This window comes from Ostrea edulis, chromosome 2 (assembly GCF_947568905.1).
Source record: "Ostrea edulis chromosome 2, xbOstEdul1.1, whole genome shotgun sequence".
Lineage (NCBI taxonomy): Eukaryota > Metazoa > Mollusca > Bivalvia > Ostreida > Ostreidae > Ostrea > Ostrea edulis.
In genome coordinates this window covers 102,720,722-102,789,442 of record NC_079165.1, presented here as the reverse complement: position 1 = coordinate 102,789,442, position 68,721 = coordinate 102,720,722, and the positions used below count along the sequence as shown (strand labels likewise).

General features: G+C 34.7%; 4 protein-coding genes across 5 annotated transcripts; 2 read left to right on the top strand and 2 right to left on the bottom strand.

The window, feature by feature from the left end:
- On the bottom strand, positions 1-3,948 carry LOC125682177 (uncharacterized). Its single transcript, XM_048922595.2, has 2 exons — positions 2,043-3,948; positions 1-1,909 (listed from the first exon to the last, which is right to left on the bottom strand). Exons 1-2 carry the CDS (start codon positions 3,228-3,230, stop codon positions 1,670-1,672), a joined length of 1,428 nt encoding a protein of 475 aa, XP_048778552.1. The 5' UTR covers positions 3,231-3,948; the 3' UTR covers positions 1-1,669.
- Positions 3,949-7,189: 3,241 nt separating this feature from the next.
- LOC125682056 (uncharacterized) lies at positions 7,190-9,171 on the top strand. Its single transcript, XM_048922436.2, has 4 exons — positions 7,190-7,257; positions 7,638-7,684; positions 8,551-8,574; positions 8,733-9,171. The coding sequence occupies exons 2-4, from the start codon at positions 7,651-7,653 to the stop codon at positions 8,990-8,992; spliced, it is 318 nt and encodes a 105-aa protein (XP_048778393.1). The 5' UTR covers positions 7,190-7,257; positions 7,638-7,650; the 3' UTR covers positions 8,993-9,171.
- Positions 9,172-14,366: 5,195 nt separating this feature from the next.
- LOC125680533 (uncharacterized) lies at positions 14,367-16,209 on the top strand. The gene is made up of 4 exons (XM_048920204.2): positions 14,367-14,523; positions 15,244-15,286; positions 15,541-15,561; positions 15,737-16,209. The coding sequence occupies exons 2-4, from the start codon at positions 15,244-15,246 to the stop codon at positions 15,994-15,996; spliced, it is 324 nt and encodes a 107-aa protein (XP_048776161.1). The 5' UTR covers positions 14,367-14,523; the 3' UTR covers positions 15,997-16,209.
- A 10,840-nt stretch (positions 16,210-27,049) lies between these two features.
- LOC125680847 (CASP8 and FADD-like apoptosis regulator) lies at positions 27,050-37,802 on the bottom strand. Of its 2 annotated transcripts, none has more exons than XM_048920631.2 (12): positions 37,674-37,802; positions 36,924-37,452; positions 36,458-36,702; positions 35,301-35,435; positions 34,870-35,175; positions 33,834-34,040; positions 33,583-33,663; positions 33,242-33,340; positions 32,982-33,080; positions 32,551-32,850; positions 32,280-32,466; positions 27,050-27,933 (listed from the first exon to the last, which is right to left on the bottom strand). In XM_048920631.2, exons 2-12 carry the CDS (start codon positions 37,346-37,348, stop codon positions 27,801-27,803), a joined length of 2,217 nt encoding a protein of 738 aa, XP_048776588.1. In that variant the 5' UTR covers positions 37,349-37,452; positions 37,674-37,802; the 3' UTR covers positions 27,050-27,800. The 2 variants fall into 2 exon arrangements, with proteins under 2 accessions (XP_048776588.1, XP_056011809.1); XM_056155834.1 differs by having other exon boundaries at positions 36,924-37,467; positions 37,674-37,770.
- Between the last annotated feature and the right edge of the window lie 30,919 nt (positions 37,803-68,721).

Sequence of the window (68,721 nt, the reverse complement as noted above, 5' to 3'; positions counted from 1 at the left end):
ACCCTTCATATCTGATGACGACAACAACTGTCAACTCTTGAAATAACTCATTCAATTCTTGAGTCAAAGTTAAACCAGTCCAAGAAAATTTCCACTCTTGAAATATCAACTCTTGAAAACAAGTGTCAACTCTTAAGATAATTCATTCAACTCTTGAGATAAATCATATTTCGTGACAAAGAAATGTAAACTTGATTTCCAATATATTACTTCCAATGGAGTTCTTTTCTTGAATAACAAATATATTCACAAAAACATGTTCATTTATATTTCTTAATCAATGTTTACAGCTATCTGACTTGACCATGAAAGAGCGCGGGAAATGGCGCTCGGCCCTTTCGATCGAAGATTACATGTTTACACCCAGATTTAGTATTAAAATCTCAAAAATGCGTTCAAAAGAAATATTTTGGTAAAATTGTACGAAATTAACACATTGGGTTTCAGATAATTATCTTGAGTTAATGCGTTGGTAAGAATATATCAGTTCTCTCAGGCAAGACGTTTTCTCCTTGTTGATAAACAGGATAGCGTGGCGCGTATGGATACAGAGAAATAGTGCAGAGTTTAATATTAAAATTCTAATTACACACAATTTCTGCTTGATAAATACAACAGATCACATACAAGGAAGACTTCTTCAATCTGACATAAAACAGAATTTATATATAACAGTTTAATAAAAATGGAACATAGTATCAATGTGAACTATTTTTTGATAGGCGATAAATCGGCTAATTAACATAATTTTCAGACATAAGAGGAGACAGCTGTTTACCCAGAATTCCTAGAGAAAAATAGACCATGTTTTCCCCGTCTATATGTGACAATGCGAATGAATACAGAAGCAATGCAAATCGTTTCCTACAGTCCAATTCTGTTTTTCTAAGATCGTGGAATAAAATGTTGGCAAACGACAAATAATTTTGATCTTGTTTACAAACCTAAACACTAATTCGCGATTCCTTTTGATGTGTGGACTTTGTTTCATATCGAAGGGATAAAAATTGCGATTTCATAAATTCTTATTTAACTCGCTTATCGTAGAGGGTAAACATATGGATCCTATATCAATCTCAAAGTGAATTGTGACAGCTTTTACGTTGCATTAGCATATGTGACAACAAATTTCTTATATTAAAAATCAAAGTGATTTCGCAAATGGTAGTGATTAAAACAGGGCGCCATTGAAGCTGGGGTCTGACATACGAGGCTGACTTACGTCACCTCGAAAAATCAATTGCATGAAGAACATGCTCTCGCTTATCGAATCATTTGAGAGAGATAAACACCATATGCAGTCTTAAGTTTAATAAACTAAAAAAAATAAAGAAGAAGGAAAAAAAAACTTGGTCCCATTGTAATTCCAAACCAATAAAACAAACGATAACTACATGTACGCGAAATCATGGTGTTTTGATCAGGCCATTCGCTTTTCCTTTCTTCGCGTTTAGGGAAGATGTGATGGAGCGAAAGGAACGGAGCGATACCCATTTTGCCGATTTAGAATAGAAAGTTGTAGATGCGCGTGTACAAATGATAGAGTCTGGTAATGCCATCTAGGTCTTGCCATATTCCAAATATGGCGAACAATTTCAACATCCTGGACAATTGTTTGTTTGTCCAAGTAGTTTCTTCTTTGATACCAGATCATGAGCGGAATAACTTTTCAGCTCACAGTACAAAGTCCACTTTGTATCCTGACTGCTGGTTTTGCTGATTCGGGTCGTCTTTGTCTTCCCTTTTTATAGGTGAGGTCAAATATGGAGACATAGTTATTATTGTAGGGAGGACAGGACGACACTAGGAGCTTGTCACCCGTACTGTTGATGGCGACGGTCTGTGGCCGCTGAATCCCGTCTTTTCGTGTTAGCAATGTCTTCACTTCTTTTCCATCAAATGAAATGACCTAAAAATAGATATCGCTACACGTTATAACACTACAGTAAGGTTATGTAATTGGACATAGTCTTTAAATGCAAATGACATGCCGGTATATTCAGTACATTCTTTTGATAAAAACAACATGCATATGTATGTACCTTGATAATGTTATCTTTCATGTCTGCAACAAATAAATGATCCCCGCAGATACACAGACCCCTGGGCATTTCGAATTTATGTTTCCACCTCAAACGGCCCTGGGTCGTAATACAGGTCACGTGACCTTCTACCCCCACCCCATCCGCCACGAAGATCAGACTGGCAGATTCATTCATCACGCAATACCATGGCTCTCTGAACAAACTTTTTCCATCTAGGTCTTGCCAAATATGGCGAACAATTTCAACATCCTGGACGATTATTCGTTTGTCCAAGTCCTTGCCGGAACACAATGCTATTTTCCCTTTATTTGAGCATATTCCTCTACAGTAGCCAGGCACAGGAAGAACTTTTGGTACGTAAATCTTCCAGTCGCCATTATACGTTTTTGTCACTTTCAGCGTATTTCGTTCGATGTTACAAAACCTGACACATCCTGCGTCGCTTACTGCCACTGTTTCATTATCCAGTAAAGTTAAATCGTAAGGTTTGAAAGAATCCTCCTCAGTTATCAAATTGAAATTAGCGGAAAATAACTTTAATTTCAAATTTCTGTTGTCCGCCATCAATATTTTATCATCTTCCAGAAACACCGCTCCCGTGATCCAACACTCGGCATTATCAGTCTCCGAGATCACGTTTACTTGTCTGGAATTTGTGCTGTCGATGGTGTACTCGAATGAGATCTCAGAATCCTCCGGAAGAGAGATAGTAGTCACGGCGGTTGTAGATCTCGATGACACCGACACATTTTCCAGTGGATAGAGCTTATGACCTTTGGTGGCCTTGAGAAGTAGATGGAATTTGGAGCAATCGGCACAATATTCCTCGTGGCATGTCCGACAGACATTCACAGCTATAGTGCTAATATCACGTTTTTGACACAGATTACAAGGTGTGTTGTTTCTCTTCGGAAGCATAACATCCATGAGACTGATAATTTGATGGTTGCTTGGAAACTGGTCCACCCAATCTTCCACGGGTTTCTGGACATCGGGAGGAACCACATTGTAACGACACACAGGGCATGAAAACTCACAGTTCCTTCCTTTATTTTCCTGTTGTTTTGTGATGTAAAGACGTAGACATTCCCTACAAAAAGAGTGAAGACAGGGGAGTCCTTTAGGATTCGTAAAGATATCGGCACAGATTGGACAAGTGAATTCCCGATGCAATTCCTCTCCCATTTGTATTTCTTTTATACACACCAGTGTATATAACGCAATTTCTGTTGAAGATATATTATAAGTCCGATAGGATTGACAAGTTCATGTCATTTCAAGACGCAGTGTTAAAGGTTGTTACTACTTTGCTTAATATAGAAGAATTGAATTTCTTGAACAAAATTAAACCCACTTTTTGAAAGGTGATCATTGATGCATCTAGTGCTACAGAATGCCGCGGATCCGCTCAATCAGACAACGTCACTTTATAGTTAATCCAGACCGTGTTAACCACTAAGCACAAGACATTGTTAAAAACAAAATATACTTTAACATTCTATCTCACACAGAGGTATGTACACAATGCAATTCAACTTTTCAACGACAAGACCAATGTTCAAATATTTTCAATTAAAGATACATCAGTTGATATATTTCTACTCAGGTTCAATCTTTTCAACATGTTCTGTATCTAGGGTAAACATTGCTCGTACGAATGACAATTTAGATACAACATATAATTATCGATCGGTGAATGTAAATACGAAGAAAATGATAAATCTGACCCCGTGCTGGTAATGTTTGGATCCATGGTTTCCATTAAACACATTGTAAATGGGAAGTAAAAGCATAACAGAAATGGTTGTCGTTGTCCGATCTTTCAGCATGGTAATGTGTCAAGGGTTTGAACAAACCTCAAAGAGTATTGGAAACATTGAATGATTCTAGTAGTTATTAAAATATATTTTCATTTACATTAGTTTGCGCTAATAATAATATTTGCAATTGAGAAACTATGTACACAACGTGATATAACAGGGACAGTTTACTCAGGGATTTCAACATGATTTCCTGCATAAAAGTGATTTTCATCGCATTTTCATTCATTTTCAAAAGGGTTCCATATTCTTTATTATCTCAGCTATAATGAAAGTACTGAAAACACATCTTAGTGCGTTGTTGATAAGATTGTAATACTCTATGGCCGCGGTACGCCTATGACCACAGAACCTGTTGATTAATCATTAACTGGATAGAAATTTTATTCACTTTCCCATTTGTCTTAAATTGGTCAGAAATGTAGGAAATTAGAACGATATTTCAAAAGCAATTTTATATTATGTGTCCCAAACACCTGACTGCTTGACCGGGTAACTACCTTGCATGTAATTTGATTTCTTATAATTTGCCTTGATTGTGAGTCAAGAAGATGCAACAGCCACGCAGTAGGCAGGACTGCTTTCTTGAATGTAATTGGTCGTGTGTGTTAACCTTCGAGAACTACTTTGAGGGGTATTTCCATCTTTCCCCTCTCATTCAGAGGACCATTTCCATCTTTCATTTAGAGGAACATTCCCATCTTTCCCCTCTCATTTAGAGGGGTTTCTGCGTGCAAACCTTTCTCCACTTCATCTGCCACCACTCTACTCCTCCTGGGAGAAGACCGACAGAGTCACTTCAGACAAGCTTATTTTTTTCAACCTCAGTGCAAGACCTGCTACAAAAGTACATGGAAGATAATGATAAAATCTTCTTTGCGTTTTAATTGAACATTGATGTTAATGATAAAAATAAAATGTCAACCTGTTTACAGTCGCAGTACCACTATATTACGAGCCCGTAGCAATGAATGTACAGCGGGTATTACTAGTTTGGGGTCTAAGGGCCATGAAGTTATGAGTTTATTCATCACAAGGTTTAAAGGTATCACAGCATGCTGTTTACATTTTTTTAAAAAAACCTGCTCAACTGAACATGATCAGGTGACTGGCATTCTGACATAACAACGGAAATGCTATAATTACTATGCTATAATTACTATGCTATAATTACTATGCTATAATTACTATGCTATAATTATGCTATAATTACTATGCTATAATTACTATGCTATAATTACTATGATATAATTACTATGATATAATTTCTATGCTATAATTACTATGATATAATTTCTATGATATAATTTCTATGCTATAATTACTATGATATAATTACTATGCTATAATTACTATGATATAATTTCTATGCTATAATTACTATGATATAATTTCTATGCTATAATTACTATGGTGTGTATATTCCTGTAAAGATGAGAGACTCTTTCAAAACATAAAAAAAAATTAACCATATTTTCATTGGTTGAAAAAGCGCGAAAACCTGCGGCGGTACTGTATTTTAGTGCGCATTTCTGGAAACCAATGGAAAAGTGGGACTTGGAGCATAACTTTTTGCTTAATCATCATATATGACTGAATGTCCGCTCCCCAGAGTCTTGCTGAGCAACAAGTTATTCGGTCTCCGACTGATTTGAACACGTACTACTATAATACAGAGGTGAATAAGTTAATTGAAAAATAAATAAGACAAAAAATTCCTCGGATTTCAAAATGCAACTATTAATTTAAAGAATACATTTAATTTGGGGTCTGCGTATTATAGGGCTAGGAATTTTCAAATTGTTGTGCTTTTATGTAAATATGTTTTAAAAGCATATCAATAAAAGGAATTATTCATGATCTATCAAAAATTCATTGATGGTCTCTGATCGTGATAAATCATTCTCCTGATGCATGTATTCATCAATGATTCGAAGCTTGGATTTACAAGGAACACAATAATAAATAATTTTCTCAATAATAAAATAATTTTGATAACATTTCATCCTATCTTGTGTTCTTATGTAATACAGAAGGTTGTAAAATCGAGACTATTAAGTAATTGTAGCAAAGAAGGGAAGAAAAATCTTTGGACAATAGAGGATCGAACCCGTGACTATTGTCTTAATAGTTAAGTGAGCTAACCAGGCCGATCGAACCCGTGACTATTGTCTTAATAGTTAAGTGAGCTAACCAGGTCGATAAACGAAGCACGGTGATATTAACTGTTACTACACGTATTTCGGCAATCTTACAAGAACTCTTCACATAGTGGAGATAGATATATAATCTAGAATTTAAAAAATGACAGAAACGTCACGTATCACCTTAAAATCACCAGCAAGTGATGGCGTTCGTATGGTCATAGAATGATGAAACATCACGAGCGAGTAATGGCGATCGTATGGTCTGCATCAACAGCGTATAATGGCGATCGTATGATCATAGAATGATGAAGCATCACCAGCGAGTAATGGCGATCGTATGGTCTGCATCAACAGCGTATAATGGCGATCGTATGATCATAGAATGATGAAGCATCACCAGCGAGTAATGGCGATCGTATGGTCTGCATCAACAGCGTATAATGGCGATCGTATGATCATAGAATGATGAAGCATCACCAGCGAGTAATGGCGATCTTATGGTCAGCATCACCTGCGAGTAATGGCGATCTTATGGTCAGCATCACCTGCGAGTAACGGCAATCGTATGGTCAGCATCACCAGCGAGTAACGGCAATCGTATGGTCATATAATAATGGAGCATCATCAGCGAGTAATGGCGATCGTATGGTCATAGAATGATGAAGCATCACGAGCGAGTAATGGCGATCGTATGGTCTGCACCAACAGCGTATAATGGCGATCGTATGGTCATAGAAAGATGAAGCATCACCAGCGAGTAATGGCGATCGTATGGTCATAGAATGATGAAGCATCACGAGCGAGTAATGGCGATCGTATGGTCTGCATCAACAGCGTATAATGGCGATCGTATGATCATAGAATGATGAAGCATCACCAGCGAGTAATGGCGATCGTGTGGTCATAGAATGATGGAGCATCATCACTATATTATAACATAAAGGGATCCATATAACACCTACAGCACTCCGGAAGTGTCACAATCATACAGCAGCCATTAATTATATCAATATTCGAAAAACTGTTAAAAATGTCGTCTTAATTACAAAATATTATTTAAGGTGTGGCATGTGTTTTTGGCATGAAATTGATATGGCATTACCAAACAACAAAGTTGTTTTGAAGATGCCATGCTCTTGATTAATTATTTATCTCTTTAGGCGAACTATCATTTTTATTAAATACACTGAGCAGCATCTTCAAACTTGTTTTCTTTACGCACGGAATCACGAACCATTTGTCGAGGTAATATATTAAATTTTATTAAAAAACATTTTTCAAATTCATCTCCACTAACAGTAGGTAACGCTAAAAAAATGTTAATTGATGACAGATAAGGCTGACAAACCATACACAGGTTAAACTGCTCTCCGTGAATTTTAATTAAAGAAGAAACTAGGAATGTAAGTATTATATAGTCGTGATAGCGTAGTGTTTTGTTTTTTTTTGTTTTTTTTTGGTTTTTGTTTGTTTGTTTGTTGTTGTTTAGTTTTTTTGGGGTGCTGCTAATACAGTGTATTCATATAAAACGAAGGATATCCCAAACGATGATATAATAGTGCGGTGATTACTTGATTTTACAGTATTTCTTCCTTTCGTTACAACATATAGTTGTGCAATTTCAGGAAAGATATCAAAATGAGGCTGACCGTTTTACTCTTATCTTATTTAGGTAAGTTTACTTTTAAACAGAATTCTTCTTGAAAACAGTCAAGTTTGCTGTTGCACTGAACGTGTGTCTAAATCTCTTCCTCACAAATCTGTTGTAATGCATGTACCAGTATTTAATTATTTACCAGAGAATTTCTTCGATGTTTTGAATGTAAAACAAAATTAATCAGTGAAAAAAGATATTAGTAATGCATAATGTTCTTAATATCTCAGTATACTAGTAATCGCAAGGTTATAAAGACCTGCTCCCAGAAAGGGAAGAGGAAATTAACGAACTGTATGGTTGTGACTAGTCAAGGGTTGAATCCTTCGGTTCTTCGACTTATCAGGTTCTAATTGGACAGCTTCCTACTAATCTCAGATCCTGTTTTACAAGTACATTTGAATTGAGAGTTGATCTTTTACGTAGATTTGTGTTTACAAACACTCCTCTTTAATTCCGAAGTTGTCATGGTTAATGACACAGCTTTCCCTTTCCAAATTGATGTTGAAGCATCCCAATGAAATGTAGATTTAGCTATATTCAAACCATGACCCCCCCCCCCCCCCCCCGGATCAAGAGGTGGGTCACGATGGGAGTTTAGAGATTTACGTACGAAATCACAGAAAAATCTGAAGAACCACATTGATAGATATTGCCAAAGTGAGATGAAAGCACCACCATGGTGCAATACAATATCAAGTTAATCAAGATTAAAAAGCAAAATTATATACGCAACCTGTTTGTTACCCATAGCATATAGTGCAATTAAAACCTAATATTATCAACACGGGACAAATAGGGGTATATAAATCAAGAAGAAATATAAAATGTGCAGATGAGCTATGTGGCCAATAGACTAACTTAATTATTTTTGTTTGTTTCAGTTATCAACTCTGTAAAAGCAAGGTGTAAGTATATACATCTTTCTTATTATTTTAAAGAAATTATATCTATAATAATATCGAAATAACATGTACATTTGTGGTGCAATATTGTTTTTCTTGGTTAAAAAAAATGAAATACTAGTAACTGAAATGTATTTGTAACTCGGATATGTCATTTGCAGGCCAGTATGGTGAAGTTGAATACAAAGGATACCCATTCTCACCTTTTCCGATAAGCAAGACTGTTGTGTTTAACAGCCCTTTCGAACAAGAACCTGCTTTCATGTACGGCATCAGAATGTTGGATATTAACTATGCAGAGAATACCAGAGCCTCGGTAGAACTGTTGAAGCTGACCCGGACTGAGTTTACCCTATCCCTGAAGACAATGCACGATACCAAACTGTATGGACTTGGTGTGACATGGATGGCGTGTCCTTGATACAAGCACAACAGAACTTCCCATGCAAATACCTCAGATATTTCCTCATCAGTCAGAATCCAGTTCTTGTGTCTGTGTTTACAATATGATAATGTTATAACTGTAAAACCTGCGTGTTTGAGTTTAATTTTATTTGTTCTATCATTGAGTTTAGAAATAAGTAAAAGATTATGATGAAATTGGCATATCTTTTTATTTTTTGGGCCTTCTCTTGAACTTTCATTATGTCTTACATGATTGGATACTTTATGGAGAGGACAGACATTCAAATATACATGTACTAGTAGTTCAGCGTTCAGAGAAAAAAGGGTTTGGGATAATTTTACAAGTACGTTTTGTGAAGTGCATCAATATCAAGATCTATGAAACGAAATGTAAGAAAACCAACATCTAATTACAGGGAAATGTGTCCTCTCTTCTATGACACCGGACAATATTTAGCACGTGATTGGGGATGGGAGGGGGTCTAATCTCGGCTGAGATTCGGCTCGGCTGAATATTTGGACTGACGCCTTCATCGAATCTCGGAGCAGTCCTTTATAATTCATGTCTGGAAATTTAATTTTAGCTACGGCCAGTTCTAGCAATTAATGTGCACTTAGGTGACACTGCTGTTCGCTTCAACTAAGTGATTTGACTGCTAAACTACATGTAGCTCTCTATCACTATTAATGCTGTATTGCTTGTCGGTTAAAGAGCTCTTAGCTCATGTTTATTGTTTACCTGTATATAGTTCCGACTTTAAATAAAAATTACTTACTTACTTAATGTTTATGTATAAAAATCCCAAAATGAAAACAGGCACTACATTTTCCGTTCAAATGAAGATTTCCATGGCACAATATTTTATCTCCTGGAATTGAAGAGTTCCTATAGTCTGTATTATCTAGTTACTGATACATTGTATCTCCACATATCGTCTTGTATATCGCTAAATTAAAAAGCAAACTATTGGAACTCTTCAATTTCGGGAGTTAAAATATTGCGTCATGGAACTCATCGATTGAACGGAAAATTTAGTAATAGTTTATTTTATGGAGTTTACATACTTATACGGTAAGTAATGAAGCATTAATAGTGGTACAGATTTGGTTTAATAGTCAAGTAATTTATTTGAAGCGAACAGTAGTTTCACCTAAGTGCACATTAATTGCTAGAACCAACCGAAGCTGAAAGTAAATTGCCAGACATGAATTATGAAGGACTGCTCCGAGATTCGGTGAAGTCGTCAGTCCAAATATTCAGCCCAGCCGAATCTCAACCGAGATTAAGAGGGGGTCTGGATAAAGAATGCAGTCCCCTTTGGAGGGAGAAAGAGCCATATATATGTACTGTTACATGTATGATATGGGAGTAATATGTCATCGAAAAGGCATGACCAAGGAACCAAGATATTTTTGCAAAGAACCATTCGTGAAATTTGGAAATGCTATAAAAATTGTAGCTGAAATCTTGTGATCTTGTACAGAAGAAACTTCGGGATTTCTCTTCCAGTAACGTTGGCTTTTTCTACATTTGACCTTCAACACCAATAGGAACCAAGATACCATTCATGCATGCTTGATAAAATCAAACAAAAATACCCTATTGAGATTGAGATATTTTTCGTTAATTGAACTTTGTATGACGTACGTATCTTTTAGGATGACATGAGAAAAAGCTCTAAAACAAAGAATGAAATCTCAATGGAAAAAAACCCTACACGAAATGAATAAATCCCTGTCATATACATAAATACGTACTCGCATATGAACAAATTATGAATAAAAATAAATAAAACACTTGTCAAAATGAATGTGGTATAAAATTATTTTTGTACTTGAATTTGAAAATATTGACATGGCGAATTATAGATAGAAATCATTGCTTGTCAAAATGAATGTGGTATAAAATTATTTATATACTTGAATTTGAAAATATTGCCATGGCGAATTATAGATAGAAGCAATGATTTTACGGAAATAACCCAATAAAAATTATCTTAGATGCAAGATTGCAGTTATTATTGTCATTTTTTTTTTAATTTATTTTACAAAATTTCAATAGGATAGACTAAAACGACATGTTGGCAAAATTCGACTTTTTGAGAAAATTAATCTGCAGTTGTCTGGATAAGCTGGATTGAACCTCATTCCCTTACTTACATGAGATTACCTTACCAATAGACATTTGTTGTAATGACGTTAGAAGTCGGTAGATATTATTTCTCCTCTAATCAAGTGGAAATTAAGAGATTTGCGTCCGAGAAATGAGAGAGGAAATTTGAAAATGACAACGATTTTAATATTATTCAAAATGCCATTTTCAATGTTTAAAAACCATTTTTTTGATTTCTTATTCATGCAGGTGTTGTACAACGAAAAAAAGTTTCTTCCTTTTTGTATTAAATTTCATAACTTGATGGATTTCTAAATATGTTTTTATAAAATAGTTAAAAGAAGCTTGCCGATCTAGAAAATTTGTTGAAAAGACAATTTGAGAATAAAAAAAATTCTAGATCAGCAACAATATTTCTATAATTCAAAATGATTAAATCAATAATGATTGATCAAATTGAACACGAAGGAGATAATTATAAGGCATTTGCAAAATTTAAGAAATGCACACCCAGTTCTAAATCCACGTGGTTTACGTTTAGAATTGATTATTTCAGAAACAAATTTCATATCTGAAAATGCATGATGAGGATATGAACTGTGATACAACAAGCATGCCAGCATAATCCATGAAGCGTGAAGCATAACAACAGGATGTTTTAATACATTGTGACACGTTATTAATTAATATTTGTTAACCTAACCTACCATGACACAATAACTTCTATATAATCATTTCTGCTATGAATTTAATTAAAGTATTGTAAATCAATAAAGATAAAAAATGGAAGAAAGGATTTGTTATAACCTACAGCAATCATTTAAAAAAAACAACCATGGAATGATTGCTGATACTTTTGAAAATTACATTGACCATGCATGGTATGAATATAGTTTGAAAGGAAACAAATGAATATATATATAAAATAATCCGTATAAATTTGGAAAATGCAAATTAAATCACACACACACACACACACACACACACACACACACACACACACATATATATATATATATATATATATATATATATATCCGGTTTATATATATATATATATATATATATATATATATATATATATATATATATATATATATGCCTATTTTCCTGCGGTGTACATCGTAATGATTAAGGATGATCATTCAGGACTCTGAATTCTTTTTACATTTGTGATGATTTGGAAATGTCCATCTAAATTTACATAAAGATCGACCGAAGTTACCTTGAAGAATATTTTGGTATCTCAATATCACAAATCGGAAACGTCATCCTTTGCAGCACTTGAAGATGTTATCGGGGAGATGGCCTATTACAGTTCGGTGTTATTATGGACACAAACTGACAAATATTTCATTATGAAATAAAACTTTGCCAAATTTTTTTTATTTCAGCTGTTAAATTTTGTATACATTAGACTTCAAATTAATTACAAATGTTACGCAGTTTTGTAATTATATATCTTGTTCGATCATTAGGGAGAGGGCTCATATAGGCTAAGCCCGTTGCCCAATCAAATCAATTTATTGAATTGATATTTTTTTTTTTTAAGGATGTGTTTATAATCTTTAGGTATTATCTTACGTCATCTTGTTTGCTATGGAAACGGGAATCCGGTAACAATTCTGATCCTCTCGTAACTTTTTGCAGCATTCAAACACAATAGTGACTGATATTTCTCAAGGTCTACAAATCAGCAGTAACGATAATAAGATAAGATAAGATAAGTTTATTCCAATTTTGGGCCCAGAGGACATAACAGTAAGACATTTTATAAAGAAGGAAATTCAAAAAAAAGAAAGTTTACAACATTAACTACAGGTTACATAGACTGTAAACTGCATGTGGATGCAGCATGCTGGGGAAACAAGTACATACATATATGAATTGCTAATCATGTATATATACAAGTAGATGGACAGTATCAGTATTATACCAATATATGAATAATAAACTATAATGATTTTTGCAGTTTTAAAGCATCACTTCTTTTTCTGAAAGTTTGCACTAAATATTCACTCAATTTGACAATTACTGGTTTGTCTTCATTAATCATCAACCAAGTAAATTTGTCCTTATTTGTTAGATAGATAAAATTTTTGATGAGCTTGTATATACCATTAAAAAACATATTTCTCTCTTCAACATAGAATGGACAATCAGTAAGGAAATGAAATTCATCTTTAACACAATTAAGGTTGCATAATTCACATATTCTTTTGTTTCTTTCTAAAGAAATCTTCTGGCCAGAATTGGTTTTTGTAAATTAATAAATAATATATAGGAACTATGGTCAACATGGATGATAATACATATGTAAAATTGAATGCAAATTCATGTCCTATCAAAATTGACATACAGATTAATTTGTATTGTTCTTAGTAGTGTAGAATCGTGTTAGTTTTTATTTTTTGGTATATGATATACAGTGTTCATGAAGACGTACTTTACCCCTTTTTATTGGCAGACTGATAGGTCTACGTCTTATAAAAAGCTGAGGTACATGCACGTCAACAGCATGGACTGTTTATCACCCCAACAGGTTTACATGGATAAAAAATATTTCTAAAAATATCAAATTAAAACAAACGAAAACACTGCGACTTTTCGACATATTACGTAAGTGCATGAAATAATACTTGCACCGAGATGTCTTCATATTTTGTCATGTTTATCTTGTTGATAAAGTTTCATTGTCAGCAAGGCCACGGTTGGAACATATTAATGAATATGAGTCTGGTTTTAGCTATAAGAATAACAACTGTTTCAAGCAATCGACAATTTACTCATTTTTTTCTTCTCACAATTGTGTTTCTAAACATTTTGTAGTACGTAGCGATAAAGTTGTCTATTTTACAAGAATTGTTTTCGTTTGTAAATTATTATTTTTTAAACGCTATAGACTATTTAAGAATTCTTTCGGGGTTTCCTAATTCTAACAAATGCATACAATGTGCAAGAAAAAGGGGTTGAAATAAAAAAGAAATGATGATAACAACAGAAGAAAATAATCATTCATATTTTGATTCAGTTTCTGTCGTTTATACTCAAAGATTGGTCACATACAAAGCGACAGAAGAGTTGTACAACGAAAAGCAATTCCTGAGACTAAATTTTTCATTTATCATTTCTTTGACATTTTAATGAAATAAATCTTAGAATTTAACGCAGTGGAAATTTTATGAAAAATTAGAATATGTTAACGTCATTGTTTGAATATCTAGGTCAAGAAAAATGGGGCATATAGTCCATACAGTATCAACACACTCTCTGTGTGTGCTCGGAACGCGTGCCAGACTAATTAGATGTGTCTACAAAGCGTACACACTTTAGCCAATGGAAAACGTTAAATGGCAAAACCAGTTATAGTTTAATTTTTCAAGCTTTCATTTTGGTCTTGATTTAATACAACCTGTTCTGGGACTAAGTAGAAGGTAAAGCATTATATATTATAAGCAATCTATCATGTATTTTCGAAAAAAATATTTCTTGTATATTAGGATAAAATTCTACTATGTGGTTGCAATATGTTATTAATTTCAAGTAATATCTAGTGAGGGGTCTTTGTAATATGTATGGTATTGTATGTTTATTGACCAAGAACCATACAGTTCATAGGTATATAAAGTATATACAACAACAAATTATACAATGAAATAGTAACAGAACATAATATATCATACTGATGTACATAGACAGGATATATACTGAGGATAATCTTATAATAACTGAGATCTAATGAACATTTATATAGGTATTTACCAAGTTTACATAATTCCGTAATATTTCCAGTTGATAATTTAGTTGGACAAGCTTGAAAGTGGAGGGGTGTTTATAATAATATTTCTTTAAATACTGTTTTCTACAATCATTATAAAAAGGACATACTAATATAAAATGATATTTATCTTCAATACTCTCTGAACATAATTTACGTTTTCTTTCGTTTCTTGAAATATTGCTAAATCTACCTTGTTCAGTATCTAATCTATGTGAGGATAATCGATATTAATTAATATTTTGAACATACATACTTGGAATAGATTGTGTAAGATACAATTGTAATTTAAAAACTTCATTGACATATTTATATAAGTTACATTTTGGTGAATATTTATAACTTTCATCTCTAAATCCCTTTGTTTTTATTGTAGATGGATGCATTATTAATTGTTGCAGGCATTTGTTGTTGTATAGGTATGTGTTTTCCCCATCTTTTGAGTCGTTTTGACACATTGTGGCATTGTCGGATACCCAGGTGAATTTGAATTAAATTGTAATCACTTGATAAAAAAACCGTGCATACACTGCATGTAACAGTGACAAAACTAAAACACGATGTCGTGCGTTTATAATTCATTTTCCTTTTAAAACGAACAATTAAGCCAAAATAATGTATAGTAATTTCATCTTCTGTGAATTGAATAATGTACATTCAATCTCTCTTTTAGGTTGTGCAACATCAGCTATGTGTAAGTTAGAAAATGCTATTTTTAAAAAATTCAAAATATTTGTATGTTAAGATAAAATACGAGTTAGTACATGTTAATAGATGATAATAGAAATACCTTCTGAAATTTGATTTCCGAAATCAATGCATCGCAATAGTTATCAATAATGAAATTCTGTATATATTTCTATATAAAGGTCAGTCAGGAGAGCTGGAGTTCTTCAGCTACCCGGAGTCTCCTTTTCCACAACAGCGAACGATCAAATTCAAACGTCCATTCAATGACAGACCGGTAGTGATGTACTGCATGAGGATGATTGATTCTCACTACAACCTGAACACCAGGGCCAATATCAGACTCCTCTGGGTGCGGCCTGAGAGGTTCTCCCTCCGGATCACGGCCGCACATGACAGCCAACTGTACGGTCTAGGAGTTTCTTGGATGGCGTGTCCATGACCTTTACCTTCTGATAATGATACTTCATGGTCATGTGATATGATAGGAAATTGAATCCGTTTCTCATCTCGACTTCCGGTTTGAGGGACTCGCGAGAAGGCTAGTAGAAGTGTTAATTAATTGAATTGTACATCATGTGTATAAATTTTCATAAAACTATTCCTGAAAATACATGTAGATTACCTTTTGATGGAAATAAAATATTGCGTGATAGAACTTGTTGCATTCTATTTTAAATTTGATTTCTATGATGATGTTTGATGCTATGAACAATTTAAAGATAGTTTCTACTTAGAAACACTACCGGTAAATGACACCTGGTTCTAATTAACGTCATGACATGAATTATGTTGTCAAATATAACTACAAGTACTTGTACGTAATGATTTTCCAGACATGGGTTGACATTGTTTTTAGAATATGGTGATCGAGAACTGGTGATGAACAGTGACATATAAATTAGTTTACGAACAAAGCGACCTTAGACATACAAGTAGTCCCAAGAGATGTTTTCCAAGATAAGTCCTGTGTACAATGTAAAACTTACACGGTACCAATTTTGATGCACCAGATGCGCATTTCGACAAATAATGTCTCTTCAGTGATGCTCAACCGAAATGTTTGAAATCCGAAATAACTGTGAAGTTTTAGAGCTAAATATAGCCAAAAACAGCGTGCCAAAAAGTATAACCCTAGTCAGTATTTCCATAAGATGTACAAAGTTAAAGGGGCATTAGCTGTCATTTTGTCACAAAAAATGAATTCAATGAAATTTGCTTTATATCATATATTTCAGTGATAACACCAAAATTTGATCATTTAAAACTCGTTTTAACCTCACAGCAGGCACATGAATATGTAATTTTGGTGATTAAATAATTATTGTCTTGCAAGACAATAATTTTTCCTTACATATTTAAAATCTGTTACCTTACGTAGTTTTATTGGGTTTCTCTTGTTTTTATACAAAAATGTTTTTTTTGTCATTAATATATATTCCTATGCCATTGAGAGATACTGAGGAAATTGGTCATCATTACCCCTTTAATGCGAACTGTCTCTTCTAACATGCACAGTATATATGAAAAGTGAAAATAACGGACAGTGATCAATCTCATAAATTTACTATAAAGAATACAAAATTAAGAGTAGGACAAACACGGACCTCTGAACACGCCAGAGGTAGGATAAGGTGTTTTGGAGAAGTAAACAACCCCTGTTGACCGGTCACATCCGCCGTGAGTGCTGTATCTTGAATAGCTAAAAGGGGCATTCTGTAGTCAAAATCAGTATGTAAAAACAGTGTAATAATTGGTATGAAACATTCGACCTAATGACAGGTTGTATTTTCAAATTAGATTATCAATTAACGACCATACACTAGTGAAATCCCAGTTACATTTATTTATTTGTCAGTAGCCTGCCTCGATTTAAAAATTGCTCATACGCGAAACTAATCTCGGTTGAGATTCGGCTCGACTGAATATAGAATTGAACTGATGCCTTCACCGAATCTCGTTTCAAAACATTTCTTTGAAAATTATCCTTCCTTCTAGATGTGTAATCTAATATTTGTTTTGTTTTATGTGGTGTTCTTGTCAAGTTATATTTAAATTCTTGAGGAAAGCTATCGAAAATGTTTTGTCCACAGAATCACGATGAATATTGTTTTCGGAAATTTGTAGATAAATGCTTAGTACAACAACGTACGTAATGCCTTATATTTCACTAATTCTTCAAATTTTGTCAGTTTGGTTCGCAAGTTCATCAGTTACGCAAAACAATCACGAAGCATGCGATGATTTGAATGCTACACACGACAACTTAAAAGTAATATTAATGAAGAGATGTCCAACACAACATTGTGGTTACGTAATGGCGTTGGGTTTCTTGAACGGCAGTATGACGACAGTGGAAAGGAATGCTACAGTATTCCGGTTCAAAAATATCAGGTGATGGTTTAACTACCAAACACTCATGGTTTCTAAAGATAAAATATAGCGAGCTGAAATCGGTCAATTTTCCTCATTTGCAATTTCAACATGACGTCATTTGATCAAAATCGACAAAAAATTTATCTTTTCACAATAGATGTTCGATAAGAAAATATTGAGCAAATAGTTTGAACATTTATACATAATTTCTATAACAAATGTCATTTTGCTGTTGTTGGATGTATTCATATACTAGGCCTAATCCAAACTCATGCTGAATTCCTGCAGGAACGTAATTTATAGCGCACACAGTGTGTGTATATATAGTGGATGTACTTTCATTTTATGAAGATATTTAAGTAATGAATAATAATTTTTTAATAGATGTGCATGTAGTCTCATAATTGCAACGGTGTGTGCATACAAATTGAATAACGCGCGTTTTGCTTATAAATAAAGCTACATTTTTGAAACCCATTTCAACGCACCTAATTCTTTGGGTAAGTAGCGATTAACGGAAAAGTTATAGAAAGCAATAAGTGTGATGTCATCACGTATAATTTAGTCCAATTCTGAAGTGATTTTCAATTAAATATCATAAACAACAACTTATTAACAAAGTTGTACAATCTGAACTTCATATCTTTTCAAATCTATCTAATTGTAAACAGCGTTAGGTAGAGTCACTTATAGACAGGTGCTAATCGGCCAAGTTGTCACTTCGAAAAATTGAAAGTACATGTAATTACTGAAAGAAGAATTGTTGAAAAGGCCCGCGCTTGAATTACTTTCTTGTGTTTGTTTGGTGATATTAACCACATTAGTGGCAAGATATACCTCTCTGGCATCGAATGAGGTGCACTTGTGTTGTCTGAGACGGGGATGGAACACCAATTAACGAGCTTGAAAACTCGTAGTGAATTCAATCCGATCACTAAAATGCATGACTATGGCAAATCTAATTAAAATCAGATCTTCTCTAACCGTTACACGTCGGTTAGAGATCTGATGTTAATTACATTGGACTGTGGCATGTACTTTAACAATAGAGAGGAGAAAAAATCAATTAAATACACTTTATTCATCATTTAAACATTAAAGCAAGAGTTTCGATACTGACCTACATGTATAAGATGTCTGTCCCTTAATATAATTTAGTAAAATAGAAAGTTGCATCAAGCGAAAAGGGGCCTTCGGGACAATATTTTCAAAACTGGGTTTTTATTATTTTCTGAAAGCACATATCTTCCTGATTATTTTGATACCAAAGTTTACCTTGAACGTTACACCTAACCCATAGTAATACTGATTTGAAATGCATGCATTGATCCTGAGATAACGTTATAAATCATTTGATAACGTTATATAACGTCTATATCGTTGGAACATCATTGTAAAGAAAACAAAGACTTAAATATTCAATGTAAATGAATTTTATCAAATGTAATTAAAGACTATACCACTGGTGACCATTTTAATGACTATATAAACAATGCTAAGTTGATTTCTGAAATAGTGATCAATTATGGACAAGAAAAATGAGTATTGTAAATCATCAACAACAGAATTCCACCATCATCACTCTTCAACATTTGGACAAGTGCGTGGTATCCTTGTTTGGGTCACGGACCATACGGAACAGGTAGCATCGCTCCAAAGGCAATCCGCTCGGAGGATTGTCAGGCATTAAGTCCTCAGGTCAGATGGTGGGCTTCAGCAGAATGAATTTTCTCTGTGTATCTTCTGCACCACTCTTAACAAACAGCTTCACTGTGTATAGATTGATCTATGAAGTATTCCAAAACGACAGTTGTACAAATATTACGAGTAAACCATGGATATGGAATCTTAATACTACCCTATATGGAACTATCACATCAAATATATTGACATTTATATGTAGACAATCCGCCATGCAAACCTGGAGATTAAAATTTGAGGTCTTGTAAGTTTTATTTTTCGTATGCCTTTGACGGACATGATTCAGAAGCAGAATTCAAGGTAATGGTAAATGTCTTCCAGTCATACCACTTTCATGAAATCTCACCTGGATTTCTCAAAGAAAACTTTCATATGCCGAAACTTCGACTTAAGGTTGACATTTTACTCAAATTTTGACTGCTCAAATAAAAGAAAACTCAAACTCAAGTTTTAAAGAAATACAAGAATATTTGTCTGCATCATTAGTGTATACTTATGATGAAGATGTTGGACTTCCCACAACATCTATGACCCGAAAAAGACTTCACACTGTAATAATAGCCTTTATTTATCCAGGCTGACACAAATTAGCATATAGCTAGTTTCCATTGTGGTCCTGCAAAAAACTGAAAAAAAAGTGTGTACTGCTGCCAAAACTCTGAAAGTTTACCAAAAATAATCATATCTCTCTCTTTTGATAATTCATTGGTAGTCAAGATGGAATTTTGTACTTCTTTTGAATTGTCATGACCTAGACAGTTCTCTCCACATGTGCAAGATTTTTTTAAATACTTTTTCTTTCAAACTCTACATGACATTATATCCATTGCACCCTGTTTTCATCGCTGTTTTCTGTGTAAAGGTTTTGCCAAATTTCCTTATTTTCTTCCCGAGATCCTCGTTGTGAGCTCTGTCGATTGACTGTCTTATGTCCGAATCATTATTCTCCTCATCAATGGTGCAGATTCAGGAATTGATTTATGACGAGTTAGGAATTCGTCAATCAAGTTGTCTGAAGCTGGTATTAAAGCATGTAATTAGGTATAGATTCGATTTGTATGATCTATTAATTTTTATATCAAAGTTTTGTTTTAAAAAAATAGTGCACACAGTAAAAGATAAAGCATATAAAGAAGCAGTATATCTACTCTAGATTTTTTTTAGTATGTATCACAATTTTTTGTTCAAAATCACCAAACAATTTAAAATCCTGCATTAATATGCCAGTACAATGTATCATATATGTTGTTCATGCTACGAATTGTCCTTTGAATCTTTTGCATTAGAAATATTTTATATTTTCTTTGATCAAATTTCACACAAAATGAAAAAATTGTATTGAAATAATACATTTCCAGGTCGGAGCATATTTGCCAGCTGATATAATGCTGGAGCTATCTAATCAAAATTAAATCCTCAATGTTGGAGCAACAAATAATTTCGTTTCATTTTCAAAAGTTTAATGATCTATCTATAAATAACATGTTATAATGAATATTTTCCCTGCCACAGGTATATAACATTAGATATATAAGAAATCACACATCAACACTGGTAATGTCTTCGACCCTTTGAAATGGATAGGTATGAATGGCGAATAAATATTAATTGTTATTAATAAAAACAAAACAAGAAAGACAACAGCCCCATACTGTATTTTTTATTATTATTATTTACTGGGTGTGTGTCAATACAAAATTAATGTGTAGAGTGATTAGGATATATTGGATTGTTAAAAAAATTGCCAATCTAATGCGTGTATTTGTTCATCTAATTCTTTTACTTTTGTTTTATGTTGATTTTAGAGTATAGGCCTATTTCATAGTTAAAAAATCAGCTTTCTTTTGGCAACACCATACATTTAGTAATAACGTTTAAAATATATATATTTGGATTTTTAAATTGTGAATGGCTTTAACCACAGCAATTTTGAAGTGTATGTAAAACCAATTCAAAAGAAATCATTGTTTAAATTATGTGAAAAAATAATTCATTTGATAGAGTAACATCCTCTGAAAATTGATACTATAAATAATGCTTAGGCCAAAAAATATATATATGTTGGCTTCCACTTTCCCTACCTACCCTAAAAATTTCTGCCGACCCTAACACATTTTTTTCCCATTCTCACAGATTTTGCAAATGTCATCACTACAACAAGAATTTATTTATTGACTTATTTATCAAGTTATTTATTATGCACTAATACTAGACAGATTCCAAAACACAGAAACAGTTTTTGTTTACAGGAAAGTGAAGAAATGTATTGATTCATCATATAAATTTTATTTGATTACTAAATAATCACTTTATTTTATGCATAGTAGAATACTAAATCATTAGAAAATTATTCAACCTATAAAATAAAAAATTAAAAAACCACTGCATACCTACCGACCCTTAAAAATTTTGAGATGAAAGTGGAAACCAACATATAGGCCCTATATTTATATTATTTTTTTTTTGGCCTTAAGACTACATCTAATAATGTTTATATTACCTTTGTAAAATAAAATAATGAGTGAGCTTAAAAAGATAAATTATTAGAAAAAAAATTGCACTCCAAAAAAAAAAAAAAAAATATTGCGCAGTCGCTAAGAGAATTGAACCCGGACCGTCCGCATGGCAGTCGAGAACGCTACCTCACAACCAAGTTGACTTTGATCGCCGGAGAGAAAATAAGATAAAATATATTAGGAAAAGAAGAATAGATACAAGATTTAACTGTGGTCAAATCTTTTGATTAATAAACTTTATATTCAATAGTTCTATAAGTCTATCCATTGATTATGCATGTTTTCCCGTTCTTACACTTGCTCTACATCTTTTATCATCAACGCAATGTTCGGTGCCGCGCCGACATCGCGTCGGTGCACATAATATCGTCTGTTTGTAAACATTAATTTAATACAAGACTCGGCATGCAAGTACTTTTAGTTTCCTTTCCATCGTCACCGACTGTGGTTTGTACATTGTTTACATCAGATTTATTATTTGCATCATGTCACTTAATATAGGCCTATACACACAAGATGCTTACTGTAGACTCCTTGTTACGTAAGAATCATTTGTCCAGACTAGGCAAATGCAGAAAACGGATTATTTTTGGGGACACATGTGAAACACAATTTAAATGACTAATTAGGTGTTATTAAGCTAAATATAATACATTACCTGCCTATCCATGGCGTTTGCTGCATGGTATTTTCTCTGCTAAAAATTCTTCTTCTTTTTTCGCGTTCAGATTTTTTTTCGGTAACTGTCGGCTGTAACAACGTTACTTTTAGGATCGATTGTGACGTTATTCTAAACATGTCACGAAGGTCCCTTTTCGCTTGACGCAACTCAGATAGATTGGCGATAAATATTCTGTCCTCTATAAAAGTTTCAGGCTTCTCCGACAGAATCAAATAGTTGTCTCCCTTCCAAGTGCTCTGATGAGACGTGCACTTATGTTGTAATTATACGCTTTTGATGAAAAGGACTTTTCATACTTTCATACATCCTCGAGATAAATCTTGCTTAGAAAAATTTTCTAACATTTTCTTAGTCTTTTACATTGAATCGAATATCTGTATGCAAAGTTGTTCATTCTTGGAAGTTTGGCAAAATGTAGGTTAAATCTTGTTCACACGGAAATTAAGAGTTTCCTTCCAGTATTACATTGATATTTTACATATGAGCTTTAAAACCAAGCTATTTATACAAAGTATCATTTCTGGAAGTTCGGTGAAAATCGGGTATAGGATATGACTTAAATATTGTATACAAGCCTGAAGGTCGAAACAACGCACAAACGGACGAATATGCGAGGAAGAATGGGGAAGATATAGGGAATTAAAATATTCAGTATATTATTTTGAAATACTTGCCGATCCCCTCCTTTAAATAAAAGTTTCAACATAGCTGATCACACACACACACACACACACACACACACACACACACACACACACACACACACAGATATATATATATATATATATATATATATATTAATGAATAAGACACTAATTGATAAATAGATGTATGTGAGTGACAAAGACAGCAGAAAATGCAACATGAAAAGAATGAAAATAACGAGCAGTGATCAATCTCATAAATTCTATAAACAATACAAAATAGAGAGTTGAGCAAACACGGACCCCTGGATATACTAGAGGTGGGATCAGGTGCCTAGGAAGAGCAAACATCCCCTGTCGACCGGTCACATCCGCCATGAGGCCTATATATTAATCAGGTAAAAGGAGTACTGGTAATCCGTAGTCAGAATCAGTGTGTCAAGAACGGCCGAACAATCGATATGAAACACATCAAATAACATTTGACCCAATGATAGGTTGTATTGGCAAACTAGATCGTAATGATGACCATAGAATTTGCGAAATGCTGACATTAAACAAGACTCTTGAAACCCCTGTAACATCATCTTGTTTGTCAATAGCCTGTCTCGATTTTAAAAAAATGATCATACGCAGAACAAGCTCTTAAATATCGAATCAGTTGAGAGATATGAACACCATATGCAGGTGAAAATGGAATATTGCTACATAAATATGGGAAGTTGACGATGGAGAAAATGAAATCATCCCATTTGTCATAAAGTTGAGTTGTTAGTTTGCCGTTAATATCCATTTTCAGTAAAATATCTATCTACGAAGCAGATATGGAGGACTCTGTGGTGTCTTTTATTTCGGGTTCAATAAGGGTATATCGAATATACATATGAATGAAAACGATTATTGTTAATAGATAAAACGTCGCCGATATACCTAAATGTTGAGTACAACCACCATATGGTTATGGTCTATGGCCACGTACAGCAATATATTTTTTATTCTCATATAAAAGCTTTTGAATAAATTCTACCTCATCAGAATATAAAAACAGGTCATCTAACAAAGGAACACAATTCATGTCCATGGGAATACCAACAGACTGTTGGAAGACCTGATCATCGAAGTCTACGAAGACATTGTCAATGAGGAACTCCAGCATATTTTTTAATTCAACTTCAGAGTACTTGTGCGTGGAATCAGAGTGGTGTTTCACAAAGTACTTTTTTTGGATGACTGATTACAATAGATATAAATATCCCCCCCCCCTTTTTTTTGGTTGAAGAAGCAACTGTCTATGATGTCAAAAGTTTAGTCTTTAATTTATCGTGAGGAATTGTTGTGTAAAGTGTTGAAAAGTCATACGTTTTGTTGTTGTTGACTTGAGAAAAGTTTTGCGATTTCAAATTTACTTAAAGTTCTTCAGAAGTTTTTAGAATCCAATTTGACTTACACCATTTCTGGCATATGTTGGGGCACAGTACGTTTGAAGTTTCCCCTTCACAGCTGTTAGTATTTTCGTGAGGAGCAAAGATAGAGGCTTGGTAAAACATTTACAGGATCCAGCAATGCATCTTTGGTTGTAAGGGTTTTTGTGAAGTTTAGGAATGCAGTATAGGTACGGTAGCTCATATCCATCCATCCCATTGACTGGGATATTAAATGTCTAAAACTGAAGATTTTGAAAAATTTCATCTTTTGAAAGGGCAGTTGGAGTGCATGTACAATTACCATAATGTGGCATTGATGCCAAGTTGTAAGAATGAGCCTTACAAAGACAATGCTGTTACAAGCTTTGTCAGCTGGAACCAAAACATTCCTCATGTAACCTATCTAATTCTTTTATCACTTCTGGTTTACTAAACACAGAGGGATAGATGGTACGTACTTTTGTTTTGATGTGTCTAATATGGGATTTTAATTTTCTTATACTTTTAATCCATTCTGACAAGGTATAAAGTTGGTGGGTTTTTTTTTTCATATTCAGTCCATCGCCTGGCATAATCTTCGACAGAATTCACTATAGAGATAAAGTTCTGTCGCCAATTGAAAGACAGAGGTTCTCTGGATTAAGGACCTTTTAAAGTGATTTCAGGTCCTCCTTTTCAACTACTAATACATATCAACATCACCAGTAATGACATGTGCAGCTGGACTATAGTTGAAAGAAGACGACAAACAAGATCACATACATGTAGGCGGATTAAGTATGACATGGTCTACATATGTATATCTAGGCACTGCGGATTAAGTATGACATGGTCTACATATGTATATCTAGGCACTGCGGATTAAGTATGACATGGTCTACATATGGATATCTAGGCACTGCGGATTAAGTATGACATGGTCTACATATGGATATCTAGGCACTGCGGATTAAGTATGACATGGTCTACATATGTATATCTAGGCACTGCAAAGTTATAATATAGTATGTAATTAAAAAGTTTGGATGCAATAGTGGACGTATATTTGTAGGAAATACAGGGTGTAGACTTGAACTTAAAATATATTGGAATACAAGACTTGGAACTTTTTGATGACGAAGAATGCTGTTTATGTTGACGGTATCTATTCCTTTGTTTTCGAGTTAAAGGAACTGGCGGCATGATTCCTTTCCCTTCTCACGGGGAGGAGCGTACATTTTGTTCTGCATTACACATCTTTCTTATGCATTATACCACATTTTAATTTTACATTTGAATCGCATTATTACGCCTTTATTTTGCTCTATTACGCATTTCTCTAGCGTTATAAACGCCTTTGTTTAGCATTATTAGTTTATTACCTCTTATCCCTTTAAGAGTGGTACTAATAGGCTTTCGTACTATTGTACGTATTATATACCATTTAAAAATGTTTAGATATTGACATACATCCCAGGAATATACTGATATTGTTCGCAATACCTCGTATCAACACTCGTTATATATATATATATATATATAGCTGCAATAATCTTGTAGCCCTCTCCGATATTTTCCCCCGACGTTTTTGGGAGAGATAAAATATCGGAGAGGGTTACATTACTGCAGCTAGTTATATACGATAATTGAAAGACTCTGTGGCTCAAGGTTGATTCATTAAAAAAAAAACATCTGTGTATGTAATTCACATTATCCCATGGTAAGAAACAAAAATCCAAACACTGACTCAAGGAAACAGCTAAATTACGCAAAAAGCATTTAGTGATGAAATATACTTTTCATTTGGTCTGTAAACATTCATGTCGCCAAAAGTTGTCAAAGGGCAAGGGAGGGTGAGGTACTGCTGCCAAACTCGTGTTGCAAGATACACATCAATAAACATGACTGACGAAATCTGTCTGTGGTCGAAAAAACATCGTAAATTATCAGGAGCATGACACGAGTTAGATTTGTTTTTCATGCAAAATATACAAGAAATAAATAACATTCACTTTCTGTCCGTAAGCCTATTTTGTTACAATGTATGTACATTTTAGGCAGGACCATTTTAAGTGCATTAATTTCTATAATCTCTATGCATATGCAAATTAAAACGTTATACAGAACTAGTGGTTTTCTATATTCGTATGCATTGCTCAGTAAACGAATTTGCTTGTAGGTTTTAAGTTTTATTGCATAACATTTCCTATTATCAATTTTTCAACATTTCATGCATTACACTACCCATCATAAATAAGTATACACATTAGCTTTTTACACATTTTGGCATGAAATATATTCAATATAATGAAAAAGAGCTGAATTCACTGTGTATAACTTTGAATTTGTCTCAGTAAAATCATCAGTTAAAAGGTGCAACTTCAATATATGTAAAACAATAATGGACATTCAATATTTTTGGCATAGTCTGTTAAATTGAGATATTGATTTATTTAAGGTGAAAAATCAAAGGATCTTATAAAAGTACACACTAAATACACAATAATATGTATTAGTAATTTGTTTGAAACGGTTTCAAGTTAGAATTTGCATATCTCTTTTTTGAGAACTGAAAATTCAGAAAATCAAGTATTTCAATAAAAAATAATAATTAGGATATAAAAAGTTAAAAGCCTAATGTCATCTATTTATATGTAAGAGTTATGTATTTTGCATCAAAAGATATAATCATTTTGTTTAAGCACGAGTGTATACTTATATATAGTGAGCAGTGTATATTTTATATGATCAATAAACGTGATTTTTAAAGTGTAACAATTTTGTAATAAATGTATGTACAGCATTCTTAGATGACAAACATTGTGTCTTGCATTAACAATACTTAATACGCTGAAACAGCAATTCAAACAAGTCTTTTTTAAATTCAAACAAATATGGTGCAACTGTCAAATTCTGCGTGCCATTCACCGGAAAAAGAGTTTCTTTCTGAGGGTCACCAGAGGGGCAGGGATCTGTTTGTAGACTCCGCCCTCTAAGCGGGCGTTGGCCCGTCCAACCTCTTCGTTCACCTTGACCAAGATGCTCAAAAGGTCATACCTGTTAATGATCAAAATTAGTACAACTTATCAACACAGGAGTCAACAAAAGCTTCAGAGCATAGACACAGAGTGTATAATACAGAGCATAGACACAGTGTGTAATACAGAGCATAGACACAGTGTGTAATACAGAGCATAAACACAGTGTGTAATAGAGCATAGACACAGTGTGTAATACAGAGCATAAACACAGTGTGTAATACAGAGCATAAACACTGTGTGTATAATACAGAGCATAAACACAGAGTGTAATACAGAGCATAGACACAGTGTATAATACAGAGCATAGACACAGTGTGTAATACAGAGCATAAACACAGTGTGTAATACAGAGCATAGACACAGTGTGTAATACAGAGCATAAACAGTGTGTAATACAGAGCATAGACACAGAGTGTATAATACAGAGCATAGACACAGTGTGTAATACAGAGCATAAACACAGAGTGTAATACAGAGCATAGACACAGTGTATAATACAGAGCATAAACACAGTGTGTAATACAGAGCATAAACACAGAGTGTAATACAGAGCATAGACACAGTGTGTAATACAGAATATAAACACAGTGTGTAATACAGAGCATAGACACAGAGTGTATAATACAGAGCATAGACACAGTGTGCAATACAGAGCATAGACACAGTGTGTAATACAGAGCATAAACACAGAGTGTATAATACAGATCATAAACACAATGTGTAATACAGAGCATAAACACAGTGTGTAATACAGAGCATAGACACAGTGTGTAATACAGAGCATAGACACAGTGTGTAATACAGAGCATAGACACAGTGTGTAATAGAGCATAGACACAGTGTGTAATACAGAGCATAAACACAGTGTGTAATACAGAGCATAGACACAGTGTGTAATACAGAGCATAGACACAGTGTGTAATACAGAGCATAGACACAGTGTGTAATACAGAGCATAAACACAATGTGTAATACAGAGCATAGACACAGTGTGTAATACAGAGCATAGACACAGTGTGTAATACAGAGCATAGACACAGAGTGTATAATACAGAGCATAAACACAGTGTGTAATACAGAGCATAGACACAGTGTATAATACAGAGCATAGACACAGTGTGTAATAGAGCATAGACACAGTGTGTAATACAGAGCATAAACACAGTGTGTAATACAGAGCATAGACACAGTGTGTAATACAGAGCATAAACACAGTATGTAATACAGAGCATAGACACAGTGTGTAATACAGAGCATAAACACAGTGTGTAATACAGAGCATAAACACAGTGTGTAATACAGAGCATAAACACAGTGTGTAATACAGAGCATAGACACAGAGTGTATAATACAGAGCATAAACACAGTGTGTAATACAGAGCATAGACACAGAGTGTATAATACAGAGCATAGACACAGTGTGTAATACAGAGCATAAACACAGTGTGTAATAGAGCATAGACACAGTGTGTAATACAGAGCATAGACACAGTGTGTAATACAGAGCATAGACACAGTGTGTAATACAGAGCATAAACACAGTATGTAATACAGAGCATAGACACAGTGTGTAATACAGAGCATAAACACAGTGTGTAATACAGAGCATAGACACAGAGTGTATAATACAGAGCATAAACACAGTGTGTAATACAGAGCATAGACACAGTGTATAATACAGAGCATAGACACTGTGTGTATAATACAGAGCATAAACACAGAGTGTAATACAGAGCATAGACACAGTGTGTAATACAGAGCATAAACACAGTGTGTAATACAGAGCATAGACACAGTGTGTAATACAGAGCATAGACACAGTGTGTAATACAGAGCATAAACACAGTATGTAATACAGAGCATAGACACAGAGTGTATAATACAGAGCATAGACACAGTGTGTAATACAGAGCATAAACACAGTATGTAATACAGAGCATAGACACAGAGTGTATAATACAGAGCATAGACACAGTGTGTAATACAGAGCATAAACACAGTGTATAATACAGAGCATAAACACAGAGTGTAATACAGAGCATAGACACAGTGTATAATACAGAGCATAGACACAGTGTGTAATACAGAGCATAAACACAGTGTGTAATACAGAGCATAGACACAGAGTGTATAATACAGAGCATAGACACAGTGTGTAATACAGAGCATAAACACAGTGTGTTATACAGAGCATAGACACAGAGTGTATAATACAGAGCATAAACACAGTGTGTAATACAGAGCATAGACACAGTGTGTAATACAGAGCATAGACACAGTGTGTAATACAGAGCATAAACACAGTGTGTAATACAGAGCATAAACACAGTGTGTAATACAGAGCATAAACACAGAGTGTATAATACAGAGCATAAACACAGTGTGTAATACACAACATAGACAGAGTGTGTAATACAGAGCATAGACACAGAGTGTATAATACAGAGCATAAAGACAGAGTGTATAATACAGAGCATAAACACAGTGTGTAATACAGAGCATAAACACAGTGTGTAATACAGAGCATAAACATAGAGTGTGTAATACAGAGCATAAACACATAGTGTATAATACAGAGCATAAATACAGAGTGTATAATACAGAGCATAGACACAGAGTGTATAATACAGAGCATATAATACAGAGCATAGATACAGAGTGTATAATACAGAGCATAGACACAGAGTGTATAATACAGAGCATATACACAGAGCATATAATACAGAGCATAGATACAGAGTGTATAATACAGAGCATAAATACAGAGTGTATAATACAGAGCATAAACACAGAGTGTATAATACAGAGCATAGACACAGAGTGTATAATACAGAGCATATACACAGAGCATATAATACAGAGCATAGATACAGAGTGTATAATACAGAGCATAGATACAGAGTGTATAATACAGAGTATAAATACAGAGTGTATAATACAGAGTATAGACACAGTGTGTAATACAGAGAATAATCACAGTGTGTAATACAGAGCATAAACACAGAGTGTATAATACAGAGCATAAACACAGAGTGTGTAATACAGTGCATAAACACAGAGTGTGTAATACAGAGTATAAACACAGAGTGTATAATACAGAGCATAAACACAGAGTGTATAATACAGAGCATAAACACAGAGTGTGTAATACAGAGCATAAACACAAAGTGTATAATACAGAGCATAAACACAGAGTGTATAATACAGAGCATAAAGATAGAGTGTGTAATACAGAGCATATACACAGAGTGTATAATACAGGGCATAGACACAGAGTGTATAATACAGAGCATAAACACAGAGTGTATAATACAGAGCATAGACACAGAGTGTATAATACAGAGCATAAACACAGAGTGTATAATACAGAGCATAAACACAGTGTGTAATACAGAGCATAGACACAGAGTGTATAATACAGAGTATAAACACAGAGTGTGTAATACAGAGCATAGACATAGAGCATATAATACAGAGCATAGACACAGAGTGTATAATACAGAGCATATACACAGAGCATATAATACAGAGCATAGATACAGAGTGTATAATACAGAGCATAAACACAGAGTGTATAATACAGAGCATAGACACAAAGTGTGTAATAAAGAGCAAAAACAGAGTGTGTAATACAGATCATAGACACAGAGTGTGTAATACAGAGCAAAAACAGAGTGTGTAATACAGAGCAAAAACAGAGTGTGTAATACAGAGCATAAACACAGAGTGTATAATACAGAGCATAGACATAGAGTGTGTAATACAGAGCATAAACACAGTGTATAATACAGAGCATAAACACAGTGTGTAATACAGAGCATAAACACAGTGTGTAATACAGAGCATAAACACAGAGTGTATAATACAGAGCATAAACACAGAGTGTATAATACAGAGCATAAACACAATACATAAACAATAAACATTAATCTTTATAGGTGTGTATTCGGAGTAAAAAAAAATGTTACCAGCAGTATTCATGGTACCCATTTTAATCAAATAGTCATGAATATACTGTATGAATAGAATTTTTAGCGAGGATTTGATTTTGGCATTATTAGTAACAGTGTTGAGATCCCTAAAATTGAATATTGCTAATATCCATTCCATATCTGGAGTAATAGCTATCTCTCTTTGAATTATAAAAAAATTAGCTCTTACAAGGTGTATATATACATATATGTATATATACATACATATATATATATATATATCACTAAATTTGTGTCTCGCTAAAAATACCACTCACTAGGATACGGTATTTCTGGTAAGGAATTCTTCCACATTCCAATTTTGACTGTACTAAAGCAGAAACAGAATGTGTTACCTTCTGTTCAGCTGTAAGTTATCTATTGTACCTACCTGTAGGCATACTTATCCAACATCTCCACCAGCTTGTTGACAAACCAGCTGCCCTGTGACCTACTTCTGTATGACACATACCCAGGGACCGTAGCACACCCCAATACAAAATCCGCCTCATCAGGAATCATCTCGCTGTTCCGGCCATGGTCTAGTTCTAGATCACTGTCCATCTCGATGTCAATACCTAATAGCAATATCACAGAGTGATAAGTGAACTAAATATGTCTAGTGACTTTATGGTAAGGCACAGTTAAAGCAATAAAATTACCTCCTTGTTTTTCCCTTCCTTGACAAGCTTGAATAAAGAACAACTTTGGTTTTCCTGCCAAACTTGGACACTTTCCTGATCGAAATATCCCTGTCATCTCAGATATTCTCACAAGTCGGCCATTTGTGCCATAAATGTTTTGCAGCACACCATGTGACAGGATACAACAGACAAAACAGTCATACTCTGAATGGTCTTCAAAAGACACTTCAACAAGTCTTCTGTTCATGGCATAATCCTCCAAGTTGTCATAACGTCGAACATGGAAGTGCAGCTTTTGGAAGATGTACATTAGTTTTTCTAGAAATTAAAAACACATGTATTAAGACTTCAAAATGAAGCTTAAGTTCTCTTTACAAGGAGATGAAAGTATCTTAGAGAATAAAATCACTTTCAACATATTTTTAAAATTTTGGTACATTAGAATTCACCTGCGTCTAAATCAGTGCCTGTCCGGTTTGGCATATCTTTACTTTCGGGGTCATTTGGAACTTTGAAAAACTTCATGTTGTTGATTATAACAGCAATGCCTGAAACATATTCTCATTATAATCAAGTTATTTCAACGGGTGAACATTGAATAGTAAAATAAATTGTCATCAGTTTCAACGGTGGGAAATTCCTGAATAAGGATAAATGCAGGTATAAGGAAAGAGTTTACAACAATTTGAAGAACGAACTTGGAATTTACCCCTAGGCTTTCTGTCCATTCTGTATGATGGCAGATCCATCTCGTCATCTAAATTTGTTCTCCTCATCGCTTGGGCTAAATTCTCATCTAATGCATTACCTAAATCAGTCAAATCAACTCAATTATGGAAGTTATTTGCAAACTTTTAGTATTGCGATGATGAAATAAAATATAATGGAAAACATTGAAAATGAGGTACACATGATGATTTATTACTGAATGCAAGAGGCATGATGCTTGTATGTCCTACTATTGCACAGCATTTATAAATCCAATGAAATGACTAAAAGGAATATGAATCACAGTAAAAACATGAACTTGTATACAAAAAGATGTAATACCTCTAATGCTTCTCTCTGATTGACTATAGTTGTTTTCTGATGGTGGGGGTTGTCTCTGTTCTAACTGTACTCGAGCTTCAGCTATATCAATATTATTATCATTTTATTGTATGCATCAAATGGTTACAGAGGCTAATTCGTATTCTGTATCAGAATTCATACATTATTCATACGAAGGCGTAGTTAATAAAAACTGACAGATTTTAAGAGTACAATTTTTTTTTAAATTATCAAATGTGGTTTGAACTTACCATTAGAAACATACAAATTCTCCTCAGTTTGCTCTCTGATTGGCAGGTTACCATGGGGAAGAATCATGATGGAAGTTTGTGTTTCCATCTCAGACATGTTCGGTCTCAGAGATTGGATATCAGGAAGAGGCTCAGGTGCAGGGTGCCTCAATGACTGGGGGATTTGTCCTGGGGGTGGCTGATACAGCGATTGCAAGTCTGTAGGATCTATAAATATTCGTATATGCATAACTACACTGTCTTTGTATTTAAGGGTTTAAAAATATGGTGGTCCAAACTCCAAGACCTAAAGTTTTTGAAGCAGACTAGCTAATCTTTACCTACCAATAGTCTATCAGACCAACAGTATTAAGCAACAAAAAAAAAATTGAAAAGTACGAAATTAAAAAAAAAAATGGAAATGTGTACTTTTCATTTCTTCTTAGCTGGTTCACAAAGAGCAGTTTGAGCACTAGTTCACTATTGATTACAAGTCACATCATTTTAATTTTATTTAAAAATGAAACAAATTTAAAGCATCAGTTTGATAGCATCAATTTGACAGCATGGTACAAAAGAAGCCTTGTGATGATGAGTAAACAGAATCAACATTGTTTCAGTTTTGTTTTTATTTCCTTAAATGGACTAGTGATTTAATGCCATGGACTAGTGAATTTAAAAAGCTTAGTAGTCCTTGGACCAGAGAATATTAGACCCCTGGTACACATTTTCTTGATGCCATACATTCAGTATTTACAACTTACAGTGATATACCTACATCAACTTTTCATGGAAATCAAATTTCATTGATTTGTGAAAATATAGTTTGGTCGAAACATAAATTTACTCTATGCTCTTCCTTGTATTTGACAGACCAATTGATTTCACGGTCTGTCTCAACAGAAACAAAGAAAATTAATATTCGACAAAAAATTGTGAAACCAGTCTACAACTGATTGTATCCTATATTGTCAAGCTTCAAACATACATGTATCATTTGTAAGTCAATAAAGATTGGAAATCAATGGAAGCGCAGATCAATTTAGAATGCACTCACTTGGATCCGGAATGTGTTCATCACCCTCCACAGTCTGACCCAATATCTGCAGTCCTCGTGTAACTCTGAACTTCTGTAGCACCCCTATCAGAGTCACCCGGCACGTCTCATCATTTTGCATTATGTCTCTTTGCCAGTGTTGCAACATTTTAAAGATCCTCAGTGAAGGCATGATCTGATCATCATTTACAGTCTCCAAAATGGCTCTGTCTTCCAAACCAAGGTATGGAGGAATGTCCTTCCAGTCTGGGCTCTTGGATATAGCATCCGATAAGTTGATCAACAACCCATCAGATAAAGGAGAATCTGAAAGAAAAAAGTTTCTTGTAATATGTTTATCCATTTTCCATTTTGAGAATGACTTTCCTAACTTATCTTTTACAGTTTGCATCCAAAAGGCTCTTTATGTATTTTGCGCAATATCTTCTTACTCGACATTGCTGAGCTGCCTGGTATTACCGGTGGCAGTTGTGGTGGAGGATGATTGAGTGGTTCCTGTGGTACCTGAGGTGGTTCCACTTCCATTTGAGAGGGGCCATTGTACTGGGTTGGACTGCTTCTTCTATCTAGAAAAATCATAAAGATATGGTGTTGTTGCATGATAAAACATGGATAAAAGAGTCTTTAGACTTAAATTCTTAAAATCGCTCAAATTCCTTATAACAAGTACTGTAGTGTACCTATGAGTATGCAAGTACATTACATGATTTAAGCTTTCAGGATTTCATGTATTGAATCCCTCTGTTAATCATGTTTTCTGAACACCATAATTTGTTACTAATATGCCAGTTTCGAGACAAGAGCTCTTCTGTGTAGAAGGTGCTTTCAGTGGAACTTTGAATGCTGAAGTGAGGCAGAGTGGACCTACAGTCAGTGAGGAAGACGATAAAATGTATTAAAAGCGGCTTCTCTATAAATACGTGGATGTAGGAAATACAAAATACTATCGAAGGAAATATGCTCTATTAAACATCCAAATAATGCGATATAATAAGAATTCCATGTATTTAATTACTCCCTGAATATTTCTCATTTACTTTGTTTTGGTTTTTGTCAGTTGAATTCTGGTGATGAAACTGCATATGAGAAATTTACTGAACACATTCACTTAAATACAGTGTTGAATATTTGTCCCACTCCCATTCTTAAACTAATTGTTTTGCGCCTTACTATGAATGAGAATTCTCCAAAGGGAAATAACTTGGGTGTATTTTGAATCTATTGTATTCTTGGCGATAGTCAAGTGTTCAAATACTTATCAGTTAAGTTAGTGATGTTTTGAGATTTTCTCCATGTAGTGCAATACTGGTAATTGAAACAGGTCACCATGGTGAAATAAGACCTCTCAAGCATGAATTCTCAAACTTACTGGTCAGGTCTAGGGGTCTTATTCCATCATAATGATCTCCAAAGTAATTATTTTAAACTGCATAGTAGCCAGTACAATTATTTCTCTGTTTTATATGTATAGAATAATGTGTAGTTAGGTTATACTAAAAGTTTAGACATCATAAGAATACTTACTCCGATAAATCATTTCTCTGATAATACAATGTATAAGTTTTCATACTCTAGTACTAATTCTTACTTTGATTGGATAGGTATTTGTTGACTTTTGGAATCAGATCAGCTCTGTCAACTACTTTAAGCACTTTTAATAAAACATCAACTTTCACATGGGACATTTCATCTTTCTTCTCCAAAAACAAAAACAAATCAAAAATGGACTTCATTTTGGAAAGCTGTCCCTTAGGAACAAGAGATGTCAAAGCAAACAGCACAGAGCCAAACTCTTCATCATCAATGTCTTCTCCAATTTCAAACAGCAGCACTCTAAAATGAAATCCGAATTTCAGTCAGAGCACATCCTAAAATAGTGTATATAGCATTGGACACAATACTTCACTATACATGTACTACTTTTTTTCAGGAACAGTTTATGCGGGAATAAAAGCAATAAGCTAGTTTTAAAAGCATAAAAATTACAGAAAGTACCTTATTAAAGGAAAAAACAAATCAAATAACCATTCAGATAGAAATATTCCTGTAATTACCTAAAGGGTGACAACATTTTGGTCGATTCTATGTGTGTGACTTTTTTATTCTGCAACTCTTCTGTCAATCTTCTCAATCTCTGTTCCACCATTGCAGTGTCCCGTGCTATTTTTTTTAGCAAGTCTTTCCTATGAATTCTGTACAAACACTCCTCCAACAATTCAAGGTCCCCATTTTCAATGTCTATCATCCCTAAATTCTGAAGTTCACTGAACAGATCAAGGCCTCTTTGGGCCTTCTGTAACTTGGAGTCAGTAACAATTCCTCTTAGAAGAAATTTGAGGTTTTCTACATCATTGGAATCTAACCCATTGTCCACTGTGACTAAAAATTTCCCATAATCAAAACCCTTTTGTGGGACAGCATCCTCCTCCGGGATTAAATCAGGGCGATCTGTCTCTATGTCATTCATTATTTCATTCATACAAAGTGTATAAAGAAATTCTTTTTTCAATGAAAAATCATTGATAATCCAAGCAGTTCAACACATAAACGTCTTTTCCTCTTCTATACATATGTAAATATACACTGCAAAAGTAGAGTCTGAGTATTAGGCCTTATCAGCCTCATAACGCGTATAACAGTAAACTGATTTTGTATGTGTATAGTTTATCAGTATGTAATATTAGTTCAAGTATTTTTATCTTCAACTTACTCTAAATATAATGTAAACAGTCCTTCAGTAGTTTTATTCAAACTGTTTAAACAAATTATTAATGTGATACGTTACCTATATCGTTTCAACTTACCTACATTGGTTATCAAGAATAACTAGACTATGTCAAAAAAGCACAGAAAATTTCTTATTTTCTAAGTTTCAGTTTGGGAATTTCCATGGCTAAATCTATTTTTAGAAGCAAGTAATTGATAAGTCGTTCGTTTTACGTATTCAACATCTCAACCCATAAAAAGTCGTGTACCATATGATATTCATAGCATTTCTGTCGTCTAGAATCTTTGACACCAAAATAAAGCATGGAACAGGTGTTATATATATTTATATATCCACTGTCTCTGAAACCGCACTGTTCTTAGATGTGTGAAGCAGTTTGTTATTTATTATTGTATATTTCGGATAATCTCGGTTGGCACGACTGTCATGCGGATAGCCTCGGCCTTTTTGTATATTATGTGAACCAGGAAGGGGCATGCTCCGGTCAGCTCAGTATATTCCGTTACGCTATACCGCTACAACTCCAATATCATTTATTCGTAGGGTAAAGTAGTCCTGGAGAATTGACACTGTACGGAGTTTGAGGAAGGGGGTGTCATGAACACACCTCTAGTCTACACAGAGATTATTTGTTATCCTCTGTATTGAAACACGAATGGTTCTGCGTTTTTTGTTGTTGTTTTTAAAAAGGAGGGGGGGGGGGGGCTTAATCTCTCTCATATAGCCATACCTCCAAGGGGTTTCAAAGGTATTTGACATTACGGGGATTGGGTAAAGGAGGGGATAGGAAGATTTCTAGTCAACTCGTACCCAAAAAGCAAAAGTCAACTCGTACCTAAGAATCTGGCCATAATGCAATATATATATGCGCATATAAGTGACATGTCGCTTAGGTACGAGTTATCATCATATTGAAGAGGAGGAGTCAACTCGTAACCAGATTATTGGGTACGAGTTGACTTTTGCCTTTTGGGTACGAGTTGACCTATTGGGTACGAGTTGACCTGGGTACGAGTCGGTCAGGGTACGAGTTGACTTGACTCCGATAGGAACTTTTGGTGGCAGGGGACAGTTTCTTTGGTTTTGAAACATGTGGATAGGGGGTATACACCAAAGTCAGATTATGACAGACTAATGAAAAATCATATTTCCCTTTTATGTCAATACTTGTATTTCATATTAGTGTAGTTAATAAATTATGACCCTAAATTACATGTAATCTATAAATACTGGTGCTGGTGCACAAAACATGCTCTGAGCAGGTTCCCCTTTTTTGCTTTGATTTTCCCTCATTTGGGCTAATCCGCACCACCCCCACACCATCACAGTACCAAACATGGGGATTTAGACACTGTGCACAATCAAGAACCCTATCTGCCCTTCTCAAAAATCTACCTCTCATATGGGGCCATCCACCTTCCCTCACAGCTACAGACCTTTTGCTAGACCCTGCATGTTTTCACCGGAATTTCTTCAGCAACTGACCACGTGTCTTAGTTTCGTATTTGCACCCATCTATATGCTAGGAATCATGGTGACACCTACATGTTGTATATCAACATTTTTACTAAGCACTCGGCTACATTTGACATGCATCCTAAAATTATTGTATACATTTTTACACATGTAATATCACTTCAAATACAGGGTAATTCCATTTTTTGAAAAAGTTGACCGGGCCTATAGTGCGAAACTGTCCCCTGCTACCTTTAAGAATTCTGACATCTCATGTCATTGACGTCAACTCCCATTTTTGACAAATCTGACTTATTCTGAGTGAAACTACACCAATACATCATGTCGACCGCCCTAAATGTGTACGCAATAAAATTATTTAAAAACCCTACATTTCTGTGTATGATGTTGTCATTTTAGAGTGATGAGAGTGTTCGAGTAAGATCCCTGTGCCTAACAAATAATATTACAAGTATATTGTATCTATGGTAAAAGTGACCTTATATGTGGTGCTACATGCTGAACATGCAATCATGAGAACCTGTGTAGAAAATGATGGATTAGAGAGAGATAAAGGGACATAACTGCTCTTAAAATCAAGAAAATTTCCAACTTCACTGTCTACTTCTTTACATACTGTATATGTATAGACCTGAAATATGCTCTAATTAAGTAAACAACTCCCCAACAAGATTTTGAATACCTGTTCTCTTCTTACATTCTATTCTATGCCATCCTAATAGTGAAAACTAAAGATTCATGCAATTCAGTCAAATGTCAAAGGGGAGGTGGCTTGTTTACAAGTACCACCCATAAATGAGAAAATGGTGTTAACTGTGTTTTTTGTGTACAAAATGTCTCTAAAATGACTTATTTCTCTATCTGCAAGTATTTTTTCATAAATATGTATCATGGTGCTGAGAAGAAATGTGATCTACTGTACCTGAGACCTGTCAATCAGTACAATTTGTTAATTACATGTAGAACATGTAAAACTACATGTAATCTATGTAAAAAGAATACACAGTATATGAAGTACCCCAAATAACATTATTTTAACCACTAAGCTTATTTACATGTACTTACATGTCACTATGATACTTGACCAGATTCTGGTTTTCCATAGTACTAAAGCATAGCTTACCCCCCTTGACTCTGTTGTCTACCATTGTGACACTAATGTGATACATCTATTGAAATAAGGGGTTGTATTACATATCTAATACATTTATCTTGATAATATTAATGAAATTGACTGAATTCCATGGGTTTCAAAAAATGCCATTCTCTTAAAGGTGGCAGGGGACAGTTTCTTTGGTTTTGAAACATGTGGATAGGGGGTATACACCAAAGTCAGATTATGACAGACTAATGAAAAATCATATTTCCCTTTTATGTCAATACTTGTATTTCATATTAGTGTAGTTAATAAATTATGACCCTAAATTACATGTAATCTATAAATACTGGTGCTGGTGCACAAAACATGCTCTGAGCAGGTTCCCCTTTTTTGCTTTGATTTTCCCTCATTTGGGCTAATCCGCACCACCCCCACACCATCACAGTACCAAACATGGGGATTTAGACACTGTGCACAATCAAGAACCCTATCTGCCCTTCTCAAAAATCTACCTCTCATATGGGGCCATCCACCTTCCCTCACAGCTACAGACCTTTTGCTAGACCCTGCATGTTTTCACCGGAATTTCTTCAGCAACTGACCACGTGTCTTAGTTTCGTATTTGCACCCATCTATATGCTAGGAATCATGGTGACACCTACATGTTGTATATCAACATTTTTACTAAGCACTCGGCTACATTTGACATGCATCCTAAAATTATTGTATACATTTTTACACATGTAATATCACTTCAAATACAGGGTAATTCCATTTTTTGAAAAAGTTGACCGGGCCTATAGTGCGAAACTGTCCCCTGCTACCTTTAAGAATTCTGACATCTCATGTCATTGACGTCAACTCCCATTTTTGACAAATCTGACTTATTCTGAGTGAAACTACACCAATACATCATGTCGACCGCCCTAAATGTGTACGCAATAAAATTATTTAAAAACCCTACATTTCTGTGTATGATGTTGTCATTTTAGAGTGATGAGAGTGTTCGAGTAAGATCCCTGTGCCTAACAAATAATATTACAAGTATATTGTATCTATGGTAAAAGTGACCTTATATGTGGTGCTACATGCTGAACATGCAATCATGAGAACCTGTGTAGAAAATGATGGATTAGAGAGAGATAAAGGGACATAACTGCTCTTAAAATCAAGAAAATTTCCAACTTCACTGTCTACTTCTTTACATACTGTATATGTATAGACCTGAAATATGCTCTAATTAAGTAAACAACTCCCCAACAAGATTTTGAATACCTGTTCTCTTCTTACATTCTATTCTATGCCATCCTAATAGTGAAAACTAAAGATTCATGCAATTCAGTCAAATGTCAAAGGGGAGGTGGCTTGTTTACAAGTACCACCCATAAATGAGAAAATGGTGTTAACTGTGTTTTTTGTGTACAAAATGTCTCTAAAATGACTTATTTCTCTATCTGCAAGTATTTTTTCATAAATATGTATCATGGTGCTGAGAAGAAATGTGATCTACTGTACCTGAGACCTGTCAATCAGTACAATTTGTTAATTACATGTAGAACATGTAAAACTACATGTAATCTATGTAAAAAGAATACACAGTATATGAAGTACCCCAAATAACATTATTTTAACCACTAAGCTTATTTACATGTACTTACATGTCACTATGATACTTGACCAGATTCTGGTTTTCCATAGTACTAAAGCATAGCTTACCCCCCTTGACTCTGTTGTCTACCATTGTGACACTAATGTGATACATCTATTGAAATAAGGGGTTGTATTACATATCTAATACATTTATCTTGATAATATTAATGAAATTGACTGAATTCCATGGGTTTCAAAAAATGCCATTCTCTTAAAGGTGGCAGGGGACAGTTTCTTTGGTTTTGAAACATGTGGATAGGGGGTATACACCAAAGTCAGATTATGACAGACTAATGAAAAATCATATTTCCCTTTTATGTCAATACTTGTATTTCATATTAGTGTAGTTAATAAATTATGACCCTAAATTACATGTAATCTATAAATACTGGTGCTGGTGCACAAAACATGCTCTGAGCAGGTTCCCCTTTTTTGCTTTGATTTTCCCTCATTTGGGCTAATCCGCACCACCCCCACACCATCACAGTACCAAACATGGGGATTTAGACACTGTGCACAATCAAGAACCCTATCTGCCCTTCTCAAAAATCTACCTCTCATATGGGGCCATCCACCTTCCCTCACAGCTACAGACCTTTTGCTAGACCCTGCATGTTTTCACCGGAATTTCTTCAGCAACTGACCACGTGTCTTAGTTTCGTATTTGCACCCATCTATATGCTAGGAATCATGGTGACACCTACATGTTGTATATCAACATTTTTACTAAGCACTCGGCTACATTTGACATGCATCCTAAAATTATTGTATACATTTTTACACATGTAATATCACTTCAAATACAGGGTAATTCCATTTTTTGAAAAAGTTGACCGGGCCTATAGTGCGAAACTGTCCCCTGCTACCTTTTAGTGAACTTGAAATCGCAAAACTTTTCTCAAATCAACATCAAAACGTATGACTTTTCCACACTTTACACGACCACTCCTCACAATAGATTAAAGACTAGATTTTTTGACATCATAGACAGTTGCTTCTTCAACAAGAATGGAAAACGGAAATATTCCTGATTGACATCTTCGTGGTCTTTGGTGATCAGGTCTTCCAACAGTCTGTTGGAATTCCTATGGGCACGAATTGTGCTCCTTTGTTAGTTGACCTTTTTCTATATTCATATGAAGCGGAATTTATTAAAAAAAACTTCTACGTGAGAAGAAAAAATCTCTCGCTGTGGCCTACAATTCGACATTTAGATATATCGATGACGTTTTGTCTATTAACAATAATAACAATGATAACTTTCATTCATATATATGTCGATTTGATATATCCCTATGAGCTCAAAATAAAGGACACCACAAGGTCGTCCACTTCTGCTTCATACTTAGATATTCTATTGAAAGTAGACATTAACGGCAAACCGACAACTCAACTGTATGACAAACGGGATGATTTCAGCTTGTCCATCTTCAACTTCCCATATTTATGTAGCAATATTCCATTATCACCGCATATGGTGTTTATATATCTCAACTGATTCGATATGCAAGAGCTTGTTCTGCGCATGGTCAATTTTTAAATCGAGGAAAGCTACTGACAAACAAGATTGAAGTCAGCATTTCGCAAATTATATGGTCGTTATAACGATCTAGTTCGTCAATACAACCTATCATTGGGTCAAATGTTGTCTGGTGTATTTCATACCGATTGTTAAGCCGTTCTTGGCACACTGATTTTGACTGCGGATAACTCCGTTACCTGATCAGGATATAGGGCTCACGGCGGGTGTGACCGGTCAACAGGGATGTTTACTCCTCCTAGGCACTTGATCCCACCTCTGGTGTGTCCAGGGGTCGGTGTTTGCCCAGCTATCTATTTTGAATTGCTTGTGGGAGTTGTGAGATTGATCGCTGTTCGTTATCTTCACCTTGCATCTAGTGATCAGTCATCCAAAAAAAAATTTTGTTTGTTAAACGCCACTCCGATTCCACGCACGATTACTTTAAAGTTAAAATAAAATATATGTTGGAGTTCCTCATTGACAATATCTTCGTGGTCTTTAGTGATCAGGTCTTCCAACAGTCTGTTGGAATCCATGGGCACGAATTGTGCTCCTTTGTTAGCTGACCTGTTTTTAAATTCATATGAAACAACACTTATTCAAAAACTTTTATGTGAGAAGAAAAAACCTCTTGCTGTGGCCTTCAATTCGACATTTAGATACAGTGTATCGACGACGTATCATATATTAATAATAATGATTTTCATTCATATTTCGATTCGATATACCTCAGTGAACTCGAAATAAAAGACACCCTAGCGTCGTCCACTTCTGCTTTATAGTTAGATATTTTATTGAAAGTAGGTATTAACGGCAAACTAACAACACAACTGTATGACAAACAGGGTGATTTCAGCTTGTCCATCGTCAACTTCCCATATTTATGTAGCAATATTCCATTATCACCGCATATGGTGTTTACATCTCTCAACTTTTTCGATACACTAGAGCTTACAGTTCTGCTTATGGTCATGCAGTTTTTAAATCGGAGCAGGCTTCCGACAAACAAGTTGATGGTGCAGGGATTCCAACAGTCTCGTATAAAGGCAGCATTTCGCAAATTCCATGGTCGTTATAACGATCTAGTTTGCCAATACAACCTATCATTGGGTCAAATGCTGTCTGACGTGTTTCATTCCGATTCCTTGGTCGTTCTTGGCACACTGATTTTGACTACGGATAACTCCGTTTATCTGATCAAGATATACAAATGTAGGGCTCACGGCGAGTGTGACCGGTCGACAGGGATGCTTACTCCTCCTAGGCACCTGATCCCACCTCTGGTGTGTCCAGGGGTCCGTGGTTGCCCAACTCTCTATTTTGTATAATTGCTTATAGGATTTATGAGATTGATCACTGCTTGTTATCTTCACCTTTCATTGGTATCTTTATGATATCAATTTCTTTTTTGTCATTTAGCCAGATGATATAATATCACAAATAAAACAAAGTTTAATCTATGTGTTTTAATTCAGATGTAAATCTATATAACAAAATATTTACATTTCGTTTTTTAATTCATTAATAAAGGCCTTTGAAGTTCTAATGTTATCTTATACATGTAACTGTGGACCGAATCACTGAAGTCGGCCAGACGTATGAACACTCGAGCATGGTGTCTGCATCTCGGCCCCACGTTTGCAGAATGAAAACAAAGATTTGTTGCTAATCCCGTCTCAGACAACGTAATTGTACCTGATTCGACGCCTAAAGAAGTTATTCTAATGTGGTTAATATTACCAACCAAAAACTCGAAGTGGCAACATGACCGACTTGCACTGGTTCACCACCTTATAGTGATTATACCTACGCTTTTTACAATTAGATAAAAAAAAAAAAAAAATTAAAAAAGTATGATCTGTTTAAAATTCAGATTGTACAACTTTATTAATATTTTGATGTTTTGATATTTAATTGATTATTGATTTTTTTTTTCAGCATTGTGCTCTTTCCTTTTATGGTGTGACACCACACTTGCTGTTCCAGTAGCTGTTCCGTTAATCTCTGTTTATCCAAAGAATTAGATTTAAAAAATACACACGTTAAAAAAGATTTTTTAAATGCAAATATAAGCAATAAATCATTATCTTTTAAAAGATGTAGTCTCATAACTGCAACGGTGTGTGGGAAAAAATCTTTACGCGCTTTATTCATTTTGTATGCACACGATGTTGCAGGTATGAGACTACATCTTTTCAAAAATTATAATTCATTGCTGAATAAAAAACATATTGATTTGTATTTCAATTCAGTAAAACTTACCCAAGGATAGTTCTGTAGTCCTTCAAAAGCGTCCAAAGATGAACAATAGTTTGAATTTTCCGTTCCACTGACCACTGATCGCCGTTGCATTCTCTGCTCCAATGAACACAGATCACCGTGATTTTTCATGCATGGTTCGTGGGCCATGTTCTTTCATGAATATCTCTCTCTCTCTCTCTCTCTCTCTCTCTCTCTCTGTGTGTGTGTGTGTGTGTGTGTGTGTGTGTGTGTGTGTGTCGCACCTTATCCAACGTTATTGCCTCCATTTCTTTCTTGTATCGGTGTGACAGCTTTCGGCAACACATTGTATTGCGTTTAGAATTTCATGCACTACAAATATACTTGTACATGTATGTGGAATGGGATTAAGCAGAGGTATACATGTCTAGGCGCTGCATGATTGACCACAATCAAGAGTGACATTGTTGGAATTGAAAAAAATAAATTATATATTACTGAAAAAAAAAAGTTACTGTAAAACAGTACAAATACATGCATGTACGGTACCAAATATGACCTATAAAAACAACGGATTCTATATATTTCATTTTATTAGCGCTTGGAATATTAATTAGTGAGAGGCCAAAAGGTTTGTATTATGGGAAATTACTTGGTACTCTTTTTTCCCATTTATCGTCTGCACCGGAAGTATCAAGGGCTATCAGACTTTGAAATTACGTGACGGTAGTGTGTATATTCAGAATAAAACGGTGTTACGGCTGTAAGCCGAAACTCTCCTATTTACACAATGCAGGCTGCTAAGGATGTTTTTGTTTTGGGGTGGGTTTATTCATTAATCAGAAAAAGTTGAAAATACAAAAAATGTAAGTATAACAGAAGGCTAACGTCATGAATGAGAAATTCAAACCAAATATAAGTATATTATAACATTGATTTACATGTATCATTAGAATTATGGCAACTCATTGTAGCACGAGAGTTTCGTGAATAGCAAGAGATAATTCCCATAATAAGTAAAGCTTAATTAAACCATTCTCTTGCCTTCACTGTTTAATTCCTGGAATACAGGATATTCCTAAGGTTGGATTTAAATTGATTGTTTGTTATTCGTGTTCCTTGATTTGATATTGATCCTTGCCCCCCGGTAGCAATGGCTCAATAGAGCACTGAGATCTCACAGTCGTAACGCATTGATGTAACCTGGCGGCAAATCTTGACTACTTACGACTCGGGGGCCTGGGTTAGAATTAATTGAAAGCAGTGTTTATCACTAATATCTAATTTTAACTATTGTTCTACAAACACAATTTCGTTTGTGGGGATTTCCGCTAAAAATATTGAGTGGTCTTTGTGATCTGTCGCTTCGTTAAGAGCATAATCTATTTTAAAGAGTCCTGCAGTCGATATCAGCCTACTGCTGGTATTGGAATTCTTATATACCAATCTTATACCAATCTAAATAGGTTAATTCTTATACTGTATATATATATATATATATATATATATATATATATATATATATATATATACGGACATCAACGATTTATATGTATCCATATATTGTAAAGAGAAAAAAAAATGATTCGAACGAAATTATGTTTAAATATAAAATGCTACAATTTTCTTCGTGCCGTCATGCAAGCAGTAGCTCCTCATAATCCGAACGAGCGAATGAATATCAACAAGTTTTATAAACCTATCAATGCATTGAATTACTATAAAGATCGAATATCCGAGAATCCAGCGCGGTCACCGTATCGTAATGGTTGTTACTTAATAATTAAACAATAAACTCAAGTATCCCCGATGACCACTAGCAATAAACCCGACATCCTACGTTGCCGCGGAAGTTGCAAAAATTTTCGCAAGTGCAAATAGCAATGACGGATTGTCCTCCGAGCTGAATTTGTTCATGCTAATCGAAATTGTCTCCGTGTGGAAACTGCTTGTGTGTACTCCAATCAATGAGACAGAGCATGTAAAACGGAAATTTGAAGCACCGAGCATATGCAAATTACCATTTCATTGGAGAGGATGTCATACCAGTCACCGACAGATATACTTTGAGAAACTCTTCTTATTAAGACTGGTCAATCTAGGTCACCGGTGAGGGAGTATGGACCAGCAAAACGTGTCATTGGAAATGTTGCAGCCGCAAAATCTTTCGGATCCCTCAAACTACTCCGAGTTGCACAGGGACATTTTCTTTTGGCAGGTAAAGTGGTTACCTATATTTCATACGTAGTCGGGATTCGTGTACATGTACTAGGATTGGTTGTTGAATTTTTTTTTCATCATGTGTGTATCATTGATGTCACTGAAGAACACCCTTTTCAATATTTTGGATATATCAGTATTTTTTTTTTAAATCAAAATTTTAAAATATGTATATCAAACAATCAAATACATATTAAAGATGACAACGTGTCCAGGCTTTATCTACTTTCTAATCCAATGTATAAGGTAATATAGTAGAAAGTCGTCAGAAAAAAAAAATATATTTATAAAATAAAAAATGATTTCGATGTATGTGAGATAACAATTTCATCAACAAAGATAAAAGAGAGCATTCCGAAAATGTACGGAGTTTGAGAAAATAAAGAAAATTGCTTTATATATACAGAGAGAACGGAACAAAAGAAATGGGGGGGGGGGGGGGGGGGGGGGGGAATGTAAAGGGGATATAATGAAGAAAAGGGGGACAAGAAATGTGTAGATTAAACAATCTGACAATCGTATCAAAATATGTTTCAAAGTCTCTAGGTTTCTAATATAATCATTTGAATAGATTAAAACAAATTAACATTATCTGTGAAACTAAGATATGTCAGATAGATAGAAGCAACATCAGAATCGGAATCATTGATAGATTCTAACAAAGCAAAGTTTTACTACGCACTTTACGAGAAAATAATGAAACCCATTTATTTTTCATTACAACATCTCGTAAAAAATTAACATATGGGTCAGTAATTAGATCATCTGCATTAGTTCTTGATAGACAATGCAGGGTATTTTCTTTGCATTTAGGTGGTTAAAAAGTTTATTTACTTTTTAGTTAATATTTTAACAGCAGTTGTAAATCTTACAAGGAGATATCGAATATGGATCGGTAGGTCATTCCATAGCTTAATTGTCAAAAGCTATTCATATATGATGTAGTCATAAATTGTGGAAGAGTAATTGTGATACCATTATAATTATGAGTTCTGACGAGTTTATGGGATAAGTGTTCCGTGAAGGTATTACAGGACAATGCCATGCGTTATCTTATAAGACAGATAACTTCTTATTTTTGGATTCTAAAAGAAACAGATAGTATCCATAGGTCTACAAATGTCGGGGGTGTGACCATTATTATCCGTAGATTGAAAAAGGACATTGATGTCCATAAAATAAAATGACAACAGTATAATCTCACAGAATCAAAGCTGGGGTAAATAAATACGTGTAAGAGTATCAGTGATACAATGTAAAGCAGCACAACAGTCTAGAAACTTCGCTACTCTGAGCCCTGCACATCTCTCCGCAGCAGCTCGAAAAATATATCGTTGGATGGGTGATCTGATAACTGTCGACTAAGCTGTGGAATGATAATGGCAATATTGGAGGGAAAGGAAAGGTCATCAAATGTACATTGATTTGAAATTCAATCAATTAGGATATCGTTGTTTTAAAAAACAACATCACAAATAACCCAAGCTAAAACTACAGGGTGTGGGAGTAATGGTGAAATGTTGATCATCACTGAAACCGAGATATTCTAAGTTAATATGTGCACGTCACTATAGCAGGGATATCTCAATCTGATATCTTCACGCACTTTCACAGAGAGATATCAATGTGATATCTTCACGTCACTATAGCAAAAATATCTCATTTTGATATCTCCCCGTTACTATATCAGAAACATTTAGATTAGATATCAATCACATCACTATAGCAGATATATTTCAATTAGATATCTTCACGCCACTATTGTAAAGAACAATCTTCACCTCTCTACAGCACATATATCTCAATTTAATATCTTCAAATCACTATAACAAAGATATTTATTTGATTTTATTCTCGTCACCATAACAAAGATATTTATATTTGATATCTTCACGTTATTGTAACATAATACATATATATCTCAATTTGATATCTTTAAATCTCTATAACAAAAATATCTGTTTGATTTATTCAAGTCACCATAACAAAGATATTTCATTTTGATATCCTCACGTTACTATAACAGAGATGGAATAACTGAAATTAATTTCTTTTACGTCCTGTGTTGACCGTGGTTCAGGCTGCTGCAATATCAAAGTACTAGTAATAAAAAAAAAATAGCTCAATGATTAGCGTGAAGTGCTAACAAAAGGATATTGGTAGAACTTAAGGGCATCAACATCCTTTAATAACTTACTTCGTCATGATCTTTGTAAATGGTTTTAACGGTGAAAGTGAAAAATGCAAATATCATACCAAAAGTATATTTATATGTTAGACAATGTCATCATTGTGTTGCTTGGGTTTCACCAGTTTTTTCAAACTCACTTTCTGGAAAAATGCACATCTCAAACAGAAGTGGACATTTGAAATTGATTAGTCCAAACGTATAACAGGGAGCATACTTGTTTTCAGGATCTCTGCTATCACTGACACCATTCGCGTTCTGCATCAGAGACTAGGTCGTATCAATTGGGTTTAATGTACTTTACATTAATTATGAATTTCATTCAGTGTTTTCAACCTGGTTACTTAATTGAATATTAACGGAGAACGGGAGGTGGGGATTTTTGTTTGTTTCAATCAATCAATGTCTTATTTTCTTGCAATACGAAGTGATGCATTGAGAAGGATATTAATTCAATACAGATACTACAAAACAATAGCAAAAGATTTGTTTCTTTAAAATAATAATAAAAAAAAACACACAAAGAAATGAAAACATCCCCACCAGTGGCGGATTTAAGGGGTGGGGGGTGGGAGCAGCCCCCCCCCTCCCCCTAATTTTTCAAATTTAGAGTAAATCGTGGTCTCTTGTTTAGAAAAATGTAAACGATCGAAGAAGCAATAATTTCTTCCACTCTCGGATAAATAAATGACATTCTTTTGATTTATTGGATTACTTTTATTAGGAGAACTTGCACCCCCCACCCCAAAAAACAACCCTTAAAATTTTCGTCATTTCATTAATTTCATCTTATTAAAAATGACAGAAAGTAGTAAAAATTACTATATAGGAGACACATTTCAAGCCCTATAAAATCTGTAAAATCCAGAAGCCTCAAGACGGCCCCCAAACCCCCTGCCTCATAAAGTTGTGCCCCCCCCCCTAACCGCACCCCCCCCCCCTCCATCGTACACTGGTTAATGTGTTACCGTCCTAAGTGGATTATCGCGAGGATTACCGTCAAGGCAAGGTGTGATGCATTTAGATCCTTGAATTACCTTTTTATTTTGGTGTTTATTAACAGTAAATGTACATAATAAATCACCTTTTCTCTGGCATTCAGACTAAAGAGATAGACTTACGGCATAGCCCCGAGTGATGCTTAATCTTCAATCTATGAGAGATTGATCTTAATATATCAATTAATAGTTTTTCGAAAGAAAAAACAAAACACATCAAGAATATCAGCTTTGTTTTTATTTCCATTCAAATGGCACCTGTAAGTATAAAGTAAATCCTTGTCTCATTGATAACTTTAAAGTTTATGAGGGAAAATTAAGAATGGGTGTGTTAAAATAATAGAGTTTCTATAGAAATAATGTTTAAATCATACTTGTTTTGTCAACTATGCCTTCCAGGGCCCTTGATTGGTCAATAAAATACTTTATATCTTGTATACTTATCCCCCTCATTTCAAACTAATACGATGCTTGTACATACTCTTGGAATTAATTGTAAAATTAACTTACAAAAAGAACGTATTGGTTTACAAAGTGGAAGACGGCTTTTTTTTTTTTTTTTTTTTTTTTTTTTTTAGCTCGCTGGAGTGTTTTCGACCGGAGAGCTACTGTACCATCACACTCCGACATCATTGCTAGTGTCGTCATAAATGCCATAGATAGTAATATTGGTGTGATTCGTCATCTTATGACGAGACTTGAGGTGTTCATATTTTACATTTTTGTTCCAAAAGCGTTTTGAATGATGTATCAAAGTTCATAAGAGTTGCAATCTTTACAAACCATCAGCTGAATCAAAATGATATGCGATGTGTTTATGTTGATTGTCCTGAATAAATGACAGATATTATGCTAAACAGAGTTGGAAGGTGGCGCAGTGGTCAGAACGTTCACATTGTGACCTGGAGGTCATGGTTCGAGCCCTGTGTGTGCCTTGGCTGCGTTGAACGTAAAAAAGCTCCGCATTTGATTTGAACAAATTCTATTGTGTAGATACTTATACAACAGATTTGATCGTTTGTTTATTTCAAGTCCCGTCGAGAATTGTTCACTCATATCGAGACGTCACCAGTACAGGTAGTAGGTGAAATATCACAAATCTAGACCTATGCCATCGTCGCACGCCTCGGCTGAAACTTACGTTCCTCTTCATCGTCGCACGCCTCGGCTGAAACTTACGTCCCTCTTCATCGTCGCACGCCTCAGCTGAAACACAGGGGCTAAGCCCGTTTTGGGCCCGAACTCTGTGATACCATAAATATAGAAAGGGGTCTAACTCTGACACAGATAAAAAAAACTAACCACTCGCTTCAAATGCCTAAAAAATCTTAAACTAGGTATGCTATGAGTAGTTTGTCGTTTTGCTTGCATAGATTAATGTTTTAACTACTTGCATGCCAAATTTCAAGTCACTGGTTCTTAAAATAACAAAGATATACGTCATCGTTCTCCCGATTTCACTTGTTTATTTTTACTAGGACATTTACCGGTCCAGGTCACGGAGTCGTTTCTCGCCTGTGACAGCAGCGAAATTCAGACTAGTATGGAAGATTTCGGACCTGTCAATTAAAATTTCACATCAATTATACGCTACTTACTACCTCATATTTTAATAATGTTCTTCGTGTAGACGTTACACGACTTATTTTTCCTCAGCAGCATCAACTGTTGACAAGAGTTGCCGTTTTAATGAACGCACTAAATACCCGATAGACTTAAAATCTCAAATACCTTAAAACTGATCACAACATTATTCTTGTGACATTGCACTTAGAGAGGGAAATTGAACATTATTTCTTGGCTTTTTTAATTTTTTGTTTATTCTATTTCATTTAGATTATTATTACCTATTTTCCCCTTCTTTAAAGTTTTAGACATTTCGGGTATTTAGTGTATTCGTTAAAATGACAGATCTTGTCAACAGTTGTTGCTGCTGAGGAAAATTAAGTCGTGTAACGTCTACACGAAGAACATTATTAAAATATGAGGTAGTAAGTAGCGTATAATTGATGTGAAATTTTAATTGACAGGTCCGAAATCTTCCATACTAGTCTGAATTTCGCTGCTGTCACAGGCGAGAAACGACTCCGTGACCTGGACCGGTAAATGTCCTAGTAAAAATAAACAAGTGAAATCGGGAGAACGATGACGTATATCTTTGTTATTTTAAGAACCAGTGACTTGAAATTTGGCATGCAAGTAGTTAAAACATTAATCTATGCAAGCAAAACGACAAACTACTCATAGCATACCTAGTTTAAGATTTTTTAGGCATTTGAAGCGAGTGGTTAGTTTTTTTTATCTGTGTCAGAGTTAGACCCCTTTCTATATTTATGGTATCACAGAGTTCGGGCCCAAAACGGGCTTAGCCCCTGTGAGCTGAAACTTACGTTCTTCATCGTCGCACGCGACGATGGACCTATGCTTAACGCAGTTATAAAGGAAAGCGATATTGTTTATGTGTGTATGAAAATTTAATTATTTGAATTAAGAATTTAGAAGTGAGTGTCGCGGGTCTTTTGGACATTACCGTAAAAACTGAGTCTTCGCGTCGCACCAAGCGTTGGCACGTTAAAGAACCTTCACTGCTACAGCGCTGAGCTCCATGCATAGGTTTAATTCAGTGAGTGAAAAATTCTCAGAAAGACGTATGAAAACCAAACAAACAAATGATGTGGATTCAGCAGACTGATAATGATAATCTAGCAATGAATTTGATTAAGATGATATTTTTAAGGTTATATAGAAAAAGCTATCTCACATATAAATGTACAAATCACGTGCTTACGTTGACCATCCTAGTTACAAAGTTTTAACCTTATCAAGATATGATTGATTGTTTTTATTTGTTCGCAGGCAAGATGATATCGACATGTAAATGGTTTTACATTTCAATCATGAATGTGTGCCATTAATGTCATATACATATTAAATGTAAGTGTGAGGAATCTGAACAGAAAGAAGAGTATTTCACTATCCCGAGTTTCGGTGTACCCGGCGGGGGTATTGGTACCGTTTAGACACTTTTCACTTGAAGATAACCGCGACGGTCACGCTATATTTAGATGGCGTGCAAGTGTCGCGAGGCGCACTAGACGCCCATTAACGGTTGTGACGTTTAACTGATTTTACCAGTTAAATATGAATAATGAAAAATTCAAGTGAATGTACAAGCATGCACTACTTATACTGTTAAAGGGATAATCGGCCGGTTTAACCAGTACAACGTTGATTTCTACACACACTTCTCTTCATGCGTGTATTGATAAAGATTTAGATCACATAATTAAGCACCATAACAAACTACTTTTTATATCAGAGTAAATCTTTAATCCTTAACGGATTCATCAATATGTATGCCAAAAGTGTTGTATGCAAAATTATTAGTGATGTACAATGTATAACATAAAACTTATTGAACATTACAACATTACGGTTTAGATACCCCCCCCCCCCCCCCCCCCGCCTCCCCACCCCCCAAAAAATCAAAACTCATGCATTTTGGATCTGGCTTAAATAAATAAATAAATAAATAAATATATATATATATATATATATATATATATATATATAACTTGTTTGCGAGGGAAGGGGTTGGGTTATATATATATATATCGACAATATATATTGACAATCTCGTTGTTCGTGTCGTTGGTCATTTTAGTGCTTTGTATTATACAACACGAACAACGAGATTGTCAATATATATTGTCGAAATATATATATATAACCCAACCCCTTCCCTCGCAAACAAGTTACATAAATCCTGAAAAAATCATCAAAACACATTCTGCTAGTTATCCACATCGCATACAGATATTTTGCTTACCATATCCAAACACCTGCGCCCATTGTGTTACTGTCTCGTAAATTTGACGGTCTCGTCGTTTTTCATGCATACATTGAATTTCAAATGTTTTGGGTGTGTAAATTACAACTCGGACATTTTGTAATGTCTTGTACTGAGACTTAGAGTCATGAAGTGAACAATAAATCAGAAACTGTAGAAATATTCTCTGCCGTCCAATGCCTGATTTCGTCTTGTTTTTCGTTGTTGGTTTTTTTTTTTTTTTTTGGTCTTAATTCAAGAATATTCACCCATCAATGTATCGCAGTTTTCTGCTGAAGTGACTTGTTTCCTCAGAAAGGTAAAAACAAGGTTTCCTTCTCTCTGTTTTCTCCGGGTACTCCGGTTTCCTCCCACTCAATGACCCCCTAGCGCCAACATCTGTGCATCAAAAGGCATTTGCATGTACATGTATGTACATGTATCTACCGATTAAACATTTATTTCACCGCAACCGGTAACCGTCACGGTTACCATACCGTACTTTTGGTTAGCTTGTATTAACTAATCAGCATGTTTTATTTTTATCATCATATACTTATTTATAGTTATTTAAATGAAACAAAAAGAAATCATTCCGATCGATTCAAATACAATGTAGATCTACATAATTTCGAGTTTTCTAATCATTTTAACTTCAAAAGTAGATATGTAGGAAACAATTCTCACAATCATCGCGTTATTTCCAGAATTCAAAGATGTCGAAATTACGAAAAACGGGTCTAGAAATTTTAAGATTTGACGTTTTACAAGAGATTAGAAGATTTATAAAACTGATTTTCCCCACACAGATTTCATAACTGAAGCAAACCACTGATTGCTCTCAATCTTTTTATATCTTCCGGTCAAAATAACTGAATAGTTGACAATTAGTCATAATGTATCCGATTTTTAGCTCATCTGAGCTGAAAGCTCAAATGTCTGTCGTCTATCCCTGTCCGTCTGTACGTTTGTCCGTAATCTTTTCAATTTTCATCTTCTCCAGAACCACTGGGTCAATTTCAATAAACTCTGTACAAATCATCCATTGGTGAAGGGAATTCCGGTTTGTTCATATGAAGGGTCATGTCCCCTTCAAAGGGAGGATAATCACCAAGATAGAGTGGTGTCATTTAAAAATCTTCTCAAGAACCACTGAGTCAGAAAACTTCAAATGTACATGAAAACTTCCTGATGTAGCGCAGATTTAAGTTGTTTTTTTTTAAATCGTGGTACCCGGGGATAGGGTGGGAACACAATAGGGGACCAAACTTTTTTTTACATGCGAGTATATATAATAATAATAATAATAATAAATTCTTTATTTAGACATGATAGCACAATTGGTACAGATGACCAGTTTACATTGTGGTCCCGTATAAAACATATTCACAGACAGATAAATGAGAGAATAGAAAAATAGATAACATAATATAAAATATATACATAATATATACACACGATATCAGTGGAGAAAAATAAACATATACATATCTATATATCACCTATTTGAGTAATAATGCGGCAATATTCTTTAAAATCTTTATAAATCTTCTCAAAAACCACTGGGCAAGAAAAATGGAAATTTACAGGATAACATCCTGACATAGTGTAGTTCCACGTTTGTGCAAATTATGATCCCAGGGGGTAGGGTGGGGCCACAATAGCGGAGCAAAGTGTTGTATGCTGATATATAGGAGATATCTTTAAAGTATCTCTTGAACTATTTAAGCTAGGGTTATCAATCTTGTGTATATGTATATATATATATATATATATATATATATATATATATATATATATATATATGGAAATACCTGTTATGTAATGCAATGGTGTTTGATCTTGTGACCTTGACCTGGAAGTTTAACCTACTTTTAATAAAAATCTGATCTATTGAATATACCACGAACTATTTAAGTTTGATCTCTCATATTCTGTATGTATATTTTTATGGCAAGACCTTTAATTTCACATTATGACCTTTGAACTTGTGACCTTGAACTCTGAGTTTGACCTACTTTTAAGGAAATCTTACTTATTAGATATATTCGGAACTATTTAAATGGGCCTTTTATCATTTGTATATAGATTCTTTATGGCAAGACCTTATGCACAATGATATTTAATATTTTGACCTTGGAGCTTGACCTACGTGTACTATAAAACCTTGACCAAATCAATATCTCCTGAATTATTTAAGACAGGGCTTTCATATTTTGTACATAGATCTTTATGACAAGACCTCATTATTTCATAAAGTTCGATCTTGTGACCTTGATCTTGGAGTTGGACCTACTTTTCAAATCTCGGACCTATTCAATATCTCCCGAACTATTTAAAGTAGATATTTCATATTTTGCATATATATTTCTTATGGTCAAACTTTTCATTTCGTTCTATGGCCTTTTAAGTAATTTTGGGTGACAATTTGTCTCTTGACCTTGTCAATCTTTGAATTCCATATATATTAAAACAAAACAAAACCAGTTATTCAGAAAAGACAAGATATCTTTATCAGGATTTGGTAGTGATATTTCATATTTTGTATATATATTTCTTATGGTCAAACTTTTCATTTCGTTCTATGACATTTGACCTTGGAAATTCACCTACTTTTAAGAAAACCTAACTGTTTAGATATCTTCGGAACTATTCAATGTAGGGCTTTCATATTTTGTATACAGATTTTTTATGACAAGACTTTGTGATACAATTGTATTTGATCTTGTGACCTAGACCCACATTCTTAAAAACATGATCTTATCAATATCTCCTAAACTATTCAAGGTAAAGCTTTCATATTTTGTGTATAGTTTCTTTATGAAAAGGCCTTGTTATACCTTGGTATTTGGCCTTGTGACCTTGACTCGGAAGTTTAATATCTCCTAAACTATTTAAGATGGAGCTTTCATATTTTGCATATATATATTTTTGATGACATCATCATACCATGATCTATGACCTGGTGACCTTGGTCTTATCCAGAACAGCAAGATCATGTTAGTCATATTGGTGTTGAGGTATCTCTGTGTTATGTGAATTTATTTTCAGTTATGCTGTGATCCTTTGGGGCTAGGTTGAGGTACATGTAATAATATATTGGGTCAAAATTTTCATGGGAATAAAGATTGATAAAAAAAAATATTTTAAAGATCACAACAGCTGAACAACGGCAGGGCCAATGTGGCTCGGTTGAGCGATGTGACACATGGGCCTCTTGTTTTTTATTATTCACGTTTTCTGCTTTCGATTGCTTAAGTTCCATTGACTAAGCAAGTTCCTGGAAAAAGAATCGAACAACAAACAACACATAGAAACTTAGCTTAATGAATGTCAACAGTAAAATTCCAGAAAATGTTCCATAATGAATAAGAAGAGGATTGAAAACACGGAAATGGAAATACTGACGTGTAACAATAGACAAGCAAAATGGTGGATCAGTCATCATAATCTTTACAGTCTTAGAGAGAGAGAGAGAGAGAGAGAGAGAGAGAGAGAGAGAGAGAGAGAGAGAGAGAGAGAGAGAGAGAGTTTGAGTTTTGCTGTACTTTTTATATTCATAATGTTAATACATTTACATTGTACATGCATTTGAAATCAACGAGAAAGCAACGGCCACATTCTATATATCATAGTACACAGTACGCTTTAAATACTTCTGTCATCTATGTACATTCGTTATAATGTCTATGTACATATATCCATCACAATTCAATAAGAGAGCTAGGCCTCGAACGTCGTTTGATTACGTGTGCCGACAGAAACAGTATCTACTCATTTCACATTCAGTTTATTTGTTTATCAATTACTGGTCCAGCATTAAAGTTCAAAAACGTCATGACCAGATTTTTTTTTATCAATGCTCTTTGTATAGTATGCTTTTGTAACTCATGAGATGTAAGTCTCTTGGATTTATAAAAAAAAATATGATGTTGAATTATTTGGTAATTATGCTCTTTACATTTCTAATGTTTTTGCCCTTGATATCTCTACAAATTGTAACGATTACCATTTCCTCATTAAAAGCGTTGTAGTTGTACACTATGCGCGTATAAATACAGATAAATATAACACTTCTATTTTAACGGCTGGAAATTCCGATAGAAATATGAAAGTACATGGTAAATATCGTAATTAAATTTCATTTTCAAAATGACATGAGGGTATGATAATGTAATTCATTAACGTGAAGCGTCACAAAATGAAATTCATTTCTAATATTGATCAATCAATATTTTAAAGTAGTTCCGCAAGTACATGTATTTGCACACATCCTTAGGTTGAGATGATCCAAATAAGTTGAAATTATATGACACAGTGGACAAGGTAATGTTCTGTCTTTACTCCTTATCTAGATAGATATCTACAATTGATCTGTCCTCAATACGTTTAATGAACTTGATCACATACAACTTCTACAGCATTATGAGATGCATGAAATTACAAAGGATAGACAGCGCGGCTAAACGTCCAAAATTAACATTGATGAATTATCAATATATTATCCCTTTATCTATCCATAAAACTCTTGACATGTAATCATTAGAATGATAAAAAATTAAAACTTCATGGTAAGAGTCAATTATGTGACCTATTTCACGCCCCCGGATTAAAGCACTTCCATGTGCTGAATTACAGTTAAAAGTTGACGGAAAGGCAATGTTTTCTGATTGATTTCTAGTTTTACGATCCCACCACATTAACCTTTGAAATAAAAACCCATCCCTGTACATCCTTCTGAGTTGATACATAATGTAATACGGTGCCCAGACCAATGTTTTTACAATTTGTGGTTGAAAACACACAACCAATTTCGAATTAACCGTGTGCTGCCTAGTATGAAAGGGTGACGATAACAATGATCAATCTCATAACCCCCTATAAGGAATACAAAATAGCAATTTGGGCAAACACGGACCCCTGAACATACCAGAGGTGTGATCAGGTGCCTAGGAGGAGTAAGCATCCCCTGCCACCGGCCCGGGCCGCCGTGAGCCCTATATCTTAATCAGGTAAATAGAGTACTCCATAGTCAGAATCAGTGTGCCAAGAACAGCCCAACAATCGGTATGAAACAAATCAGACAGCATTTGACCCAATGACAGGCTGTGTTGGCAAACTAGATCGTTATAACGACCATAGAATTTGCGAAATGCTGACTTTCATCATATGATTAAATAATCTAACCAGTAGAGGTACAGTTGTATTATAGTGGATATAAAAACAAACTGCACTAAACCAAACTAGATTAACCTTATAGGTATCATTGTCCACAAAAATAAAATAATCTTATTGTTTGAACTATTCTTTCTAGAGATCTCACATGATGTACTGGTACATTGTACGTCACACCCTGAGTGCCCTCTTTGTTTTTATCAGGAGACATTTTAATTCACGTAGTTAATAGGCGAATCATTTATTAATGTCCCATGGGATAATTAGTACAATTGGATATGAATTCAGCGATCAATAGTCTTCTGATCAGTGATAGATTAAATTGTAAGATTCGGAATACATGTAGGAGTGTATTGTTCCGCGTGCAAGGCATCTGAAAATATTCATATATACAATTAAATTGTTTTTCAAGCAACAAGCGCGGTATGTGAAACTCATACTTGTAAACGCAATAAATAAGATATTTTTAAGTGTTGAACTGTCAAATGAGAAGGAAGGAGAAAGAAATGAGAACAATATGTGAGACATGTCCGAAAACAGAGTATGAGATATGTCTGAGAATAGAGTGTGAGATATGTCTGATAACACAGTGTGAGATATGTCTGAAAACAAAGTGTGAGATATGTCTGAGAACAGAGTATGAGATATGTTTGAGAACAGAGTGTGAGATATGTCTGAGAACAAAGTGTGAGATATGTCTGAGAACAGTGTGAAATATGTATGAGAATAAGAGTGAGATGTATGCCCGAGAACAGAGTGTGATATATGTCTGAGAACAGAGTGTGAGGTATGTCTGAGAACAGAGTATGAGATATGTCTGAGAACAGGGTGTTAGACATGTCTGAGAACAGCGTGTGAGATATGTCTGAGAACAGAGTGTGAGATATGTCTGAGAACAGAGTATGAGATATGTCTGAGCACAGCGTGTGGGATATGTCTGAGGACAGATTATTATCTATATCTTAGAACAGAGTGTAAGATATATCTGAGCACAGCGTGTGAGATATATATGAGCACAGAGTGTTAGATATGTCTGAAAACAGAGTGTGAGATATGTGTGAGCGCTATGTGTGAGATATGTCTTAGAACAGAGTGTAAGATATGTCAGAGAACAAAATATGAGATATGTCCGAGAACAAAATATGAGATATGTCTGAGAACAGAGTGCTAGATACATGTGAGAACAGACTGTGAAATATGTGTGAGCACTGTGTGAGATATGTCTTAGAACAGGGTGTGAGCTATTTTTGAAAACATAGTGTGATATATGTTTGAGAATAGAGTGTTATATATGCGTGAGAACAGATGTGAGATATGTCTAAGAACAGAGTGTGAGATATGTCTGAGAACAGCGTGTGAGATATGTCTGAGAACAGCGTGTGAGATATGTATGAGAACAGAATGTGAGATATGTGTGAGCACAGAGTGTGAGATGTGTATGAGCAGGGAATATGAGATATGTATGAGCAGGAAATGTGAGATATCTGAGAACGATATATAAGATATGTCTTAACACAGTTTAAAAGACGAATATGATCTGTTGCTGTCAAGGTGGTTTTTCAATACTACACGTAGTATTGATTGATGTTTGCATGGGAAGACCGTCAGCAGTCGATCTCGAGAGATCCTATTATTTTTGTTTTCACAACCTCGTTACTAATCAAAGACTTTTAAGTTTACAAATAATTGCAATAATGATGATATTGTTTTTTTCCCAGAGAAGTTCTTGTAGAGCTTTCATTAACTTACAGCAGTTTTCTAATGATTGTTATTCTGGTAAATTTTCTTAGGCCCCCGATACAAGAATTAATTGATGTCTTAAATTCTGTTTTCTGCTCGACGTATGTACACTATCATGGAGAACGGAAATAGCCATTTAACATAAAAAGAAAATCACACAAGATACAATCATGATTGTACATACATGTACTGCATGCATTTGAAATATTTTATCAAGCAGGCATAGATCGAAATGAACTCTTAAATAAACGTAACTTTCCTAAGTGAAGGAATATCTAATATTAAGCACAGAAAAATCACAATGAATGGATACCCACCTCCTTCCCTACCCGGGGTTGAACTCACGACCTGCGGATCCAAATCTCCTAGCAGCATGTGACCAGCACGCCATACCGCTTGTCATCTAACGGTAGGAAAGTAAAAAAAACAAAAAACACTATAGCCAGAATTCTTTCCACACTGTCATACGTTCCACGAGACACGCAGTTTTTGGTCTGTCCGTCTGTTTGTCCGTAAAAACTTTAACTTTAGTCATTACTTTTGGATGAATGTTGACAGGGCTTTCATATTTTACATATTACGTATTCCTTGTGACAACACCTTTCTTTGGGTACCAATTTGACCTCATGACCCTGGAGTTTGAATACTTTTGAAAAACGTTAACCTAAGCCAGTTTGTGATAGGGCTTTCATGTGCCAGAGTACACCAACCCAGAGAAGTTTGTGACCTTATATTTTAACCAATGAAATGAGCTGCAAATATAAGCTCCGCCCACCCCCATAAGCTCCGCCTCGGACAAACATCGGGTAGTAAACAACCGATAATGCGTTAATGATACAGTATATATATATATATATATATATATATATATATATATATATATATATAGGTGTATATATAATAGAATAATAAAAGTCAAGAAACACAAAACTCGAATAACATTTCATTGTTAGCGCTTTCGGCTTTAATATCAAGTATTGTCTATTATTATATAGCTAATAAATAGTCTAATATAAAATCTGCGTAAAATCTAGAGAATGTTAGCGTTCAATATCCTGAGAATTTATTGAACGCTAACTTTGCATTGCGTAAATTGTATGCGCCCGAAACATTCCGAGTATGAGCGTTCAATATTGACGTTACCGTAACGACGTAAACAAGCCAAAATGGCAGACGACGGTCCTCCGAATCTGACAGAGCCGGTATTTGATATTTACTTAGGCAAAATGTTTTACTGTACATAAATTATGATGTCCCCATTTACAAAATCAGTTTGCTTTATGCATTAATGACGGGTTAAATATTGAACAGTTAAGAAATGCATGCTGTTATTGCACACTGCCAATATTGATGAATTCTCGTCTATTTTGGAGTAGTTTGAGTGAAAAGGGATATAATTTAACAACTAAATACTTTAGCTATATAATAAAAAGGTTATTGAACTTATATAGGTGAATATTGGCACTCGTTGGCTGTCAAAATGCACTCGCAAGCTCGTGCATTTTTACAGCCAACTCGTGCCAATATTCACCAATATAAGTTCAATAACCTTATAATATTGTGTGTATTATACCGCTACCAGTGTAATTTATTATGACGTCACAAAGGACAATTACTTTCGTCGTGATATGTTGACGTTACTTAGCAATATTATTTCATTTTACAACTGTCTGAAGGGGCATTAAAGCCGAAAGCCCTAACAGTGAAATGTTATTCGAGTTTTGTGTTTCTTGACTTTTATTATAGGATGAATTTACTGTAATATGTTGTACGGTGTGACCGTTGAGACGAGCGAATCCCACTAACATCTTGCAACACGACTTTTATCCGCCTCTTCATTTATCGCGGGAAATATAACGCGGTTGGTGTAAACAGTTACAAATTGTGACGTCATATTAGCTGCAATGTTTTTTTTCTTCTCTCAAACCAAGCAAAAACAAAACGTTTGAAGCTATGAGAAAGCTTGTCTGGAATTTAAAAACGTTAATTGTACTTTCTAAACAATTAATTATTTTAATGACGGGATTGTCAATGAAGTATACCGCAGTGACTGTGACATTTTTCCGGAGGCATTATGGGTAGTCCCCATCATTTTTCAACTGATGAATAGTCTCGTTCAACCAGACTCTCGGCTGTCTCCGTTAATCTCCGACGAGCAGAGAGTCTGGTAAAGACACGCGATAATAACTGTTACCGCTAGGGAGCGCTAATTTAGTTTCCGTTTGATTCTCTCTGACATAAACAGTCCGAAATTTGATGCTAATTTGTTGATCCTTCATTAGTGATGCTATTGGGGAAAATCATTACTACCTGTACAATAAAAAAATTTACGCTCTTTGTCAGCTGGAAATTGTACTTTCACTTTTGCCTCCTAAAGTAATTTTGATAAAACGGCTTTACCATTTCCCGTCGGTAGAACAGCAAATAAATCATTTCCTTTTGCAAAAGTTTTTATAAAACACTCTAGTTGCAAATCCTTAAGCTTAAACGGCAAATTCAATCTATTACAAATTTCTTCGGTAGTCGTTATTTTGAAGGTGTGTTGAATCAACCATTCAAATTAAATACCGAAATTCTGGTAAGCCTCGTTCTGACGTTACAAACGTTATTGCGGATCTTTACCAGACTCTCTGCTCTTCGGATATTTACGGAAAAGGCAGAGTGTCTGGTTGCACGAGACTAGCTGATGAAGAGCAAATCACGTGATTAAGTTGCGTAATCATTGGAGCGAGCTCGTCGTGACGCGAGCTTCGCTCGCTATCAAATACTGAATTTTTTTTTTTTTTTTTTTTTTTTTTTTTTTTTACAAACTATATATATATATATATATAATTGTTACATTTTCCTCTGGAATCTGTAAATCACACAGTAGTAATCCAAACAAACTTAATGGAGCCAAATTCATACCATTTCCCCTCAATCAAAGACAAATTTGCAAAAGTGTATGCCGTGAAATGCCTTGTCACAGACCTCAACATCGATTAAATGTCTACAAAATAACAAAGATACGTATATATGAATTAAGATAAGATGTTTTGTTGCTTGTTGTAGAACACATTCATTTACAATCTAGGCACATAGCATCTTTTAAAAAAGAAGGGGTGGCACTTGCTGATACACATACAATCTGTTTAACAACTGTCCCAACAGGGAAGGGTAAGAGAAACTGTACGTTAGTATAAATGTATTAGAGAGAGAGAGAGAGAGAGAGAGAGAGAGAGAGAGTAAAAAAACCTGTCATTGTAAGGGAAAAGGGGTCGATACGTAAGTCACACTAGATCTCTACCTGCTTGCAAAACGCCGTACGTGTTTGCAGATCGCACTGTGCTTGGCTATGCTTTCATGTTAGTCATGGGTTACATGCTATCGACATTTATAATTAATGCATGAATTTGTAATAAACGTATCAATTAAACTTTAGTAGGGAATGTTTCAACAAAACCTTCACGGTGACTCTACGGGATCTGCTGAAATTGATACTTTTTGTTTTGTTTTCTAAGCATTATGATGAGCCAATAAATGAGTACCCAGACCTGTGTGACGTAAAACGGGAGGGATTGTACATGTCAGGATACATATGGAGATCGGCGAGAACAATAAGCCAAATCAAGTGCTTTAAATTTTTCAGTAAAAATCCGGGTACCTGTAAAGTGCGAAACGAAATCGCATCGAAACGATACCAAATCTACCGAAACGAAACAGATTGTATAACCGAACTCTTTTAATTACAATAATTAAAATGGTATCTTAGGCCCCTGTGAAAGTTACCACATATAGATAAAATTCGCCTCCCCTTTGATTAGGATTTCGGCTTAACTGATACAGAGTTTTAAAAGTTGGAAGGTGGGGGGTGGGGGGGGGGGGGTGGGGTAAGCACAAAGTACATATCCGAAGTTAATTAGATATCATGTGCAATTAGTTTCGGATCCATAAATTTCAGAACGGAGAGTTACAGTCTCACAGGTCAGAGGCCTGGAGAAACACACTAAACGAGGGGTGGGGGTCACCGGAGTTGGATCCGCCTTTTGGGCATCAATACATGTTTCAGTATTTTTTGCTCTAAATACAAATCTATGTATACATGTGAATATTGTGTATTTATATGTAGTATATCAAACGGTGGATTCTGAGTATGTCCTCCCGTTCTCATTGTAATTTCTGCTTCCCTTGTTCATAAGCCTTTTGATTTTACAAAATGCTGACCTCCTCCTGATATTATTGCATTTTTAAAAAAAAAATCCGTTTTCCGTCCCGTTTTCATTTCCCGTCTTAGCAACATCCTAAATGTATAGAGTTATCTTTAGACTCACTACATATCAATGATAATTTTTAATAATACGTGTATATATATCTTACCGAATTGCATCCATATAATATGGTATACTATTAATTTTTTCCATTATTGAAAGTACTCGCACCTCAGCAGTTAGAGATCAAATAAGAGGTTAATAGCTCTTCCTGCTTTCAACTTTCTCAGACACCAGCTTCTTCAAACAATGTATCTATACCCAAAGGTGGATCCAACGCCAGCGATCCCACCCCTCGTTTAGTGTGTTTCCCCAGACCTCTGAGACTGTAACCCTCCGTTCTGAAATTTATGGATCCAAAACTAATTGCACATGGTATTTAATCAACTTCGGATATGTACTTTGTGCTTACTCATCCTCCCCCTCCAACTTTTAAAACTTTGTATCAGTCAAGCCGAAAGTCTATATCAAAGGGGAGGCGAATTTTATTTATATGTGGTAACTTTCACAGGGGGCCAAGATACCATTTTCAATTAATATAATTAAAAGAGTTCGGTTATACAATCTGTTTCGTTTCGTTTCTGTAGGTTTCGTTTCGGTGGGTTTCGTTTCGGTAGATTTCGTTTCGTTTCGATTTCGTTTCGCACTTTACAGGTACCCGAAAAATCCCTGTCACTCTGTCCGAGTAGATTCTTCGAATTCTGAAATCACTCAATTTTTATTCATTAGTGAAATAACAATAGTATTCAACCATGTTTATTGCACGAACATATTATTGTCTATTGAATATTTACAAGAGGTAATGGAAACTTTTGTTTAATTGCATCATCAGAATTTAAAAAGCAAACAGTAAATTAAATTGTTCATTATATATGCATTTTTTTTAAATTACTGAATTTCAAAGATCATGTTTATTAAAGGCACTACAAAAAGCATCCTAATTTTATTGGTATTGATATTGCTGTAAACCAATATGCTATTACAGCATATGATAGTGACAGTAGTGGATCAAGTTTAAGCGTTTACATCAGGAATTTTACATGATTTAATAGAAAATTTCGTACCATCTTTCATTTCGAAGGTTCAAACCCTTTGGTGACTATGATTGCGATCATTACGTGTATATACGGTTATTATCAGAGTAAATGGAATTGCTAATGAATGACATTGGTGTTTATGCTCGATTTTATTTGTGTACATAAACAAATTTCTCCTTCCTTGGAGTTGGTTTGGACTTTGAAAATACCATAGATGAAACATTCAAGTTAGAATGTTTACCAATGGCAGATGTAAGATTTGTCAAAAGGGAACCCAATAGGCTAGGAACTCCAGGGATTTGAGGCTTTTTAGGTTACTTTTATGGGTTAGTCTAGCTATTCTTTATACATGATGAAATCAATAGATACATGTAACAATTAATTGATGTATTTATCATTATCCGCTGGCTTGTACATGTAAACAGCAAATCTTATACTTTCGCTGTACTTCTTGTTTAAACTTTAGCTCTTCGCTACTGCTTACATTGCTGCACAGTTTATACCAATGCTGTTACACACACGAGCACAACAGACACCTGAATCATGAATACTATACCACCACCACCACCACCCCCACCACCCCAATTTCCCATTTAAGAAATTTTGATAATCTTGATTTTGTTCTTCCTCAAGTTAGAACCACATCGTATATAAATAGCTTTCTATCGTCCACTACATGTATTAAATTAAATTATGGAATGATCTGCCTATACACATTAGAAATCTTCCTTCACGTTCATCATTTAAAACTGCTTTTAAAAATTGTATTGCTTACAACTTAATAAACTTTTTAATTATGGTAAACACAAAAGGAATAGTTTGCATTGTCAACTTAGAAACAAGGCAAGCAATCTAAAAGCTGATCTGAAAGACCACTTCTTACGAGATAATTCTATTTGCGATATGTGTGGTCACCATGCTAAAATGCTTTTCATATTTTTCTTCAAATGTCCTGAGTTTGTTGATCATAGATCTAATTTAAATTTCTTTATAAATGAAAATGCACCTTGCTGTTCCTGTATCACTGAATTTGTTTTTATATGGTGAAAAATGTTTAAGTTTTTAAGAAATTATGTTTTTTGTTTGAAATTGTTCAAAAATATATTTTAGACACTAAACGGTTCTTATAAATGTCTTCTTATTTACAGTTGTATGCACTTGCCAATTATTCTTTTTTAATTTTTTTATTACCGGTACTATTCTTTCCTGTTCAACATTGTGTTTGTTTTTATCTTTCTTTTGTTTTCTATTGTGATTGTGTCTGCTTTCTTACTAAGTAACAATTCATATCTCGGAGCAGTCCTTCATAATTCATGTCTGGAAATTTACTTTCAGCTTCGGCCGGTTCTAGCAAAAATTGTGCTCTTAGGTGACACTGCTGTTCGCTTCAAATAAGTCGTTTGACTATTAAACAACTCTGTATCACTATTCATGCTGCATTGCTTACTATCTAAGTATGCATATATGTAAATTTCATAAAACAAACTATCATTAAATTTTTCGTTCAAATGATAACTTCCATGGCGCAATATTTTATCTCCCAAACTTGGAGAGTTCCTATGGTTTGTTTTTAAATTAGCGATATACACGTCATCTTCGCTAGCCAAGGGCTTACGATCCGCCCTGCTTCTCTACTGCTAGCGAAGATGTATACAAGTAGATATGTTGAGATACTATGTATCAATAATATGATAGATAAAACAGACTACAGGAGCTCTTCAGT

Coding starts and splice junctions, on each gene's coding strand:
- LOC125682056 (XM_048922436.2), top strand. CDS start 7,651: ATGAGGCTGACCGTTTTACTCTTATCTTATTTAG. Junction 7,685..8,550: donor TTTACTCTTATCTTATTTAG/GTAAGTTTACTT, acceptor TGTTTGTTTCAG/TTATCAACTCTGTAAAAGCA. Junction 8,575..8,732: donor CAACTCTGTAAAAGCAAGGT/GTAAGTATATAC, acceptor TGTCATTTGCAG/GCCAGTATGGTGAAGTTGAA.
- LOC125680847 (XM_048920631.2), bottom strand. CDS start 37,348: ATGAATGAAATAATGAATGACATAGAGACAGATCGCCCTGATTTAATC. Junction 35,176..35,300: donor AGGCAGCTCAGCAATGTCGA/GTAAGAAGATAT, acceptor TTTTTCTTTCAG/ATTCTCCTTTATCTGATGGG. Junction 32,851..32,981: donor AGGCACTGATTTAGACGCAG/GTGAATTCTAAT, acceptor TTTAATTTCTAG/AAAAACTAATGTACATCTTC.
- LOC125680533 (XM_048920204.2), top strand. CDS start 15,244: ATGGATGCATTATTAATTGTTGCAGGCATTTGTTGTTGTATAG. Junction 15,287..15,540: donor AGGCATTTGTTGTTGTATAG/GTATGTGTTTTC, acceptor TCTCTCTTTTAG/GTTGTGCAACATCAGCTATG. Junction 15,562..15,736: donor TTGTGCAACATCAGCTATGT/GTAAGTTAGAAA, acceptor TTCTATATAAAG/GTCAGTCAGGAGAGCTGGAG.
- LOC125682177 (XM_048922595.2), bottom strand. CDS start 3,230: ATGGGAGAGGAATTGCATCGGGAATTCACTTGTCCAATCTGTGCCGAT. Junction 1,910..2,042: donor TGAAAGATAACATTATCAAG/GTACATACATAT, acceptor ATCTATTTTTAG/GTCATTTCATTTGATGGAAA.